A 72,089-nucleotide genomic window follows, 5' to 3' on the forward strand; every position below is an offset into this window, starting at 1 on the left:
ACATGACATGTTCATGTATGTCTGACATGAGTTGTACACAGTAGGAAATGGACGTCTTTAATATGATACATTTCTACCTTACTGGCACTCAAAATGCTTTACAGTGTGTCTCCACCCAAACAATCACACACACACACCCACACACACACACACACCAGTGAAGCATCCACTATGAGTATATATCAACATACACGTCAAGCAGGATGTATAGTAAACAGACTGATACTAAAGCAATCGACTTATCTCGAAAACAGATCATATTTACTTCTAGTGTTACTTCATAACACAACATTAGGATCTGTTATTACATTTACTTCTAATTTTACATTGTAGTCTTTCTGGTAAGGAATGACATAGCTGTGATAGGATGGAGTCACTGACTTCCATTATGGTGTCCTCTATTGTGCCTTCATGGTCTCCAGGAAGCATACAAACAGGCTAATTATGTTTGCCTGATTAAATTTCAGATCGCCCTCTAACCATTTATCTTACATTTATACCAAGGGTAGTTAATTGCATTAAATGTAATCTAAGGGAATGGTAAAGAACACAGCCTTTGATTCGTGCAGATGCTTGGATTTGGTCTGAGCCATTGCCAGTCTGTGTGATCAGAGTTCAGAATATCCTCAGGCTGTCTCATTTCCTGCTAGTTTACTTGAATAATGAGGACTGGATTGAGGTCTGTTTTTTTCTTTTCCAAGGGTGCCATTCGTTGTGAAACATGCAACGTTTCCTTGATACTTTGTGCAGAGCCACGCGCTGGAGAGGCACCTTACAGCCTTTCATTTTCCTCTTAAACGCCGTCAAGGGTTTAAGGGGGAAAAGAGTTACGCGTGGTCAACAGTGAATTGCACACAGAGCGTGAAGGGCTGGTGACCCGAGGTCCACTTGAAAATGAGGTGGATATCTTAGGGCCTACATCAATCATGGCCAATCACACCACTTATCTTGCTCCGCTGAAAGCAATGATCTTGTCACCCTGAAAGTTTGCGTCCTGAATGTCACCTAAAAGCAACGCTTATTCAGAATATTCGGAGTAAAAAAGCAGTTACACAACAGCCATAACTGGAACAGTGCAGCTCAAAACAACATGGTAAGACAACCTGTCTGTTGGGGTTTATTTTCATGGTTAATTAGTTAGTTATTTTCTTGCTTAACTGATTGGTACTAAAAGGGAAAATGGGGCAAAATATTGTTGTAATATCATTTGGTCAATCAGTCAAAAATCAAAGAGAACATCATCAAATGTCTTGTTTGGTCCACGAAAAAGCAGCAGCATTCGAGTCAAAACACTGACATATAAGGGAATATATTAAATTACTTATTTGAACAGTAGTAAAGAAATCATAAATGTACAGTTTTAAGAAGCTGGCAAAAGAGAGAGTTGGGACCTTTTTCGTAAAAAGTATGACAAACTGATTTGTTAATTTAATATCTGACAACTAATCAATTAATTGATCTAATTTAATACCAAACCTGGTCACAGATATGAACAACATGCAAAATTATTTCCTTTCTTAAAATGTGAAAGACAGTTCATTAACTGCCCTGAAGAGTGAAAGTAAAAAAAGTAAATGAGCCAAATTCCAGCAGGAATTGTTAAAAACACTGATTAAAAAAAAGAATGCATTCGTAATCTGTTTTACATGGTTAAATAAAGGTTAAATAAAAAAGAAATAAAATTAGATAAAAAAAACAGTTCAGTTGAAGTTGGAAATCAACTCCAGATATCATATTTTTCTGTCCACCCCAACAGTGTTTGTGAGCTCTTTCAAATTGCAGAAAAAAACATCCACAACTTCGACCATGTCCCAGGGCATTTCCAGAAGCTCTTGCAGTGTCACCTCAGAAATTTCCCGAAGCCCGGTACTGAGAGCAGGGCCAGTACAGAACTGAGCCCAAGACAAAAGGACAGGTAAAAAGTTTGGCTCATTCCTCCAGTAAACTTCTGGTTTTTATCTACATGGAATTCCCAAAGATTACAATTTCTGTTGTTTTTCTAATGCACATTTAAGTAAAAATTCCATCAATTTAATCATTTTTTTATACATACGTTTTTGAAATGTTGATCTTTGCCATTAAAAAGTGATTTTAGTGATTTCAAAATGACCTCCAGATGCTGTGATAAGAATTGTGCCAAAAGCAGTGGTCTGTTATAGAGAAAGAAGACTGTCATTGACCAATCTAAATCACCTAATCCACAAAGCCATGTAATGACCACACACTGACAGTAATCAGTGATGTCGATAATTGGGTACGAGACACTGTCAGTTCTACTGCAACCTCCTGAGAAGCAAGATGCAGAGTTTTAACCAATAAGACTGATGTTTACAAATGCAGAAACATTTCCTGTACACGATTTAATGAAACCACATTTGAGCTGGCATTCATAACCTCATTTTGGCAGTGTAGTGCAGCTAAAGGGCTATTAGCAAAATATATTTTCTTTCACAGGTTACTAATAGAGGAATGGGGGAAACGAACATAAAATGACTTTGAAAGACGTTGGTCAGCAATGTACTGCCATTGACAGCCAGTAGTTTTTCATTTGATGTAAAATTATTTTCATTTTTAACATGATATTCTATTGCTTTTATGTTGTCGTTCCAGTTTGACATTGCATGTGGACAGTTTAAGTAAAGTGAAGAATGCAATAAATAAACCATATCCCTATCCAACCTGTGGCATGATCAGCATGTGCACAGCTGTAAATTGTATATAGCATTTTATTATTTTTGGTTTGTCTTTATTTTGGATTTTGCACTTTTTTGCTCTTGTGTGCTTTTGTACTTTTGCTGCTATAAACCTGGAATTTACCCTTGTGGGACTAATAAAGGCATATCTTATCTTATCTTATCTTATCTTATCTTAAGAAAGCATTGTTTGAATTATGTTGTCAGGTGGACATACAGAAATTAAAATTTTGAATAGTCTATGAAAATGAAAAAAGAAATAGAGACTCATCATTTTGTTTGTATCCCTCAGCTCTACCCGTCAGGGTGTAAGAAACCATTCTTGCTGCTGCTTAGACTGAATCAGTATGCACATGAGCTTGGAAAAAGATTTAATTGAGTCACATTATCAAGTGACACAAGGACTAAAGTATCCAAACAGAGAAAAAATGACAACACTCATTGAGACAAAACTGTGTCATGAGTGTTCAGGTGTATGAATGAAGCCATGAAGCCACAGTGACAGCTGATCACAGAACCTGCAGTGTCTGTCATTTTCTACCATTTGATTTAAACAGAGCCAATATTTGAATAAGACGCAGTAAGTTCATCATTTTAAACCTGAAGCAGTTATTGAATGTAAGCTTTAGACTTGTAATTTTAAAAGTTTTTAGTATGAAGTGTAGCATTAAAGAAAATGCCACTGAGTCCAAATGCAATTGAATGAAACAAGCTTTTGTTTAAAAGTATATCAGGTTAAGATGTTAAAATGATTCAAATTGAAATGTGTTTGAGTTTATCTGGTATTTATATTGAAATGGTTTTAGAAAAGGGACACAAACAGTTCCAATGGCATCTGAACGTCCAAACAGTAGTGAATATTTGCTTCATCTTCACCTTTAATCGAATACATGATGACATGTGAGGGGTTCGATAGGTGGTCAGCTGGGTGAGGTGCAGCTCTGAGAAAGAATATTTGTCACTGTTACAGCGTATCCACAGGCAACAGCGCTAAATTTCACAGAACATTTCCACTGACAGATGTATTAACTGTTGCACAACATTTGACATATTATAGATTTTAATAGACAGTGTTAATCTCAAATCTCAGCCTATTACCCCAGAGCTCTGGAGTCTGAGCTCCAAAAGAGAACATGGACAAAGCAGCAGAGCACACTCGCTACAAGCTTCGACAGTGTCGGGCTCCCAGAGTGGATTAACAGAGTTTATCAGCAGCAACACACTGTGGCACTCATTGCTCGTACATGGCTGTGGATAAGTGGCTCCAGAGAGCGCTGAGTCCTTGGCCTTGGTCAATAACAGCCCTCAGGGTGCACGAGGCGCTGGTCAATTAGAAAATGCTGAAACAGTTTCTTGGTCAATATATTCACGGTCACAACCACATCTAATTGCATTCTGTAGACCCTCTAGTGGATTGCTGTGTCAATTTTTTATTTAGTTTTCATCTGAGAATTATATTCTTAATAGAAAATCTTAACAGAAAATGGAAAACTAAATGCAAGTAAACTGAACACATGTGCTCTGTTGTGATATGAGAAAGTAGAAATTCCTGAATATTAGTCTCAGTTGTGGTTTTAGTTATTATAAAGGTATTCCAATTATAAATTTAATTGACCTTCACTGCATAAATGTATCATCTAAGACCGTCAGATTCTCTAACTCCATATATCAAATTATTATTATTATTTAATCTATATTATGGCATAAATTTCACTATGAGAAAATCACTGTGAGGATTTTCAGGACAGTTCCTTCAAAAAATCCTTACTTAGTTTAGAGATAAGTGAATTAGGTACCTGTCGTATATTTCAGCAATCTCAAAAACATTCTTTCCTATTTCTGTAATGGATGCTACTGCATTTCATCATCCACGTCATGTAATATTCATTGGAGATGTCAAGGATTTTGTGGTCAATTTTGTAACATGGACAAAGAAAAACAGCTCCCATATGGTGCCTTCCTTTCCTCAGGCTAATGGAGCATCGAGGACATGCTACATGCATGTCCAAACACTGCTGAGGATTTTGACCAATGCCATGTGTGATAGAGACCATCTGGCTCAGTGCAACATGAGGGTAACATGTGTGGCCCAAAAGAAAGAAAAGAAAACATTCCTGACAACATGCAGAGAAAATAATGATGGGAAATTATGTTAAAAAGATATTACGACTTTTAACTATACAATGTCCTAACAGTCACATGCAAATCATTAGACTAATCTGAAAGACTAAATGCACACTGGGCTGAGGACAAAATATGCATCAATTTATAGGCTTATTTGTGACTTCTGTCTTTTACTTTTACTCTCTTAATGATAATTAATTCTCCCCTTTTCGACTCACTGCAAAAAACTGCTGCTTGATGCATACTAAAAAGGCCAAAGCAAGCACAGAAAGTAAAAAAGTAAACATGTACCTAAAACTAAACGGCACTGACACTGCAATGACGCATCTCCAACTAAAATATCTGATTATCCATGACCTAAAAAAAATGTGTTAAATCCTCTTCTCAGATAAAATTAAACTGAGCCAGAAACCTGTCAATGTTGCCAATACAACTTGATAAAAATCTCTTCCGTGGCCTTTCATAATTCAGCCTCCAGTGAAACGTTGTTCTGCAGTAGGTATCATGAATCATGCAAACCATAGCTGATCTGGATAATTTGTTCCAACCAGCAGCTGTCATGGATTTTTTTTTTTTCTCCAAGATTAAGTGTTGAATTTCTTTTCTTTTTTTGTGCTTTATCTTGTCAGTAAACCCACCTGTCCATAGCAGGTGGGTTTATTCTCCCATGTTTTTCATCTTGTGTATTAATTTGCTGCGAATAGCAAATAAGATCTGTGATGGGAGGGTGAGAGCGAAAATGGAGGTAAAATGCACTCATGTATTGGCTTTCAAACACGACTGGTGACTCACTGTATGACGGGATGAAACAACAAGTTGCCCATTCTTTACTTTAATTTTTTCCATCGCACTCCTAGACTATTAAGAGAAGAAATATCATCAAGTATGATGGGCACTGCTCTCCAGTACAGTCTAACAGAGCAAATACCTTATGCCTCATGCACGCTGTAAAGAGAGCAACTTTGGTGAATTTTTAATACAGCTCTAAAATTTATTTAAGGCATACATTAAAAAAAAATTGAGTTACTTTTTATGCTAGGTGTAAATATAAAGTGTCAAAAAGTCTTGGTCTTGAATTTATTTACATGCTGTGTTTGTCCTAATAAAGAGACCCTGACATCTGCTCATTTTCAATGGAGACCAACTTTTCAGATTCACTTCAGTATTTGTTAAAGTGTAAGATGTAAAGGCAACTAACTGCAGAAATGGAATATAACATGCATTTTTATGTTTTCATGAGTGTATGATTAGCTGAAAATAACAACCGTTGTGTTTTTGGTTCCTTAGAATGAGCTGTTTATAACTGAATAAGTAAATGGGTCATGTCCATGTTGCACTGCCATGTCTCTATAGTAGCTCACAACAGATTTCCTCTTCTTTTTCTGTTTTATGATGTATGTCATTCAGCATTAAGGTACATCAGCATCACCTGCCATGTTTGAGTGTGGACCAGAGTGAATATCTGCTTAAGTGTTCAGGTCCTTAACCTCTCTGGTGTCATAGGAGAGATTCGGGGGTATTTAGTAGTTTGAAAGCTGTAACTTTGCTGTTAGAAAATCACTTTGGTGTTTTGCTTTTCTTACTCTCTCCCTCACACAGACACAGATTCATTTTAAATGGGCAAAGTATTGGTGTAAACATATATATGCGCTGTTTGTAACATGAATATCATTGGTTCATGATGAAGAATGATTCTTTAGCATCTGTTGGCATTAAAAGTTTTCTGTTCTGTTCATTTTAACTTGCAGCCGTTTCTGTGATGTGTTTTTCTCCAGGTTCTACACTGGATGTAAATGTTTAAAGGGGTCATATTTTCCTAAATCCACTGTTATTAGTCTTTGGTACATTTATTTGTGTACTTGGGGACCCTAATAGTTCATAAAGTTTGAATTTGAACCCTCCAGGTGCTGCAAAGCTATCTTTATATTCATTCTGGCAAAAATACATGTAATCTGAAAAATGTTAATGATGAAGGGTTCCACAAAGCTATGTTTACACTGCAGGCAAACGTGGCCCACAGCTGATCTTTTCACTCTTGCAAATCAGATTTTATTTGTTTTTTTTCATGACATTGTGAACAGCACAAATCACATGGAATCTAACCTTACAATTCTGATGCAGGTCACTTCCATATGTGATCCTGAATCAAGTACAGATATAATCTTTTCAATGGGACTCATTCTGAAAAGTCAGATCAGAACTCTTTAAGCTTTCACATCATGTTAAAGGGATCATATTTAGCTAAACCCATTTTTATTAGTCTTTGGTACATTTATTTGTGTATTTGGACCCTAACAGTTCATAAAGTTTCAGTTTGAACCCTCCAGGTGCTGCAAAGCTATCTTTATATTCATTATGGCAAAAATCAAGTGGATTTCTACAACCCGTTTTAAGTCCTTCTTAATTTGTTGAGTTTAATAACTAGTTACATCATGACATTTGCACATTTAAGGTCAAGACTTCCGACGAACATTTCTCCGAGTACGCCATAATTGTTTGTCAGCAGCAGCGGTTGTAGCCCATATTGAAAATATGTCCAAACTTTGAGTCAATTACCTAAAATGTTCAGTTGTTGGTTGAATGGGACAGAGCAGCACAGTCAACAACCTGGAGGGGGTGGGGCATGAAGTGGCTCATGTGCATTTAAAGGGCCAGTGTTCAAAACAACTTTTCTCCTGTCATTACTAAGAAATATTGTTGAAGATAGACCTGTGGAGTTTAATTAATGAAGAATTCAGACCCAAGTATAGTAATTACAGTTAATGTAGACCACAGGGAAATGTTTCAAAATGCATAACTCCATTTAAAAAAGCAAAATATCACTCCATTAAGTCACTTACACCGCTCATAACCATTAGATACTGACCAAAAGTCCTGGCATCCATAAACTTACACTGAACTTGTCTTTAAAGAAAAATGTCAATCCTCCTTTTTGTTCAAGGAGTGATTCTGGTGTCATTTGTAATAATCATTTGATTTTAACTGCTACGAGCATTTTGGTGTAGAAATTACTGCCCCATGAATAACATTTTAGAGCAAACAGAGGGCTTGACTGCCTTCTATCAGATTTAGTTTTCCTGGACAGACAGCTGGACTGTACTTATGGTTATAAGTTAAATCAACAACATAGTAAAATGGCCTATGCTTGATGAGGTTTACCAGTTTATCAACAGTTTACCCATGACTCCCCACACTCCTAAAGCTCCACACGTTCAGCTACTTCTGGCTCAAAAGAGCAAACATGCCAGTGGTCAGACTGCAAACCTCTGCCTTGAAAACGAGGTCAAAAATCAATGGTAGATTTTTCGTATATGGATTTGGTTTAAAGCTGAAAATTGTACCAACGTAAAATAAATAAATAAATGCACTATACTGTATGTATTTAACCATTCAGACTAAATAAACCAAGACAGAGCCAGATGTTGACATGAACTACTAACATGAAGTAAAGGAATACCTCCTTTTCTCCACTCTAAACTCACGACCCCACCCCCTCCTGGTTTGGAAACTAAATGTAACTGCTATAAGATTATATCTAAAATAAAAAAGGAAATGTACATTCGGCATGGCAGTAAAAACACATTCCTCCACTATACCAAAGAACCCTCTTGCTTCCTCTGTCTCCCACCAGAGCCCACAGATGTGAAGTAGATTACGCCCCCTCTTTACCCCACCTTCTTCTTCTTACCCCAGCCCCTTTTCCACTGCAAAGAAAGAAATCATTCAGTTTCAGCCTCGTCTATGAACGCCCCCTCCCCACCATTCCCTCCCAGAAGCAGACGGGGGTACACAGACAGACACACTCCACAGCCAAAACCTAATTGTGTGTGTGCGTGTGCCTGCATTTTTTTTTTTTTTTGTCTCTGATATGAAGAAGAAACCAGAGTGAGTATTTGTTCTCTGTGCTTGTGAATGGCAGTCCTGAACCATTACAATCGTTCTTCTTGACTGAAAAAGTGGAAGTGGAATTTAGCTGTAAAAAAAAAAATCTCTACAGTTAGGTAAGTTTTGTTTTGTTTTGTTTTTGGATTAGTCAAACTTTGAGAACCTGTAACTTTTTCACCTTCCACTCTGTTAGTAAAAAGACAGATATCTCAATTGGCCTTAAATACATCATATACACTTCTTTAAATTGTCTAAAAAGTTTACTGAAATGGATGGTTGCTTTAGAGTTGGACAGAAACTTAGGGAGACATGTTGAGATTTTTCCACATATCATATGTGCTATAGGTACTACATATGTTTGTGACAATGTGTGTGCATGTGTGTATGTCTTTTCTAATTGCCAGTGCAGTGCAATGTATACAACCTTAAATCATAACATATCACTCACTACTTTTTGTTGCTCTGAGTTTCTGCTATAGACCTTTCTTGGTGGTTGAGTGTTGTGACAACTGTGAAACACACCTGTTAATGCTTTGACAGCGCAGGCCAAAGGGCTATGACTACCAACACGGATACACCTCCAGCCCAAAACAGGAAAGAAGCAGCCAGGCCAAGAGAAACAAATTAATGATGCACAAGTTAATGCACAACATAACTTGCCAATTCTGAGAAGACTGCATCCAAAAAGTTAATTAATTCTACTTTGTAAAATTATGGGTATTTTCTTCTCATAAACCTCTACTGTTGATTATTTGCTTTCATTAAATAGTGACAGTGTAGACAAACAAAAACAGCTCCTGGTAGGAATCCAGGGATGCTGCATTTATATAGTTTTAATTATATCGCTATGATGCCCTGATGCAGCATCTATTCAAGTTTCAATGAAAAAAACACCATAGCCTGTTATGTCTGATGTATATGGTAAATCCATTACTCAATTATTGCAGCCTTTATAGGAAAAAGAGCTGCCAGGGATGTAGTCTGTTCTCTTTTTAAGGCATTGCTAACATGGACTGAAATCTGATGTTGGTCTGAGCTTGTGGCAAGCGTCTGCTATTTTAAGCCAGAAGAAAAGTCAGCCTATAAAAGCCTTTTCACAATGACAGAACCTTCACAGCGAAGCCAAAGAGGCCACAACAGGCCACAGAGAGTGTAGCGCAAACACTTTTTCAACTAAACCATACGACGCCAGCGTGGAAACTGTGCAGACATTTTCCAGAGACAAAGAGAACTGCTGTGGCCAGTCCTAGATAAAGAGTAGAGCATGCGTGCTTCTGGTTAGCAGGTCTTTTATGACTGTATTAATGTCACTAAATGTCCTTTGACTTGCATCTTTGATTGATGTGATAATTGAACACAGACACAGTGAAGTTATGTTTTATGACAGATGACATAAACATTTGGCTGAATGCTGTCTTTTAAAAAAAATGTTGGCACTCTACGTCATAAAGTTTTGATTCGTTTATGTCCAAATAAGTGGAGTAAAGGTTCAGAGTTTGACAGTTTTAGACATGCTGTGTTAGAACTTCCTTCACAATAAGAGTCGTCTTTGACTTTGAAGAGATTCAGTGAATTCAAATATATTCGCCTTTTACCTTTCAACAGCGTGTGCATTAATTTTTGTCACAGATTTACAATTTATAGACATTGATTTACACCCTGAGTGCCTGGAAAATGTTGACTGTAAGCAGAGAACTTGAAGGACACAGATCAACAAATTATATTAAGGCATCAGACACTATTAATGCAATCTTGTTTTTTATACTAATATTTCACCATTACAATACGTTTACAAATACAAATGTGACCACATCTGCTCATGTCCCACTTCTGAAATCCTGGCGCCCACAACCATTCACATGTAGGTTAATGAACATGAATGTATTACCCTAATATCATGATGCATAAATGTGGGTTATGTGTCTGCACGCAGTGTGAAGTGACCTGAAGGATTTGGTTTACCAGTCTTCTTACAGCTGCTGTAACACATGTGAGATCACCATTTAGAGTAATCAGGAACAGAAGTAGAAAGAGAGAGGGCAACAGTTGGTTGTTTTATAGGACTGAGCAACAACACAGTTCATCTTAAAATAAACATACTTTTTACAGTGTGTGTTCTGTTAGCATGTGTGAGTGGCCATTTTTCAGGAAAACATGGCAATAGGTGCAAGTCAATCAACTCAAATGTACGACTACAAAGAGCTGAAACAGTACACTACGTTACAGCTGAAACACAATCTGCTCTGACAGCAGAAAGAGTCTGCAATTCCTCAATCTAACAAGCATGGTCCAGATTCTTAAATTTACTTCCACATTTCCAGATGCTGGAAGAGCAATGAATGTCAGTGTGTGAGATGATAAAGTGCAATGCTGTTGTTTGGCCAAACACAAAGTCTTGTACAGGAAGGGCAGTCACCGTGGAAGCAAATCCTCTTCATGGTAAAATCTCACCTGATGTGTGGCAAACAGAAACGTAGCAGAAGCTGGTCCTTTGCTACTCACCAAAAGCAAAAGGAACACAACTACCAGAGGCTAAGTTGGTTTTTACAGCCCAAGCATGACATAAGTTCCTGCTAAGGCTTGGCAAAACCACATAGTGTGAAGTACTCTCCAGTTTGATGCTCATTACCTCAACACAGGCAGCAAACTGAATATAAAAACTAGTGTTAAAAAGCTCTCAAAAATACATCAGCTACCAATGAAGTCTGACTAAGACATGGCTCTTAATTTTCATCCCTTCAGACACGTGTATAAATAATCCATTAAAGGATGTTAATGACAGTTAACCCCCAAAGTCGTGTTAATATCACTTGATCAAATTTTCTTCGTTGGTCTAGGAGTCTTAAAAGCTTTGGCTTTTTAGATTGCCTTTTATTACATTATATTCAATGATGCTATTATTTTAAAAGTTCAGAACAACTGAAATGTTCCCTGATAATGACATGAACATCAGGGCTTTCATTTTTTAACACAATAACTGTAGATAATGTGATGTGACGTAAATAAACCTGATGTTCCTGCTTTGGCCTTTATATCTAATGATGTGCCTGTGGTTCAGTGAATCACCAGCTGAATCGTGTAGAACTGAAGTGTTTGATGACTGACGGATTTAAGGAGAGATTTCACATCGAGTTCCCACACTTAATGTGCACTTTGTGCCTCAGAGGCTCTGTAGACTTTCTAAAATTGAGTACTAGACATATTTCTCACCTTCACATGGTGGCTGATTTTATTGTCTAAAAGTTCAAAGGTAGATGGTGAAACAGAGACACATGTCTATAGTTTTACAACAGCAGTCACTTTTCCATTGGACATATATGCAAAACTTTACCGATATTTACTAAATGTCGAAAAAACAGATGTGCGTAATGTCGGTTTTTCCATTAAATTACAATTTTTTGATTTATGTCCAAAAAACGGATTTTCAACTAAAGCATTCCCATTTGGATGACTTGTAATGTTCATAGAGAAGCTGAAATTCATAGGGTTCTTCCACTAGGGGTCCCCTATGTTGGTTATCAAGGGATAAGAAATCCAACCAAATCTGCCCTAATTATCGCGTTCATACAAAGGAGATCGGCCGGCAGTGGTCTTCGGGGTAAAACCATTATATCCCCTTAACTCAATTTTGGGACTATAAAAATTAGACTAAAATGAACTAAAAGACAAAAAATTGTTGAAATATCTTTAGACAGGAGTGTCAAACTAATTTTAGTTCAGGGGCTACATTTATCCCAATATGATCCCGAGTGGGTCAGACCAGTAAAATAATAACAGTGAAAAAAGTTAAATTACATTATAATGATGTTTACACTACAACGTTTCAGTAAAAATCTGAATAACATGAAGAATTTGAAATGTCTTAAGAAAAACAAGTGCAATTTTAACTAGAAGCACATGGAGAGTGCAGACCTCCACCAAGGCAGATCACTGCCCCGGATTTGGATGAAAATTTCAGGAAATGTTGATACTGGCACAAGGAACAAATGATTAAATTTTGGTGGTGATCGGGGGTGGGGGGTAGGGGGGGCACTGATCTGCCTTGGCGGAGGTCTGCGCTCTACGAGAGCTTTTCTAGAAAAGACAGCACAGACCTCCGCCAAGGCAGATCAGTGGCCCCCCTACCCCCCAACCCCCCCATCGCCACCAAAATGTAATCATTTGTTCCTTGTGCCAGTATCAACATTTCCTGAAATTTTCATCCAAATCCATCCATAACTTTTTGCGGTATCTTGCACACAGACAGACAGACAAACAGACAAACCAACGCCGACAAAAACATAACCTCCTTGGCGGAGGTAACAATATTCTGCCTCAGGTTATCATTTACACATGTGCATTACATCTTGCATTACAATTACAAATACATAAAATATTTGGTAATAATCAGAATATTAGTAAAATTGCATTTACTTCTCTTAAGAGATTTCAGGTTGCTCATATTTGCTTAGGTTATTCACATTTTTTTGTAAAAGGATAGCTTGTTAATATAAATATTTTCATGTCATTTTACTTTCCACTAAAACAAAGATAAAATCTACAGTTGTCATTATTTATAGGTTATTATGATAACATTTTACTGGTCTGACCCAGTGGAGATCTAATTGGTCTGTATGCGTCTGGGCCGGATTGGACCCTTTGGTGGAACAGATTTGGCCCCCGGGCCGCATGTTTGACACCTGTGCCTTTAGGCGTATGTTGAATTAAAAGACCCTCAACCCTATCGTAAAACCAAAGGTTCAGACTGCTTTGAGTGACATTTCTTATAATGTAACTTTTTTTTTACTGTAAATAAATACAATCTCCCTTAAGTTCTATAAAGTAAATAAAACTAGTACCATTTCCCAGTCTAGTAACAAATCTGAGTCTTAATTACGAGTCCCAGATCACCAGCACCAGATTGTGAGTGAATTGCTCAGTGTGCTCAGAATGATGAGTACAGAATGAGAGGCATATTTGTCATTTATCATTGTTCAATATTTTATCCAATATAAATAAATAAATAAATAATCATAAAAATGCTGAAAATCAACTCCTCATCTAAAACATGACCCCAAGAAGTTTTCCTCATTTGAAAAAGTTCCACCTGATGACTTAAGTTAGCACACATTATTCAGAGTCACTCACCATGCTCTTTTTCCAGGTCACCATGTGGCATGGTTGGATGCCTCTCATCTTGGCCTGGGTATCTATGGCAACCCCAACATTCTGCCAAAGTGGAGATGATGATTGGGGTTCAGGCTTTGACATTTACTCTCCCATAATGGTGACCAATGACACGACCCAAGCCGTTGGTGATGAGCCTGTGAGGATGGGAAACAATCAAGACTGGATTACAGCCACATCATTCTCACCATCACCCTCCCCTTCATTGCTCTATGACCCCCAACCAGACAAGTGTTCTGTACATTTCAGCACTAACACAGCATCGGCTCGAAGACTTAAGGCCCAGAAGGAGGAGCTGGCCTATCTGCAGGCCATCCAGCGTGGGAACACGGCTGTGATGGAGAATTTAGCACAGTTTGTGGGAGCGGAGATAGGAGATCTGAGCTATGAAGATGTGATTAAAGAAAACATCATCGGCATCCAAGAGGAGCACAAGAGCTGCCATGAGGTGGTTGAGAAAGCTGAAGAAGATCTGAAAAAGCAGCTGGAGGGAGATGCACTGGATGCCCTTGCTGGGATGCAGAAGTGAGTACAGAAAATTAGTTCTGAAAAATGTTTTCACATGTCTGCGTCTTCATAATAGATTGTCGATGTATTAAGAACCTAATTAAGAAATCCAAACAACTGGAACACTGACTTCCTGCCATTTTAAAGACCCAAAGATTTAGTTTTTCATCAAAAATCGAATGATAATGAAATATTTCCTTATAAAACTCTGCAGAGACGCATTCAAGTCTATTCAAATAGCAATGCGACTCTCTACTGTGACCAAGTTTTACCCTTTTTTGTACATTATATATCTATATATATAGGATCCCACTGTATGTTTTCCACATTTTTTCCACATATCCTAATCTCCCTGACTACTACAAAGCCCTACAAGTAATCACCCAATATACTCAGCTCTTTTTCTCTTACTCCATCTTTCCACATGATCCATCTTTTTTCTTGTTCGTCTTCCGGAGCAGAATCAGAGAAGAGTCCTTGGCCTTTGAAGACATGCTTCTTGTTGCAGCAGACATCGCCAGCAGGCTGGAGAGCTCTTCACGGGCCTTGCATGCTTCATTCACCAAGCAGCTGAAAGACATTGTTAACACTCGTCACTAAGAAGTGTTGAAATGTGTTGGGACACTGCTCACTTATCATCCTCTAAATGATGGTTGATGTTTATTCTGGGGCTCCAAAATAATCAATGATTCAGGGAAAATAGGAGTTACGACAGTTATTTAGAAATCTGTGTCAAGTTCCTCCATCAAATAAATTGTTGTAATCATCATGATGTTTTAAGAAATCTGACTTTACATTACTTGAATGATGAACATAGCAAAACAGAACTGTTGGGTTACAAAAGCATTCCAGTTCCTCATAAAGTTATAACTCCATAAAGCTTAGAATATTGTTTTCCATCCAGGCATTATGCTTGGAAAGTGGTGAGGTCAAACATTGCATCAGTATGTGGTACAGGGTTGAGCCAAGTTGAGTGTTTATGTATCATACGAGATTGGCCTTTAGAGGCCAAACATAATGACTCTGTTAGTCTTCTCCAGAGGAAGCAATGGATCAGCCATCTGGTTCCAGGGTAAGGATGGAGCACAGTTTATGCAGAGGATGGAGAGAGCTTTTGTTTTTGTGGTGAACGAAGGGGCAATCACAGTCATTAGCAGCCACTGGGCTTGGGATATGGGGAGTGTCTATTAGGAATGAACCTATGAATTAAGATAAAATATTGTTTATTGGGAAATTCCCATTATTGGGGAAAAAGAAAAACATATGAAACATGAATGTACATATGCAAAATGGTATTAAAGTCAGAAGAAAGCATTGGTAAAAAAAAGTTTTTTCTACCCGAACTTATATATTTACAGTATATGAAAAAAGAAGTCAAGTGGGAACTGTGCTTTAGTTTCCAGTTCTGTTGCGTTATTCCCTATTTAACCATTTCAAAGTTTATGAGAGGAATCCCCTTTATAAAAATGTAATATAATGAAAATGGGTCAGTTTTTATATGTTTGCAAACAGCCACAAACAATAAACCAGCCTTTTGTTTATTTTTAAAGCAAATCTTTTCTATTCGTGCTTCTTTCAGTCTGAACTGATTATTGATTCTCAGTGTAGCTTTAATACCTAATATTTTGAGGAGGAAAAAGAAATTCATTAAGCATATTCATTCACCTAGTCTGCCCTCTAGCTGTTTTCCACAGAAATATCCCAGGTTGGTTTGTTCAGATGAATAGTTTACTTGTCTCTCATCCTTTAAAACCTTAAAAATAAACAGATGGTTAGACTGGAGCAAACAGGATATTATCTGAATTATTACTTAATGTTTGCCAATAGACGTGTACGTTGGTATACAGTTGGACATCTAATCACATATGGGAGGGAGGGAGAGAGAGAGAGAGAGAGGAGAGAGAGAGAGGAGAGAGAGAGAGAGAGAGAGAGAGAGAGAGAGAGAGGAGAGAGAGAGAGAGGAGGGGTGACTGCTATAGGTTGCAAATAAAAGACACAAGTACTCAGATGGATGATGCTGTTAGAGAGCTCCTTTCCTATAGAAACCAAACAATTTTGAATGAAACATATTAAAAAAAAAAAAAAAAAAAAAAAAACTTAGATTTTTTTGGATGCGTAAATTGGCACAGTGCGTAAAAAGGCGCATGGGTTTGGATGTACTATTACAAGAACAAATCGAGCTTTCTAGCGTGGTTTCTTTTCTCAAAACCTGGTTTCAGTTGGCGATATTATGTATAGATTTTAAGTCGTAAAATACACCAGATACAGGATACAGTGCCGTTTCCTCATTCAGCACCGACTGATGGATAGTTCTGTGCTTTAGCGCGCGGCGGACACACACCCGGTCCAGCAGATTAGGAAGAGGACAGTGAAGTTAGCCACTCGGAGCATCGTCATCCTCACCCCACGCCCACCCATATAAACCCTTACAATAACAGTAGTCATTAACTTACTCTGATATGCCTTCCAGTTGCGAAGATGACATTTTTTGCTCACACATCCCGGTTTCAAGATAACGTTTTGACAGTGGACGGATCCACCTCCGTGTTCTACAGTGAAGTTGGATTTATTACTATCCGAGGACAAAATGGGACACAACCACCTGTTCTTAGTGAGGACAGCTCTGCTCTTGTTGTTTCTCTTATGTTTGTCGGGTGAGTACTTTATTTGTTCTCTTATGTTCCATGAAACCACTGAGGTGCTTTTGTGTAGAAGTAAATATAGGATGACTAATTATTTTACTGTTAATTCATGTTAAAATACTGCATTTTCTTAAAGTTTTAATAAAATGTAAACTTACCTTTTATCGGTCTAACCGCCATTTAATGTCCAGCTCCCATGATGCACTTGTCCTGCTAATTAAGGCAAAATTAGTTTCACCTGGAGGAACAGCGTTTTGTTTTTTTTGTTTTTTTTTTTGTTTTTTTTGTTTTTTTTCTGTTTTCAACACGGGCAAAGTTATAACTATGCCACTGTGGTATATTTATTTTCTTCTTTAAAAATAATAACAGGAAATTAAAGAACTAATTTTTAATCACTATTTATTCATTCATTCATTCATTCATTTATATTCATCTATGTATTTATTATTTCATTTATTTTATTTTATTTTTTTTTACTACTTTCTAACCAAACCAATGGTCTAAGGATTATGTGACGTGATCATTGACTATTCAGATAAAACAGTTGCCTGTGGACACTGTCACCTTTAAACAAAGTAGGTTACGTAATAATGTATTATTAGTGAACTGTGATGAATGGACTAGCTACCAAAAACACTTGTGGACATGACAAATATGCATCATTAGAATGCTTTAATGGTCAGTCCCCCAGTAAAGTCATTTACTCTGAATATATTGACTGCAGCTTTTGTTACTGACTTATGTAAATGTGTGACATATGCACTTGTCATTAAGAATACCTGTGTTACTTATGGGAGAAACAGGCATAAGTGTAGCTCTCACAGTGCAGCAACAATAAGCTTTTTGTTACAATTGGCCTAAAATGTGATATAAAGTGTAGCATCCATGTCGTTTTACACCATTTGTAGACGCAACACGCGAGTACATTTCCTCTCATGGCAGCTTCAGCTTTACAAATTTGATGAGTGTTTGACAGCCAGAGCCTGAGAAGCTGCTGACTCGATCATCCAAACTGGTCAGTGTTTCGTACACCTCGCCAAGTAGTTTGGCCACACTCCAAGATCCACGACCCAGTGTGCCGGATGTTGGAGGTGTCATCTCATTTCGAGTCTCTGCTGGCAGGAGGCTTTGATCTATGGCACCCAACAGCCCTTTTTCAAGCACCACATCTGGTCCTTCCCAGAAGCACGGACAGATGAACACACACTACCCTGACTGTCAAGAAAGCAGATAAGAAGTCTCTGGTGCGTGGTTGTTTGCCAGAAGGCAGAAGATGAGCACAAGTGTACCCTGGGAAAACTAACTGTGCATTCACATGTTATATAACAGGTGTACCCGCTATTGTTAATGCATTTCTCACAAAAGCGCCACAGGTGATATCCAGTGTAATAAATGTGCCACATAGAGACCCTTTGCATATTGGTCCAGCCTTACTTTGTTAAACACCTTCAAGGCTAGAAATTAGCAAGCAGGTGTAATAAATCACTTCAACATATTTGCATGTTCCCCCTCAGGTTGGTTCGATACAACACCTGTTATCCTCCACTGGACCGTCCTACTGTTAAAGGTTATAAAGACGTGTCAGTGTGTCTTTCAGACCACAACTCACCCATGGGCAGGTACTGATGTGACCTTGGTTAAAAGAGCTTGATTGCTACCATATGCAGTTAGTCCAAGGTCCTGCTTGAGAATTCTTGATAGACACGCCTCATTAAGTTACATTTTACCCAAGCACCTTCACACACAGCTCCAGAAAGAAAAGGTACTAATGTCATTCACACCCAATGGCAAATCAATACATTGATTTTTTAATTTTTTTAACATGACTTTCTGTGTCTGTTTCAAAGGCATTTCTTTCCCCTTACTTGCAATTTTTTTGTTTTTTAATCTTTTAACAAACAGGACACAGGCTGTTTGTATTTCTAAAAAAAATATTGCAAAAGCAGGTTGAATTTCAAGGATTTTTCCACCCAAAAAGAAAAACATTTGTTGGTCATGTTTCCTTCTGTGTAAAAATTGGACAGTTAATCGGTCAAACATGAAATATTTGGTCTCTGGGAAGGCACAGTGACTTTTTTTTTTTTTTTTTAATGAGAGAATGACCTACAGATTAACCAGTCATTAAAATAATCATGTTACGACCTGAGACTGAGCTGATAAAGCAGTTATCAGCTATTTGCAGATACAGACTACACAGACAAACTAAAGGAAAAAAAAAACTAAATCCATAGGGCATGAGAGCTCAGTGAATGGTTTAATAATGAAAACTGTGGGTATATACTGTGACCTTCACAGTCACAGTCACTGTCTCTCAACTTTGCTGAGCACCCATGGGAGATTTTGGACTGATGTGTGAGACAGTGTTCTCCACAGCCATCAGCAAAACAACAAATGAGGAGATATCTTTTGGAAGAATGGGGACTTAGAATAGGAGAATAAATGCCAATGGGCACTGGAGCTGTTTTTGAGGAACACTGTGAACACTTTATGTTGGATTTTACTTTAACCTGTCACCCATATGCTTAAAATGTTGCTAAAACAATGTGTAATTTCTATCTATCTATCTATCTATCTATCTATCTATCTATCTATCTATCTATCTATCTATCTATCTATCTATCTATCTATCTATCTATCTATCTATCTATCTATCTATCTATCTATCTATCTATCTCTGTCTGTCTGTCTGTCTGTCTGTCTGTCTGTCTGTCTGTCTATATGGATTTTTGATTCAATGTACCGCTCATTGCCAATCCTACTCACATATAACAAACACAGACTGGTTGTTATTTAATTTCTGATCACCAATATCAATGCAGGTGTTACTGTATCTATTGGAATATGTGTAAATCAGCTTTAGTATCACTCTGCTTCAGGTTAAAAATTGTTTTACACATCAGTTGTAACACAGAGTGACAGACAGCTGGACGATAAACACCCTCCACTACTGACAAAATAGCTCACCTCCACTTAACACGAGCAAGTAATGATGTGTGTAATTGGTTCAGACTAGACTGATGAAGAGGGGAACAGTAATCCCCATGGGAAGGGATTCCTGTCTATTTCCACGCTGTTCACTTTTCAGGAATATAATACAGACACTCAGTCTAAGCTTAAGTGCAAATCTGTCTTGACTGCATGTCCTGGTAATCAATTTGATTAAACCGTCTCTTACTGTGAAGCTCAACATACATAAAAAATAACCCGTCAGACATAAAGACGAGACTGAGATAGTGTTTCCGCTGAGGGACACCCTTACCCAGTCTCCACCTGTTTGCAGAGAGTTTAACAGGGCAACTACATGGGGAGCTCGATGCAAGAGATCAAAAGATTTGCTAAGATGTGGAAAAGTCGATAAGACTTTACCAAGAAAACATTCAGATGTTTAAAGTAGGCCTCTGATAATACATGAGCTATTTGCAGCGCTCACCCTCACTCCCAAAAGCTACAATATGATGTCAGCTTGATTTACTAGTTTTTAGAGGTGAGGATTATGGGATACACGGATGAGAGAACATGGAAATGATGCCTACGTACGCTGTGCAGCTTCCTCACTCCTGTTCCCCTCTACTATTTTCACTTTCCATTGAATTGCTGCATTTCCTTATCATCTCTATAAACTATTGAAGTCAGTTGTATGGTGTAAATGCCAACAAGACTTTACCATAGCACAAGAGACGCCAAAGTTGTTCAAGCTGATATATTTAAATCCAAAGAAAGATGGATGTGAAATAGGAACAAATTCAGATTTAATAAATATGTATCTGTCTCTATGAATGTTTTAATGCTGATAATATAGAAGACTGAAGTATTGAATTGTTGTATTTGCAGTTTTAGGTCTTGAGAAGACCCACTCACATGCTGAGGATGAGCTCTTCAAGACACTGTTTGCTGGTTATAACAAGTGGTCAAGGCCTGTTCCCAACATCTCTGATGTGGTTATTGTCAAGTTCGGGCTGTCTATTGCGCAGCTCATTGACGTGGTGAGTTTTTAATGGTTAAAATGACGTAAATGCACATTTTGTTTGATTACAGTTCTTTGAGGTTATAACACTGTTGATTTATTTGATGTGACTTGAGCAGAATGCTCCATCTCTGTAAAAGTAAGTTTGTTTCCATTGGTTTAATGAGCTTCCTTCACATTAAGTGCAGTACCTATGGCCTTTAATCACTGTAATTTTAACATCTTTGTCTTATTTCGCTCTGTATTTGATACAACTTATTGTTTACATTTTGTCATGTGGTTATGCTCAGTATTTTCTGGCATGTTTACATATAATCACAAAGCCAAACTTGGAGGAAAACAACATTATGTGCCTTCTTTTCTGTCACAGTACACTTCCACATCCGTCAGTTTATTGAAGTAAAGTTCCTGCAAGCTATATTTGGATTTGCTCTCACGAACCTCCACAAACTTTCACATATATTCTTGTGGCCTAAACCTAGAGTTGACAACCTCTGTGTTTCTCTGCCTCACTGTGTAGGATGAGAAAAACCAAATGATGACAACCAATGTGTGGCTTAAGCAGGTGAGAAATAGATGTTTGATTAGCTGTTTGATTTGTCAGAATCAAATACCCTCTTTGAGTGTGACACCACTTCTTAAAAACCCTGTCACATTGGCATCTGTTAGGAGTGGAATGACTACAAACTTCGCTGGAGACCTTCTGACTATGACAACGTGACATCCATAAGAGTACCATCAGAGCTCATTTGGGTGCCAGATATCGTCCTCTACAACAAGTGAGTGACAGATCACAGTGTGTTAACGTGAGCATAACTGAAAACAGCAGCTATTCTCATTATACAACAATGAATTATAGTTCAGACTCATGTTGGTGGACTGAATTGCAGCTAGTGTGGAGTGGACGCCATCTAGTGGACAACAGAAATACTTATTCTGCCATATGTCATGATTAGTTCCACGAACAACAATTTATTTGAGTAATCCACCCACAATGAGTATATATAAAATTTCAAAAGTTTATGCTCAAAAATGTGAAATGTCAATCCTGTTTAACAGAATATCTGCTAATTGAATTGTACATGTGACATTTCATCTACTGACAAAGCGAAGCGAATTGTTATACCCAGGGTTGGGTATTACCACCACATTTCCCAAATCAATTACATTCCAAGTCACAAGGTTCCAACTTCATTTAATTTCCAGTTCAGTTTAATTTGTTCCAGATATGGTTATGGATATGAAAGAGATTTCTGTAGATGCTGTAAATTGTGCAAGGGACTTTCAAACCTGTTGCATTATTAAAATATTGATTATTATATTAAGAAGTATCACCAAAGTGTACTTTTTATGTAACATGACCAATAAATACCAGTATGTATAGAGATGACTTAGGGGTTAGAGGTCAGGCTTTAGTCATTTAGAGAGGACCAAAAAAAAAAATCCAGATTAAAAAAGATCCACATTACATAAATATACAGTGCCTTGGATAACCTATCTATATTCAAAACCAGTTTTCCCTTCTCCAAAGTTAACTTTGCTGAGATTATACCAATAATAATGACGATAGAGTTCTGCTCCATCAAGTCTGTGTAATCACAGCCTGTAAGTTAAATTAAAAAGGTGTGAGGCCGATGAAATGATAAGGACTCATCATTTCTTCGTCAGCAGAAGCTATTATCACCATTAGAGCAAAGAATGGAGGGGAGATTAGTGGAGAAGATAGTTATTAGGGAATCATACCTATATTCACGGCTAGGTTTCTAAATTAAAAACTATATCTCTTACAGGGAAGGTGTAGTAGGATGTCTCACAATGTCAGATATGATTACTTATCTGCTCTTTTGTTCACTGATACTTTTATCACTCTCATGCACTGTGTATTACAACTTCTCCTTTTCCAGTGCGGATGGTGAGTTCGCTGTCACTCACATGACAAAGGCTCATCTGTTCTACACGGGCAAAATCCGCTGGGTCCCTCCTGCCATTTACAAGAGCTCCTGCAGCATCGATGTCACCTTCTTCCCTTTTGATCAGCAGAACTGCAAAATGAAGTTTGGCTCATGGACGTACGACAAGGCCAAGATTGACCTTGAGCGAATCGAAAACACCGTGGACCTTAACAACTACTGGGAGAGCGGTGAATGGGCGATAATCAATGCTGTGGGAACGTACAACACAAAGAAATACGACTGCTGCCACGAGATCTACCCTGATATCACATACTTCTTTATCATTCGGAGGCTTCCTTTGTTTTATACCATCAACCTCATCATTCCATGTCTGCTGATCTCCTGCCTCACTGTCTTGGTTTTCTACCTGCCCTCAGACTGTGGTGAGAAGATCACCCTTTGCATTTCTGTGCTTCTGTCCCTTACTGTGTTCCTCCTCCTTATCACTGAGATCATACCGTCTACATCCCTAGTCATCCCCCTCATAGGCGAGTACCTCCTTTTCACTATGATTTTTGTCACCTTGTCCATTGTCATCACTGTCTTCGTGCTTAATGTGCATCATCGCTCTCCAAGTACTCACAAGATGCCCCGCTGGGTCCACTCTGTGTTCTTGGACCTGATCCCACGCTGGCTGTTTATGCGAAGGCCCGCTCCAGATGGCCGCCGTCGCAGGCTGTTGCTGCTCCAGCAGGAAGCAGCAGCGGAGAGGCGGCAGTGTCGGATACCTGGATACAAGTCTGGCAACTGTCTGAGCACCTCAGCTAACTGGTTAAGAGATGGGACCGCATCAGAAGACCAGAGAAGCTGCTATGAGGATTTGGAGTTGGGAACGCTGACATCATACTTCTCCTTCCGTCCTCCATCGCCCAGGCCTCCAGGGTCAACTCCACCAACAACACAGAAAAACACACAGAGCAGCCAGAGCCGACAGGATGGGGGTGGAGGGACGAATAAACAGCTGACAGGGACGGGGAACAGAGTGACTCCCACTCAGCGACCAGCGAAAGTGGACAATGCAGTATCAGACTCATCATTACAGCTTTCACCGAGTGTCATACGTGCTTTAGAGGGGGTGCACTACATTGCAGACCACCTGAGAGCAGAGGATGCTGACTTCAGTGTGAGTATCAGTCAACCCCCCGTTAAGTTTTATCAAAATGACACTTTAAACACATCATCCTTGTCATTTGAGTCAGCTGTAAAGATTTATTTTTAGGAGTTTATTTGGACCAGGGTGCAACTACCCATACTCTAGCCCAACTACACCAACAACAATTATACTATATACAACTATAAGGATGAACATAAAAAGTGTGCAATTAGGTAAGTTATTTTGAGTTTTCAGTTGCATTCCGATTAGGCTTAAACAATAAAACTGCTCGGGAACTTGTTTAAGAAAACATCATGGTTTGGATAAAATGAACCCTTTCACAATATTAACTAAATGTTAGAAAGCTTTTCTGCCAGGTTTTATAGTCAACCTATACTCAGTTGTGCCAATAATGCAGTTGGCTACGGATACACAGATGTAAATTGTTTCAGTCATTACACATCTACGTAGATGGGTGTAAATAGCCTCATGGTATTTTCCTCCCTCTGTGAAACTACACTCACTGGCCAATTTATTAGGTACACCTTGTTAGTACCTGGTGTACCTAATAAAATGGCCAGTGAGCAACAGCTGTAGCTCATCTGCCTCTAGGTTTGACATGTCCTTATTCAGAGGTGTTTGTCTTTATACTACAGTTGTAACCACATGTTCTTTGACTAACTGTTGCCTTTCTATCTGCTCAAACTAGTTTGGCCATTATCCTCTGAAAGTATTTTCACTCAGAGAAATGACACTTACTGGATATTTTGACTACTGTAAACCCTTCTCTGTAAACCCTAAAGATGGTTGTATTTAAATTCTCAGTTGATCAGCAGTTTCTGAGGTGCTCAGAGCAGTTTGTTTGGCACCAATAACTATACCATTGTCAAAGTAACTCAAAGTGACCTTTCTTCCCCAATACATTGGCCAGTGTGTGTAATGTAGAAGGCTATGAATACCCAGGTTCAGACACCATCTGTCTTTATTTTTTTTAATATTTATTTGTATAAGTACAAGTACCAAATGTAAACTGGTGCTGCAAACTAAAGAATGTATAACTAGAGCCTCAGATGGTCCTCAACAATAAATACATATATTAAAACACAGAATTAAACACAATACAAACCCACACTGTAATACTGTACAAGCACCGTAAAACAAGAGGCAGCTCATTCTTCATGTCTACATGACTGATCCCCCTTTAAAAAGTGGTTCAGATTGAGTTATAGATGATCACAGACAGGCTCCGGTTTGAGTTGTAAAGGTCAGGAGTCCCACATATTGATTCTCCAAAAAAGAAATCTATTTGACCAAATGAAGATGAACAACCTTACAGTTGCTACTGGATGCCACTGGTGTTACTGAGCACAAAGTATAAGAGGAACCATGACCCTGAGCACCTGAAGTGCCTGATTATAAAGGCAAATTTAATAAAATGGTAAAAACTTAACATGTTTAATATCTTAAAAACACAAAAGTCAAATGATTTTACCAACTAGCTGGAGATCATAAGGGGCTTTGTTGTTGTGGACCCTGTTGTGTCCACAGTAACAGCATGAATAAACATGTTCGCAGTGTGAAAAAGGTGTATGGCCACTAGTACCTATGTTTTCTATGTTTGTTTACCTATATTTGCTCTCAAATTTTAGTTAGTTAATATCCAAGTCCAAAATTACATCTGAAATCCATGCATTACTATTTAGATTTCACTCATGTGCTTCTATTGAGAACTGAGACAAAATGAAGACAATGTAAGACCAAGTATATTCTTAATGATAAATTACATATCAATAACTAGTTTTGTTTTCTGTCTCTCTTCCACACAGGTAAAGGAAGACTGGAAGTATGTGGCCATGGTGATTGATCGTATTTTCCTCTGGATGTTCATCATTGTGTGCCTGCTTGGTACAATTGGCCTTTTCCTGCCTCCTTGGCTGGCTGGCATGATCTAACGCGTATATGGAGGTGTCAGATAGAAAAGGAAAAAAAACACTTGATTTATGTTTGACTTTCAAAATGTAGCTGGACTGAAGACTGTGAATGTGAATCATGTTTGTGTAACTCAGCACAGCCCTGAATGCTCTTTACACAACGACACAAACACTGTGTCCATTCTGCTGTAGTTTCAAGAGCAGAGCAAATTCTGAGAGTTTTTATATGTATATGACATCCTTATAATTAATGAGACCAAAATCCATGAGGTGTATTCTCTGAAATGACATTTTTAGACACCTACCCCAACTTAAATCAACAAATTGGATTTGCTCAACTTTTTGATGAGAGAGAGATTATAAAGATGGGAGTGTGTCAGACTTCGTAGCGCGTATCTGGAATAAAATCTGACTGCTCTTTAAATAGATGAAGTGCAGATTTTCAGAGGCGTCTGTCAGAGCTAGACCCAATAATGACATTTTTAATGCATACTAAGAATACTTTCTGATTATATTTTCCAAGTTACACGGAGAACTTCATCTAAAAATGTACAATCCATGATCCACATTTTGGCCTTTTGTTCCTTGTGGCCTATGTTGTCTGTCTTTTTTGGATCAATACTAGCATGCCGTATGGGGAATCTGTTGTGTAGGTTGTACTGGACACACAAGTGTCGTATGTGCTGGTTTTCGAGGAGTTTTTTTTACACTTCAATCTTCCAATGAATGAATGACAACATACTGTGTAATAAATGTGGTTTGAAAACACCTGAAAAAGAAAATTGAGTATTTGTGACAGTGACAAGAGTCAGCCTTACACTGTGTCAATCCTGCTTTCACCTCAAAAAATAGGTTTATACAACATTGTAGCAGAATTTCTCTGAAATCATTATAGAATACTCTTATTAGGGGTTTTCTTTGTGGTTTACATGGCCACAGAGTTTAAATAAATCTGTTCTGTTCTAAACAAGAAGTATAATTCAATGACCCAACACAAGAAGTACAGTAGAATATGTAATGTTTTTATTTTTACTGTGTGATTTGTGATACAAATTATTTTTTTCTAATAATGATAACAGATGAAATACATGCCAGCAGTACAAAAAAAACAAGATTTTTTCAAGTTAAGCAGAGAAATTAAAGAATATCTGGCTGTTTTCCATTGCACTCTTGTTTCCATCTCATCATTTTACCATAAATGCATCATAGTCACACAGTTCAATGGCTGATAAAACTTTTGGGTCTTTTATGCTCAGATTGTTCCTTAAAAGGTGAACTGTTTGTTTTTGTTTTAATTTCCATTAAATGTCTTTGTACTTCAAAGCTGTTTTATGTGATGTAGGGCAAGGATTTCAGTTTCTTAACATGATCAAGGAAATGGCTGACCAAGCATGAAGGACAACGGTTTATATCACAGATGTTTGTCACTTTGACAGTCTATTACATGTACTATATACACTAAAACATCCTTTTCAGTATACATGATACTTTGCTAGCATACATCGGATTTTGTTTTTCACTTTTGCAGTGTCCTCTGAGCTGCAGCATCATTTAAAAACACAAATGTACACCTCAATGTTTGACTGTGCAAATTTCAACATGTATGTTTGTTGCATCAAATAAACAGGGGTGTTTAGAGTCCTCTAGAGCGTGGCTGGTTTGGCCAAGTTAGCCCTTACTCTTGCTTGATCTACAGCATCTAACATGTTTTTACTGTCCATGGCGAGGGTGTGTGCAGCAGCCAGCATCTGTTTCTTACACTCCTCCTTTAAAGAGGTGATGGCGTTCTGTTGGGCCAGACGCATTTTACTGATGAGCTCTGCCATGTCGTTGTTCAGCAGCTTCTGGGTGCCCTCGATCTGTCATGAATTAAACATACAGGATCAGTAGACCTTTTCCATAAAAGATGGGACAGATTAAGTGGGTTTATGTGACACTTTAAAAACCAAATTATTGCATTAGTCAGACAAAAAGTAGAATTTAAAAGCACTGTTTTGACATGTCACAGTAAGAAAAGTGCCATTGGACAGAAAATGAATACTAAATGAATTGCATTTATCAGGAAATGGGTATATACCAATGTCACAGCAGATGTTTTAGCTTCTTACGTTAAAAAAACACATTGCAGGCATGTGTATAGAAGTAGAATTGTAGTTTTTAATTCATTAAGAAATGGTCAAACCTTGCAACTTGTATAATTTCTGGAGGGTAAAGGGCATAAAAACACAGTGATGCACGTCAATGGAATGCAGCTCTAGTTAATCATTAATTAAACCTGTGTGTTTTCCATGTAAGATTAGTGTCATGCCTTGTCTATAGTAATATGGATATTTTGGGAGAAAAAACTTGTCCACATGTAAACAGCGTTTTAGGTCACAGACTTTTTTTCTGAAGTAAAGGTCTTTACAAACTGTTTTTTTATGTGTCTGTGTGGACAGGGCAAAACAGAGAAATTAGACAATGATGGTCATACATCCCAAAAATAAGCATCTGAAACATCAAATAGACGTCACACTGGTGGATAAGTCAGTGTTTTATCTGTAGTATATCAATATCATCATGGATACATTTGGGAGACATATGTGGCAGTGTTGTGGCAAAAACTATTTAATATGAAGAATTAAGTTCCACAACCCGAGACAATTTTACCTGTCATTGTTTCATAGCTTTATAACAGACTAAATACAATCATCTGAGGGTCCTCAGTTTGCATGGTTGCGTGGTTTACCTGAGCATTTGCAATGTGTTGTAGTCATTTGCATTTAAGTTTATATCTAAAACAAGGTTCATGTGGACAGACGTTTACAGTGAGGATATTTAGAAAAATATCAGGACATCAAACTTATATGGGTTCATATGGGTGTAGCAACAAAGATAAGGTTAAGTCAAAACAGGCTTGTAACGCAATGTTGTACAATGAAATCCAAGTAAATACAGTCACGGGAAAAAATATTAGATCATCAAAAGTCATCAGAAACAATGGTTATGCAATCAAGTCTTAACTCCTGTGTGCATCATATGACTAAAACAGACACAAAAGAAAATATGGAATGCCTAAAAGCACTGTTTTTGGCAGTACAATGCCAAAGATATTGATGTAAGAAGTGAAGTGATTTTGGTTATCATCAAGAAAACATGGAAAAAGGCTAGAAATCAGCTCTGAAATTATCCTTTTATGAGCTATATTTGTTGTTATCGTTATATTTGTCCAAACAAATGTACCTTTAGTTGTACCAGGCATTAAAATGAACAAGAAATTGAAGAAAACAAGGGTGGTCTAATAATTTTTTCCGTGACTGTAGACCCACACACTTTCTAAATCAGGTTCATATGATGTTGAATATCAAACATGGATGTGGTTTGTAAAACTTTTGTGTCATGTATTAGTTAATTATATACTGTCTGCTGCCTTATATACGTTGCTATCTCTGCTGTGGAAAAAAACAATACTTTATAAAATCAGCCCTTTTTCAGTTTACATAGCCTCAATTAGAAAGGAGAACTTGGGATTTTAATTGTCTTTTTGCATTTTTGTGTCAGAAGTATTATAACATTGTTTATTATGAACAAATGTGGGGGGGGGGGGGGGTCGATAAAGTAAGTAAGTAGGTGACATTGAACAAGGTGCAGATGGTATAAAGTACCTCAGTCCTGACAGATTCATGTAAGCTGGGCAGTATGTCATCCACACTGCGGATCAGGTCTCGTAAGGCCATCCCCACCGACTGTGGGCAGAGATCAATGCAGAGAATTAATCAGCTTTATCACTCAGGAAACTCGTCTTCCATTACAATCCATCTGCCATTAAAAATGTCAATAAACAAGCAACAAAGTGTAATGTTAAACAAAATGGAAATCTTTCTCTCAGCTTTCTCCTCAGTTACCTTGACGATGGTAATGTATTGTTCCGGCTGTAGTCCTGGGATGTCGTTCTTGAGCTGGACCACAACTTTGACCAGATCCATGACACAGTGGTACACTTTGTCATCAGTGCGGTCGAGTTCAGCCGTGGGCGCAGGCTAAGAAAGAAGAAATATTACCCTTAAAGACGTTAAATACTAATCTTCGCTGAGCAAAAGGATTAGTAGAAGGTATTATAAATGAATGGTGACCTCTTTACCTTTCAGCTAAAAGGAAAGGCAGTCTTTTCATGTGACTAATTTCAATCTAAATTCTTTTAATGTGAAACTCTAGATCTTTTCAAGGATATTAAAATATTTTAAAATATAAAAACAAATAATTGATATAATTACCTGGGCTGCAAGCCGTGGGGGCTTCTCAGGAGGTGCTGTGGAGCAGAAAGAGGAACAATACAAGAGGGTGAGAAAGACATTAAGCCATGTATGTAATTTTATTTAAAATAAGTAAGAATGAAATGGGAACTGGTGAGTTTGTTTGGGCCTTACCAGAGTCAGCTTCAGGAGGCTAAAAGAGCAAAGAAAGATACATGCCATGAGAATGACATAAACAGAAGCATCTGGTCTATGTGGCAATTCATAGTCAGAAAAGTAAAAAACAAAAAAACAAACAAAAAATAAAGATAATCCAGAACTGTATTAGTCAGAACATGTATTGATATAATATAAAGAGCATAGAAAACGCCTTGCTATACCGAGTTAAATATCTTGTTAAACAGATGCGCTTCCCGTACCTCAATAAATGATTTTCCACACAAAACATAAAAATAATTTAATGTACTACTTTTTGCGGGATTGAAATGAGCACAAAAATATATTTCTCATTCTCTTTTCTTTAAATGCAACAAGAAAATACAGGGAATATGTGCACAGCCTTAAAAGACACACACAAAACTGAACTAAATGGGCTCTAAAGGTTAAAATCAGTATTTAGTGTGTTCAATTAAACCTGGTATAAAACATCAGAAAATTAATGTAATAAATGTCATATTGTCTGAACAAAAGGGTAAAAGACCTTGTTAAGATGTCAAGTGCAAAGGGAGGTCTCATTAACTGCTAATATTTTGGTTTATAGAAGCTGTTTTTTTGCTGAACCTTTTTGTTACCTCCGCCAAGGAGGTTATGTTTTTGCCAGGGTTTGTTTGTCTGTCTGTCTGTCTGTTTGTCTGTCCGTTAGTGTGCAACATAACTCAAAAAGTTGTGGACAGATTTGGATGAAATTTTCAGGGTTTGTTGGAAATGGGATAAGGAAGAAATGATTAAATTTTGGTGGTGATCAGGGGTGGGGGGGCCCACGGGGGGGGCCACTGATCAGCCTTGGTGGAGGTCTGCGCTCTCCGAGTGCTTCTAGTTTTTACTGCTGTACATACTTTACATATATCCAGATTGTTTCTTTATATAGAGACTGAGAAATGCAAGTGTGTGGTCATTAGAAGAATAAACCTAGTGTTGACGTAGAACTTTACACAGTACTGTATGTATGTAAAATTGTTTAGGAATATTGAATTGAGGTGGTAAATATGTTTTTGTTGTTGCTGATTTTTTTCTGTTTATGGTGTGACTGATGCTCGATGCTGTACACATTTCATTTGATGTGTGCAGTGTATTGGGTGAAAAGGATGGGCAAAAAATAAGCTTTTACTTCTAGCCTATTCCGTTTTTGGTTTTTACCTCAGCCAAGTGTAGTGAGGTTATGTTTTCATCAGGGTTTGTCTGTCTGTCTGTCTGTCTGTCTGTCTGTTTGTCTGTTAGCAAGATAACTTAAAAAGTTATGGACGGATTTGGATGAAATTTTCAAGAAATTTTGATATTGGCAGAAGGAACAAATGATTAAATTTTGGTGGTGTTGGGGGGGGGGGGGGGGGGGGGGGCTGATCTGCCTTGGTGGAGGTCTGCGCTCTCCGAATGCTTTTCTAGTTATGTTTTTATCACATACAAATACAGTGTAGTATGTGTGTCCCAGTAGTCTTTTAGTATCTGCATTTCCACATTTCACAGATTGTTCCTTGAATCTGTCATTGACATAATAACCAGACACCTACCTCTGGGCTGGGAAGGCTCTCTGGTCCCATGGGGTCCTGCAAAAGAACAGGCAGGTTCACTTTATAGATTACAGATGTGGACCCTCTCTTTGGAACAGTTATCAGAGGAATATTCAAGTTAAGACTAGCGGGGCGTCTGGAGTGAACGACAGGGCTGACAGTGTTTAACGGAGCCTTGTTTAGCGTGGCCGCCAGGGCCACAGTGAATTCAGGAGCATGGGGATACAGGGACACAGAGAGGGGGTTGGTTAAAGTGAATGATGCTCTGTTTCCCACCAGGAGTTTCTCCTCCTTCTCCAGCCACTTTTTGTCCTCCATCATCTGCTCTTTCTGCTGTCGGAGGGTGTCCTGCAGATGATGCCTCTCCCTCTGCCACAGGCGCTGGGCGTCCTCTCGGCTGTTTGAGTCCATTCGGCTCCAGTCGCTCTCCTACAAATGGCAAAGGTGGGTCAATAACACCCAAAAAACACCTACTGTCATGTACGCAGAGAGGCTTAATCCACCTAATGTGTTTGAAACAGGTTTACATTCTTATTGGTCAAATGTGACTCATGCTTATCATTGAGATGGTGTGTCATTTGGTCCACATTATGTTAAAAATGAAACATCTCAGGAACAGTTTAACAGAATGTAAAAAAAAAAAGTATGGCAGAAAAATGTACTTAGATGCAAGGATGAACAGTTTTGGTATCCAAAGGTCAAGGTCACTGTGATCTCATGTCACAAACATTTACTTGGACAGTGTCTGAGATTCCAAACTAACATGCTAATGATTATTTTTCTTCCGATAATTATGTGATTGTAGAAGCAAGAAACGTGAATATTTGCCAAAGTCTCTGTGAGCTCAACATAACTGATCATCTCTGCATCTTGATGATTTAGACAGATAGAAACATGTGTTGGAGACAGAGGTCTTGGAGCAAAAAGACATCAGTGTCATATGCTCAAGTATGTTTAAAAGCCTCCTTTGTAAACCATTAAAGTAAAAATGATATTTTTTTAAAAAAAAAGAAAAATTACAGTGCCATTGCACAGACGTAACACCATAAATGGAGCATAAAATGTCAAAAATAACAGAAAGCAATGCTTGTTAGACAACAGTGTTTTCCATGAAGACCCCTCAGAGGTTTTTTGAGTGCAAATGGGCACTACCTTGTAATTTTCTATGCAGGAAAAAGCCTGTATTATTGTATGTTTTGTCATCATTTTTTGTCATTCACAATAGCTTGACATTAGAGTGTTTAGGCATAGCCGTTTAAAAACAGAAGAATAAGGATGAAATTGCGTGTCATTGTATTCAAGAGGAAATTATTGAGGATGTAATGACGCTTTGTTTTGATCCGAATAAATTACAGTTATGTTTCACATCTAAACCTTTGACCCGAACACAACAGGAGGGTTGAACCTTTTAAATGAGTGTTAAGTGTTTCTTACCCCCATGCTGCGACGCCGAGGGGATCTGACTGGCACCGCCAAAGTGTTCATGGAGTCCACAGGGGACTGGTATTCACATGGACTGGCCAGGTCAGGTGAGCTGGCACACAGAGCCTCATTCAGCTGCAGAAATATACACACACACACACACAACAATTTCATTAGTGGTCTACAAACTTACAAACCATAACTTGTAAAGATGAATGTACCTGAATGTGTAGTCCAATACTGAGCGTGTTCCCAAACCGTCCTGGTTTCATTCTTGAAGGCTACAGTTATAAAATAATTTATACATATTTGAGAAATGCACTGCCTTGTGTCCTACAGCGACGACTGAATTCAAGAGGCGGACAAAGACTGACCTTAGGAGGAGGTTCATTATAGTTGAACTTGGTGTCGAAAAACTTTGTGGAGCGTAATTTGTCTCGTTCTCGCTCTGTTTCCTGCTCCTTCTCCATCTTGTGGACATCACTGCAAGATTTGAGACAACACATTTGATCAGGTTTTAGTAGAAAAGGCATAAAATGACAACCAATGCGTTCACCACTTAAAAGTTCAGTTTTAATCTGAACACTTTAATCACCCAGTGTGTCATTGCTGCCACCAGGGGTCCAACACAATAAGAAAATAGATTGTTTTGAAGTAGTGTGGAATGATGGGACTTTTGGTTTCTCACTCACTGCAATGAAAATCTACCTGACATATTTACAGATGAGGTAATGTATGAAAATTTTATTTAAATTACATTTTTGGACAAATATTCATGATAAGCCTTTTTGCTCTAATGAAATATCTGCAGGTAACAATTGTAATAAAATGAAACTACATGAAACAGGCCATTACAGTGAATGAAATAGTGGATTTCTCTGTCGGAAAGACTTTAGGGGCTGGCCAAGGAAAGGTTAACATCTAGATCAAAAAATACATTTAAAATCACTTTTTGAAGACTTATATATTCTGAAAATACATTACTTCTAGTGTCCAGGACAAGTTTTATTTTTTAGAAAAATGTTTTGAAAATACTTAGATGGCATTATATTCAGCATAAATTTATTTTTGCATTCTTTGTCTGTCAGTTCTATCCAAAGCATAACTTTGATCCTCTTCCATTGGACCTATATTGTACTTATGATCAGTTGTAAGGTCAATTTAAAAACCTTTTGCTACTCTCTTTACAGTGGTTATAAATATCTAATAAACTGAGATAAATATATTAAAATATAAGGTATTTGACTTTGTAGATATTATATATGCAATGTATATACTAATAAATATGTCGAATAAATGATTGAAGCTTGTAAATAGTCTCCCTTGTCCATCCATTACCCAAACACTTAGCAAAACTCTTACTATTTTATGCTCTTATATATTAAAAAAATACAAACTGTTTACTTTTTTGCAAAATAGACACCCTAGAGGACCAACAGTGAAGATTTTACAGTTTTATGAAAATTTGAACCGTACTTTAAGGCAGGTTTTACAAGGTGGTCAAAAACAGGTGTTAATTTTCTGTCCATACTGAGGGATTTTTACTATTTTTAAGACAGAAAATTAGGTTAAAACCTTTTTTTCAATCACACATCTAAAAGTGCTCATTATCCCTGCAAAATCAGGTATCATTCATCTTTCTACCATAAATAGTAGTGAAAGGGCAAACAAAAATGTGGTAAGGCTGTCCATCTGTTACTGCTTGGCCAGCTCTATTATGTAATCTGAGTAGATGAGTCAGCAAAATATGTCATCGATGGATCATTTTAGATATCTTAAAGTGGAAATATTATTAGTATGACTTCAAAAACTAACTGGTGACAAATAATTCTCCATCATGTTGCAGTAATTTCACTATAAACCCATTATGTGGAGAAAACTACTTCAAAGGCATCATTACCAGAACATCCTACCTGATCTTGATGACCAGTTCAGTAAAGGTGGGTCTTTCTCTGGGGTCATAGGACCAGCAGCGGGTCATGAGCGAGTACAGAGCAGGGGGGCAGTTGTCAGGCTTTGGCAGCCGGATGCCCTGCTCCAGTTGGTTAATTACATCTCTGTTTTCCAGCCAGAAAAATGGTTGCTGCCCGTGACTCATTATCTCCCACACACACACAGCTACGGCGCAAAACAAACAGAGAAACAAACATAGTGTTTGTCAATTAGATGTGAAATCATATAGATCTATATGGAGCCCAAATAAACCCAAGAAGGGAGGCGTCCCAAACTACAAATGCTGATGCAACCTCACCAAACATCCAGACATCACTAGCTGAGGTGAAGCGTCTGAAGTTGATGGATTCTGGAGCCATCCACTTGATTGGCAACCGAGTGACAGAGGCTGCAAGTGATAAACAGGAGTATTTTGTAGTAAAGATACACAGCTTCCCTAACCATATATAGAAAGCACTGTAAATATCATACGTTTGCCTTGTTACAATAGAAATCCTCACTGTAAATAATATATAGATAAACATATATTTTAACCCTTTCATGCACGAATTATGAGAACCTTCATCAAAATGTTTTTCCTGAGTGTTTTTATTCTTCTTTAGGCATGAAAAAAAACAATGCGATTGAAAATTTTCCTCTGAAAAATAAATTACAAAAATAAATGAAATAAAAAATATTTCAAAAAATTTAAAAATACATAAAACAACAATAATGAAAAAAAAAAAATTCTTATGAACCTATTTTTCATGAAGTTGCAAAAATGTCCACTCAGCTGGACACCACACGTTTAATTTTTGACGCACAGAAACATGTATTTACTGATAAATTGTGTGAAAACTATGGGGAGGGCTTGTGATTCTGGGGGTTTATGCTCAGGAGAGGTCTACATAATGTTACCAATTCATGTCAGAAAAGATATGTAATGTCTTAGAACTTTAACAAAGATATGTGTTAAAAAATAATATGATAAAAAGGAAAAAAAAAAAAAGTAAAGAACCACAAAATCCATGAATATACAAGAGAACAGCTGTAGAATAGCGGTCCACTGTAGTGACCAGTATGCATGAAAGGGTTAATAAACCAGTTCTCTGTACACATCTACCCAGTTATTCATATTCATCTTAACTACTATCCACCCATTGTTGTCCTTGTCTCTAGTGGAATGTTTGTTTATATTAGGTCTACGTTTAAGCATGTTTGGGTTTGTGTTGAAATTGTATGTCGTGAGCTAAGAACAACCAAAACCAAAGTCCTTGTATGTGTTCACATACAGTCATGGAAAAAATTATTAGACCACCCTTGTTTTCTTCAATTTCTTGTTCATTTTAATGCCTGGTACAACTAAAGGTACATTTGTTTGGACAAATATAACGATAACAACAAAAATAGCTCATAAGAGTTTAATTTCAGAGCTAATATCTAGCTAATTTTCCATGTTTTCTTGATAATAACCAAAATCACTGAAGTTCTTACATCAATATCTATGGCATTGTACTGACAAAAACAGTGCTTTTAGGCATTCCATGTTTTCTTTTCTGTCTGTTTTAGTCACATGATACACACAGGAGTTAGTACTTGATTGCATAACCATTGTTTTTGATGACTTTTGATGGTCTGATAATTTTTTCCGCAACTGTTGGCCAATAAAGCTGATTCTGATTCCAAAAAAACTAAACTTAACACAAAAATGTGTGCATTTTTGGTTAATATGTGGAATAAAAGAAAAATCACAGACCATCCCTTCATGTGCAAGCAGGCAGCAGCATAGGGCATCATTTTGCAATATAAAGATATGAAATGCATTTAAATATATGTGCTCTGTAAGCTCTTTTCAGTTATTTACTTTCCAAAAGCCTCCTTTACCTTTGTAGTATTCTTCATCCTCTATGTATCTCGACAGACCAAAGTCTCCAAGTTTCACACAGTCTGGACTGGCAACTAACACATTCCGAACCGCAATGTCTCTGTGAAAACATTACATAGTTAACATATAATAGTCTCTCTCTATAACATATATAACTTGCTTATGAACTTGCAAGTATATGTTTTCAGTGTAATAGCATGACAAAATAATACATTATTCATCTCTACTGAAGCCAAATATACCAAAGAAATATTATAATAGGAATATTTTCCACATTGAACAAAACTCATTTCCTTCTGTTTGTGCTTTTATCTTATAGGAAATTCTTCATGGGTAGTATTTTACTGCCTGAGGCTTGTTGAGAATGGACTGAAAATGGTTCTCTCTACCATCAGCTTTTATAAAGAATGTCCTTGTTTGTTGGGGTTATTTGTAGTATTAGTATTCCAAATTTTCAACAACAGGGGGATGTCATGTACCAGAACACACGTAGGACTACAAAAACCACCAATGAGTCATCCGTTCATACAAAAAAATGTTAAAAATGTTACAGCTACAGCAAAAAATGTTTATGCTTTATTGTAAGTTGTTGTTGGCTCCTAAGTGGAGCAAAAGGTTGGAAACTAAACCACAGTTAAGAAAAAAAACAAAACTCTTAGTTGGCCCTGGCCCCAGTCCCAGATAAAGGAGGAGGGTTAGACATAGACTAGCAATTCCACCCCACATAACAGACTTTGATTAAATTTGATATTCTAGCATTTCACAATACAGGAAAAAAAAAGATTTTTGTAATGTGGGTCGAAACAAAGCATTAGTCATAAAGTTATTTTAAAAAGTTATGTGTATATAGCGTATGCTTACTTCTTTAACCATTTTTATGTGATTTTTCACCATTTATTATAATATTATCCTGTGTGTTTTGCATTTTTCAGTGTAAATCATTCATTTTCCAATATTTAATTCATTGATCATGTGAATGTTCACGAAAACTCAGAATAAAGTTGAGGGTTATTGAATCAGAAACAGAAAAAACTAAGAAAAATAGACTTTTCAGCAAACATATCAATAACTGAATATAAAAACAAATGTCTCAATCCACTATTATTTATCAAACTCCATGGGTTTTACTGGTGAATCAATTTTGTAGAAGATGACGGTGTTTCCACTATCACTATGGAGCCTCTGAACGTCCAAATGGGTCATATCTGATTATGATTTAAAGCTGAGAAACTGCATATTACCTCAGTTATGTTCGTGTATTGATAGGATAGTGGATCAACAGGTATTAAACAGTTTAGATCAGTAAATGCTTTAAGTCGTCTGTGGCTGTTTGGGTTTTTATGGGTTAAATCAGTGTCTCTGTAAACGACATTTTATTGTGGAACCAGGTTATTATCTTGAAGATGAACCATATGTTCACTGTGTACTCAACATTTTGACTTGATCCATAAAGGCTTAAAGGATTCTCCCACCTGTGGACCATGTTGACCCCTTCGAGGTAGACGAGGGCTTTGCAGATCTGCAGGCTGAACAGCACTAGAGTTATATTCGTCAGCTTGTCCTGGTTCTGAGTCAGATAATTCCCAAGCTGCAGGGACGTCAACATTTCAATTAGGCAGATGTTCATTTATTAGGATGAGGCAGGAAACACAAGCATGACTCATGAAGCTTTTGGACATGTCAGAACTTCAACTTCAGGGCTGGTCCTTCTAGTGTCATACCTGTTACGCAAATGTTTTCAAACTAAAAGCACATTACGTTATGTACATGATTACAGGATACAAAGATTCTGTAATGCTTGAAATAATCATTAGCACTAACCTCTCCGTACTGATAAAGCTCCATGACAATCCAAACTGGATTCTCCTCTATGATACCAATCAGTTTGACAATGTGAGGATGGTCCAGGTTCTTCATTATTACTGCAAAACAGTGCATAAGCCACTACTGTTATTGTCATAGGTAACCCTTAAACACTTAATTTTTCACTCATCTAACCCCTCCTATGTATTATTTTATCCTTTGTATATTTCAGTGAAAATAAAGTTTTTTTCTGTGTTTAATTTACTGATCATGTAGATTCATAAAAGCTCAAATGTTATTATATCAGAACAGAGAAAAGTGAAGAAAAAGCATGAAAACAAACGTCTACAACTAATGCCATTTGTGAAGCTACATGAGTTTTATGGGTGAATCAATGTTGCAGAAGATGACGGTGTTTCCTCATTCACTACGGAGCCCCTGAACGTCCAAATGGGTCATATGTGATGTCAGTAAAAAGCTGAGAAACTGCATTTTTCCTAAATCATTGAACCAACTCAGTTACTTCTGTGGCAGTTCCAAATAATTTTTTTTCTCTGTATTTAACTTTTCTTAAGCGATTTATCACCAGTTATTGTGACATTTTCCTCTATATTTTGCATTTTTTCAATGAACATCAGGTATTTTCCTGTATTTAATTTACTGATCATGTAAATATTCATAAAAGCTTGGATTAAAATGGAGGGTTTTTACAACAAAAACAGAGAAAACTGAAGAAAAAGTGAGTTTTTCAGCAAAATATATTATTAACTGAGCATAAACCCAGTGTCTTCATCCACTGTCACTGATCCAACTCCATGGGTTTTACTGGTGAATCAATGTTGTAGAAGATGACAGTGTTTCCATGTTCACTACGGAGCCTCTGAATGTCCAAATGGGTCAAATCTGATGACCACGAAAAGACAACAAGCTGCATTTTACACCAATTATTTTCATGCATTGATAGGATTACTGATTCAGAGTGTATTAAACACTGCAGATCAGTATTTGTTTTTTGTCATCAGTGGCTGTTTGGGTCTTTATGGGTTAAATGTTTTGATAGGATAAGAGGCTGAAGAGTTTTTAAACATTTCAGTAGATGTTTCTGGTGGCTTTGGAGGTTTTTAAGGGTTTCACGTGATAACTGTTCCTTTATTTTGTGTAGACATTTTTCTACAAACCTGCTTCACTCATGAACTTCTCCATCACATCTGGTGAGCAGTCTTTGCAGGTCTTCACTGCCACATTCACTCTGTCTCCATTCTGTTAAACAGCAGCAGTGTTAGAGTAAACATTTTACCCTGGCAGCACATTCTGCACACACTCACGCTGTAAAGTAAATACACAGCACAGTATAACAAGATAAACTTACAGCATGTTTATAAACTCCATCGTACACTTCCCCGAAAAAGCCCTCACCGAGAATCCGTCCGAGAACAATGTCATGTCGATCAATCCCATACTTCACAACTAGAATAAAAAACAAACAAACCTTAGTGTCCAACTATGGATCTCTTGGTCATTATTCTATAAAAGCATGTCCAACTTTTCAACAAACCTGATTTTGGCCTTTCATCGAGAATCTCACAGTAGATATCTGAGCCTGAAAATAAAAGAGCAAAACTGTCTAGTCATAAACTGCCAGCCATTCAATTGTTTTTACAGCTTTTTTAAGATAATAATATAGAAAACAGACCGTTAAACAGATAATTTATTATATTTTACAATGGAGTTTAGGAGGGAATATAATTTGAGCTCACCCATGCTGTGTCTCAGGGAGCTGTTGTCTCTGCTACTCCAGAGAAGAGACAGAATGAGAGAAGAACTCTGTCATAAATTTTCCAGTTATTGCTCCTTAGAGCGTTGACAGATTCAATAAAACAACCTCGCTCATCAATAACTCTAACTTTTCATTTCATATTACAACCGAAGGGAAGGAGTAGGTCAAAGTCTGCTGCTGCCCAGAGGGGACACAAATCATCTGTAGTTGTAAAACCCCGAAGCCAAAATCCACTCACCCTGTGGGAATCTCAGGTAAGGAACTTCGCATGTTGGCATCTGTGGATTTATAAAAGCATTAAGAATTACAATTACACCTAAATAATACAATGCATTTCGTGTAGCTTTGTTTATCCCTAAATCCCTATATATTGTGTTTTTTCTCACTTGTACACACCTTTATTTGGTCGATAGATAAGAGAATCATCTGTGTCATTTTCCAAGCGGCAGTAGCCATCAATAAGGTCTATCATGTTTTCACCCATCGGGACCGAGGCCACATTGATTGACAGGCTCTATCAGTAAGGATGAGACAAAGGCAGGATGCTGTGAGCACATGTACCGCTGGGTCAAATTTCCGGCACAAATGCTGTCTGTAATTTCACTAACAGAGCACTGATTAAAACCATAGCACATCAGAGTTAATGTGGGGGGTGTGTACCTGTCTGGCCCCCTCTACGTCCAGGTTTAGGAGAGCTTTTCCATCGCTCTGAGGTAAACATTGTATCCTCTTGATTTGTTTGAAGTCAGCTAGAAACACAGGCTGAGGAACAAAACACACAGATGTAATCAGTAGAAATTTTATTGGGTTGATTATATGACAGGATTTGATACATGGCGGCGTCCACTGTTGGTTTAATCAAGGACAAGAGATGTAAAATGTATTAATCTAAGCAATGGTTGATTACACAAGAGTTGTTATTAGCAATAATGTCTTAGAATTAGATTAGAGGTTAGAGGTCTTACAGCTGAATTCTTCTGTGTGCGCTGGCGAATGCCCCTCCCACCTATGACCAGCTCCACCGACAGACTCCAACCTTGCTGTTTACAAAAGATTTAATGATAACACTTTATAATAAGTGCACACAATGAAGCATTAGTTAAGCATAAACAAATACTGAATTCATTATTTATAAAACATATTTCTGACATGAATACTCATTAGTATATAGTTTATAAGCACAGTTATAAATGTTTTACTCATCATTCATAATCATAATCATTCATCATTCAATCATGCAGTTTGTTTGATAATCCCATGTCCTGTGTCTTTCCTTTGTTAGAATAACTGAGACTTTTGTGAGTCTTTGGGCATTTCCAACTTTTAAACCTCATTTGTAAATGCTTTATATGGCATAGATAGTGCACACTTTAGATGAGCTCACACCATATACTTAATTAATGAGTAATAAGTGCTTTATAACTACCTGAAATAATGAATTCCTGTATTAATAACTGTTTATAGGACATCTACTGGAAAATAAATGTGTGAGTTAGTATAAAATACTCACTAACATATTCACTAACCATTAGCACATGTCTGACGTACTGTACGTGCCAGCATAAATGCACGTCATAACTGGTTTGTAAGTTATGCAATACAAAATTTTTAAATGCTGAATCCATAATTTATGAAGTATGAAAATACAATCATTTAGCACATTGTAGATGAGCTTATAAATGATGAGTAAAACCATTATAACTGCGCTTATAAACCATATATTGAGTATTCATATCAGAAATATGCTTTATAAATAATGAATTCAGTATTTGTTAATGCATAACCAATGCTTCATAGTGTGTACTTATTATAAAGTGTTACCGATTTAATTTATAATATTGATCAGAACATCAGATCACCTTAACTTGATGTGAATAAAACCAGAAATTTAACCCTCAAAGACTTGAAACAGCTGCAGATGAACAAAACCATTTACTGATTTAAAATGTTTAACAACGTTTTAGGCAAGGTTATAATCGTTAACGAAAACGAACGAATGACGAAAACTAAAATTGAAAAAAACATTTTCGTTAACTGAAATAAGTAAAAACTCTAATTAAAAGAAAAAAACGATAACTAACTGAAACTGTATTGTGAGCTTACAAAACTAACTAAAACGTATAAAAATTATGGATAAAATTCCCTTCGTTTTCGTCTTTGTCAATGTCGGATTGATATGAAATTGATTTATTTCGCTCCAGCAGTTTTAGCTAGCAGCACCATACGACACTTCACAGTCCGTCATGTCTGGTCACTGGTGGTTTCCAGTCGTTTTCTGGTCCCCACTCTACCTGGAACATACAGACTAAAGCTGGGACAAAGCAGCACAGTCCTGTCTGGGATTTACTTTAGTGATGAGTGGGGTGGTTTTTTTTTTTTTTTTTTGCGCTCACTGTGTGCGCGTGAGTGACAGAGACAGAGTGGAGCTAAAGGACAGAGTCAGTGTTCAACTAGCATCCAGGTAAAGACTGGAGAGTTTATCACCATGAAAAGGCCTTCCAAGCCCTGAACTGCACAGTTTAGAAGAGGAGAAAAGAGGAGGATGAAATTACATAGGTATGGAACCTGTTAGAATGTTAAAAAAACGTTTGATGTTACTAACTACAGCTAGCTAAACTGAAATGAAGCAAAGTTGGCTAAAATGGAACTGTAGATGATTAAGAGATGAGATATCTGCTAAGGTGTGGTTTACTGATGATGGACTGGGTTATATATGCTTATGTATGTTTCTATTCAGTTTAACTGCTGGTTAGCTGGTTTATGTATGTTTCTATCTGGTTTAACTGCTGGTTAGCTGGTTTATGTATGTTTCTATCTGGTTTAACTGCTGGTTAGCTGGTTTATGTATGTTTCTATTCAGTTTAACTGCAGGTTAGCTGGTTTATGTATGTTTCTATCTGTTTAACTGCTGGTTAGCTGGTTTATGTATGTTTCTATCTGGTTTAACTGCTGGTTAGCTGGTTTATATATGTTTCTATCTAGTTTAACTGCTGGTTAGCTGGTTTATATATGTTTCAATCTGGTTTAACTGCTGGTTAGTTGGTTTATATATGTTTCTATCTGGTTTAACTGCTGGCTGTTTATATATGTTTCTGTCTGGTTTAACTGCTGGTTAGCTGGTTTATATATGTTTCTATGTGGTTTAACTGCTGGTTAGCTGGTTTATATATGTTTCTATCTGGTTTAACTTCTGGCTAACTGCTTATATATGTTTCTATCTGGTTTAACTGCTGGTTAGCTGGGTTATGTATGTTTCTATCTGGTTTAACTTCTGGTTAGCTGGTTTATATATGTTTCTATCTGGTTTAACTTCTGGCTAACTGCTTATATATGTTTCTATCTGGTTTAACTGCTGGCTAACTGCTTATATATGTTTCTATCTGGTTTAACTGCTGGTTAGCTGGTTTATATATGTTTCTATCTGGTTTAACTTCTGGCTAACTGCTTATATATGTTTCTATCTGGTTTAACTGCTGGTTAGCTGGTTTATATATGTTTCTATCTGGTTTAACTGCTGGTTAGCTGGTTTATATGTTTCTATCTGGTTTAACTGCTGGCTGCTTTGTGCATCTCCTCTCACGCTTTGCACATCTTCGCATTGTTTTCACGTAAGTGACGTGTATGGATCGCACCCCCACCCCCCAACCCACTATAGGGAATTTATACATCATAATGTACATGTGTTTGTGTCTCTGCTCAGTCAATGAGCTGCCCTAACCCAACCCCCAAGTAAAGTGTCCAGAGTAACCCGCTGATTCGCACCTCACTAATTTCTTTGAATAGGATGGTGAGGAAGATAAAATATATGATATAACTAAAACTAATACTAAAACTAAACTAAACTAAACTAAAACTAAGCATTTAGAACAAAACGATAACTAATAAAAACTAGCAAACATGCTCTAAAAACTAATTAAAACTAACTGAATTAGCCAAAAAAAGTCAAAACTAAATAAAACTAAACTATAATTAAAAATCCAAAACTATTATAACCTTGGTTTTAGGTACCAGTCTTGTCAATTTATGTAAATAATTCCGATAAAATGCAGTTTCTTAGATTTTTAGCAGCATTAGTAATGACCCATTTAGATATTAGTGAAGACAGAAACACTGACATCTTCTGATTCACCTGTAAAAACCACGTACTTTAAAAATTACAGTGGTTGTAGATACTTGTTTTTGCATTCAGTTAATGATATATTTTGGTGCTTTTGATATAATAACATTTTTATTCACTAAGATTTTATGAACATTTGCATGATCAGTAAATTAAAAATAGGAAAATCCTGACTTTACACTGGAAAATGCTGAGGATTTCAATAATACATGCTGATAAATCCTCATCAAGATTAACTGTAGCAAAAAAATCATCTGGGAGTCACTGCAAAAACAATTCTAGGTCTTTAAGTGTTAAGATTGGAGCTCAGATTATATTTACTGTCACTACTCACCACTAATTCACATGGGAAAACCTCTTCGTCATAGTTGATGAAATCTCTGAGCGTCTCAAAAAACTTGACCATGCAGTCGTCTTCTTTGAGTGTTGCGTATTGTTGAAATGTTTGCTGGATCAACTTCCGGAGGTGCCTTGACTGCATAAAAACAGGGATGAGTTTAAATCATGTTAATACATGATGAAGGCTTAAATATGAGCCGTAACAGATAAGGAATATTTACCTTCATGCTGTTTATCAGCTGCTGAGGGAAAAAAAGGTCCAGACCCACCTCCTTTCTGTAATAGTAACATACATTTCACCATTAAATATAACTATTAGGACTAAACGAACAGATTAAATTAACTCATGTGTTACCCTTAGTTGTTCTTTCATTAAGGGTTTTTATAGCATTCTCTTCCTCTATTATGTTTGAGTTCCTATATAAACATATATGTGACAAATCTATAGATACAGTTAGAATTAACTACATGTTTATTTTGAATTTTCTTTTATATTTGTACTTCTATCATCTATTTCTTCCATTGGTCCTTACTTGTGCTATTTGCAAATGAATATTACAATCAACAATGTTCTTTCAATGCTCTTTCCTTTTCAACTTTATCATAATGGGACGTAATGGATCATGATCCTGATAAAAACTAAAAAAAAAACTAAAATAAAATGAAATAAAACATAACAATTTGGGACCAGATAAGACTGTAAACTTTGAGAGAACAAAGAAAAACAGTATTAAGTGTTTTATTAAGATTATGTGCGGTCCTCAACCATAATGCTTCATGTAACGTTAACAGATTAAAAACTCACTCAAGCAGCTCAAAGTTAGATTTCTTCTCTAAACCTTTTGCGTTCATGTCTTTATAAAACCTCCTGTAAAAAAAAGAAGAAAAAGTAAGAAGCTCAGAATCATTATACAAACAGAATCAACAGTTTAGTCATTGAGGAAAGAATGAAAAGAAAGATGAACGTTGTGATTCACCTGATCTCCAAACAGCCGAGCTGCAGTGCCATCCCATCGCTGACCTTACAGGCATGATATTGCATGTAGTCACTGCGTACCTGAACAAACAACAAATATATTTATATCAATATACTGCAGTCAAAATGCATATATATTTGAACACAACTTGATATAGATTTTCGCAGAAAAAGCTGGTTTCTGCAGATTCCAAGTTGTATTTCAGACTATCCCAGGTCATTCTGAATACAGTTTAAGATCTATTTCATTGAACTTTGATGTTCCTGATGTGAATACAGAACACCGAATGATGGCAGGTATTTGCTGGTGGCTTTTTATTGATTTTCATGTTTTTCTTATTCCCCATGTGAGGCTGATGCCTTTGAGTTATTTTCATCATGCTTCAACTGAGCACTGAATCTGATCAATTTTTAAGCCTTGTCAAAATAATTCTGTATTTAAGAGACTTTAAGGCCTAGAATGCAGACAAAAAGTCAGAGTTCTTAACCCATAAACACCAAAACAGCCTCCGTCTACCAAAACCATCTACTGATGTAAACTGTTCAATATCTGTTGATCCACTAATCCTATAAATACATGTAAATAATCGGTGTAAAATACAGTTTGTCATCTTTTCATGGTCATCAGATATGACCCATTTGGACGTTCAGAGGCTCCATAATGAACGTGGAAACACTGTCATCTTCTACAACATTAATTCACCAGTAAAACTCATGGAGTTGGATCAATGACAGTGGATGAACACATTTGTTTTATTTTCAAATTTGGATAGATTTAACTGAAAAAGTCACTTTTTCTTCAGTTTTCTCTGTTTCTGATATAACATTAATCTGAGCTTTTATTAACATCTGTATGGTCAGTAAATTAAATATGGGAAAATACCTCATTTTTACTAAAAAAACGCAAAATACAGAGGATAATATAATGATAGATGGAGATAAATCACTTAAGAAAGGTTAAATAGAGAGAAAAATTAATTTGGGAACTGACACAATAAGTAACACTGGGTCCTTATGGGTTAAGGATCGACAGAAACCCCAAAAATACAGTGTTGGTTATTACCTGTTGATAGAAATACAGGAATGTTGATCTGTCATCTTGGAATTTTTCCAGGAAATTGACAGGAACATATCTGATACGTAGATCATACCTGTACCAAAAAGCAGCATAAATATCATACAAGTTTGTCAAATACCATGTAGTGTTTTTATGGTGGACATATCAAATCACACTTGACTGTTAAACTCTGGGTTGGTACCTCCACTCAGCTTCCACATGATGGCTCTCGTAGCGCTGCTCCACTTCTCCAACTGTCAGATCTGGATGGAGCCAGTGAAGCTCCTCTGACTTCAGATGCTTTAACAGGAGACCATAACATCCTGCATGTTCGATGTTTGGGCCCAGTCGACCACTAACCAGAATGGAACGGATGATTGCCTGAATGAGACAGAGTCCAAAAACCTTGAATAAAGCCGAATAAGCAATACTACAGCACATTGAGCTTGGTATCTACTTCATGTGTTTTCATACAGATAACACTAAATGGGAGAAAAATGATGTTTGGTGGGCTGACAAATGTTTGGCCAACTTGCATCTTTGTGTAACTTCTCTGGATCAGGTACAAAATAACCACATGCTTCAATCTTGACACTCTCCTTCAGTTGTTATCTAACCTTTTCTAACATTTATAACCAGTTTTCTGACACGTCTACTCCCTTCTTCATATTTTTCATATGATGCTCACCCTAATTTGCCAGGAACTGTCACATTTGACGAGCTTGAAGTTCTTGCCCAGGTTGTTGTTAGTGCAGAAACACACTTTGAGGATCTTCACAGACCCTCCCTCCCCAGTGAAGGGCAATTCAGGGTTGGAGTCTGAGTCGCTGGTTCTTGGACTGGGAACCTTCCAGGCAAGGGTGTCACCGGACATCACCTCATACATTTTTACGGTTGGTTTGGCAGCCTCATAGCGAAATCATCCTTTTAACAGAATAAAAAGGAGAAAGAGATGAAATGTGCAGATTTTATTTAGATGCTGAATGAAAAGAAAGGCAGATCACAGTCTAATTTACATAATCAACATAATAAGGTGCTGGTTTGTAGATTTAATATGAAATGCATATGTGTCATTTACACTGAGGACACTGTGAATATGTCTCCACCACCTTTTAAAATGGTCAGCTCTGTCCCAAATGTATTTCACAAGCATTGATTGAAAATGTCATTTTTGTACCGAGAATGTTAAATAATAAATGGCAATATTTTGTTTAAGGCATATTTCCATAATGAGAAAATCTATAGTGGAATACAATAAAGGTGCATGGTCTGAAATAGGTAACATGAGCTACAGTTCTGTGCAAAAGTAATAGATCACCATTATATTTGACTGTTTTAAAGCAAAGATATGATTATTGCATTACTCTGCCGAACGCTGCCCCATGACTCCCTAACCCCCCCTACGCACATACATGCACATACCCACCAGCCACCCAACAACCCACCACCCCCCTGTCTGTGCATGATACAGATTCTGTATATACATTCTGTACATATTGTAATCATCCCATTTGCACTACTGTACATTATAAACATTTAAGTAGATGTATACTATATAGCATTCATACCACACTTCCTGTATACACTGTATAATATGTATAATACGCTAACATAGGCTTTTTTAACCTGTAATATAAAATATTTAACCACTTCTAAAGCATTTCTGGTTAGATGCAAACTGCATGTTGTTGCTTTGTACTTGTGATGTGTACAATGCCAATAAAGTTGAATCAAATCAAATATATGCCATTCTCAGACTCTATAATACAGATACACCTACTGTTCATATCAGTGAGTCTGATATCGACTCTGTTCTCACGCCCAGAGGAAGGTCAGTTTAAGACATGAAAATTAGATAATATTGGAATATTTATTAGCAAAAATGTCATAACAAAACAACCAGGATATGACGGGAAAATATGTGACATATTAATAACAAAAGCTTCAGAAAAACACTGCTTCTAAGAGTCAAGCATTTAGTATGAGTTCCCTGTGCACTTAACGTGTCTTTACATCTTTTCTAAGTTAAGAGACAATATTATTAGTCTCACAAAATGAACACTATAAGCAAGGAAAAAATAAAGTACAAAAATATATGAAAAATACATAAACCAACACTCACTGAAAATAGTAATCATAAATAAGTACAGAAAAATAAATAAGAGCGAAGAACGAAAAGGATTTACTATAAGGACTGTATCTTGCTGAGAGCCAATAATTGCGCATTTTTCAGACAATATTAGAATTACTGCATTACATTTTCTGGTGCTTCACATCAGTTTTCATTCAACACATGTCAGATGTTTTGATTGTGCATGTGTATCCTGTATTTTTCGGTTGTATCTGAAGAGAAACAACTGAGAAATAAATCTATATGCTCATTTTAGCCTGGCAAAAACAACAAAGTTAACAATGACCTGAGACTTTTTAGTGGTCCACTAGTTAAGAAATAAGATATACAGTGCATTATCTTCACCTCATTTGATTCAGCTGTTTCCATCTGATCATATCTGACATGTTTCTTTCTACAGTAGATGTGATATTAGTGTTTAACTGTCAAAGTTTCAACGATACTTGTGACCTGTATGGATGTGAACTGTATTGTTATTTCCTGTACTATTTCACATTGTCGTTTCCTTTGTCATATCATATTATTCACTTATTACATTCTGTAAAAATGCATCTTCACTTTGTGTTGCAACAGAGTGACATCCTTGCCGGAAAGTACACATTGTTCTGTTCTGGTCCAGCCACATCCTCGTCCTCGTCCTCCACTCATACTACACCTTCTGTGATCTTGTGCCATGTGGCTGCAGTGACTCACATCATTCAAACCTCACATCCAGTGATCACATTCCTTTCTGCCTGTGATATCAAGTGAGGGCCTGAGTGATTCATCGAGTAAAACTGAGACACTGTAGAGACTTGCAACATCTAAACCAACAACAAACCTCTTCAGAGCTGCTTGTTTTAATTCATATAGTAGAGACTTTATTACATAACTGGATCAAGTGCAATGTGGAGGTCATAGCATTCAGGATAACTACAAAAAGGGACAGAAGAAATGCGGAAAACTGCAGTTGAAACCAGTGTAAAACAAACACTAGACAATGATCACATGATGACTAACTGATCCTTATTGTAGCATCTTAGCCTTGGGTTGTTATGCAACATGTTTGGTTTGCAAGAAAGAGCTTTTATGGATGTGAAAGAAGAAAGAATATGTAGGATTGTAGAAAATGTAAGCAACAGTCGCATAAAAGTTACTGTCACACTCTGGCTGAACTTTGACTACACTCAGAAGGGCTGCACTCCACTGATGCATCATATAAAACACCAGGAAAATACACCTAGAGCTGCTTTCATCTCAAAATCCTGCACTCCTGTATTAATATTCTGCTCTCGGTCCAAAAAAAAAAAGAAAAACTCAGGACATGTTGACTCAGCAAACGGTAAGAAGGAGCTAAATCCTCAAAAAAAAAAAAAAAAACACAAAACAAAAAAAACAGCCTATTTCTGCCGGCTACCCACCTCACTACAGCATCCGTCAGCAAAGTGCCCTGTGGCTGCCATAAGGTGTTTTCTCATAAATGAATGCTGTTAGTCCGCTGTGAAGGAGCTGAGTTGCATTAGATTCTCTCAGGGCTTTCGCCGCTGTTGGACAAGGTTGTGTTTTGTTAGCCTGAGGCCATGAATTCCCCAGCAGGGTAGTGTGTGGGTGTGTTTGTGTGCATGTGTGTAGTGAGAGCGGAAGTGAGGAAAAAAAAAAAAAAAAAGAAAAAGAAAAGGGAGAAGATGAGTGTGCAGTGTGGATGGCATGTTGCACCGGTTACCTGAGAGTGGGAGGCCTGATCAGAGGATAAAGTTTAACATTACTTCATATCTGCAGGTTGGGGAGCATTGAGCACATGAATACATTTTTCAGCTTTGGAAAGAGTGACACATCAATCACAGATTTGTGTCGATATTTTTCCAGAGGAGTTTTCCAGGAAAATAACACAAACCCTCAGGATGTCAATGTTAAGTTATGTCTTAGTTACAAAGAAATAGAGTTTTAGAAAAGTAAAGTAAACATGTGAAGCCACAAAGGGACAATGCAGTTGATGAATGACACCATAAATAATACAGGTTATTAAGGCCGACATGTTTCCTCTGTCACTGTTCTGACCTTTAGTTCAGCTCAGATAACAAGTGTGTGAGACCTGCATTCTGTCCAGTTTTAGTGTTTAACACTTGGACACTAAAAACCAGAACAATAAGGCATAGAAAGAGACTGAATCTGATCGGAAGAGGATAAAAAGTGTCAGATGTCAAATGTGTTTCATGTACTGAGTAAACTATGTCTGAAAAAAACAAAACAAACAGAAGATATTGTCAAAAGCTAAGAGCTGACACTGTCTTTTATTTCTAGACGTGTTTTCCTGATTTTTTCCCAGACACTTTCATAAAAACTGCCTCTTAAACCTTGTGTTCAAGCTGTTTTTGCCAATATTAAGTTTTGTAGAAAAGCGCTGTAACCGTGCTGTGGGTTCTTAAAGTGAACAGAAACCAGCAGTTTTTAACCACACTGTCATGCTGGCACTTGAGTTGTTATGGTAACAACTGTTCCAGAGGAAGATTTTTATCGTCAGATGAGCCCATGGTAGAGTGAACTAACTCTTTCAATGCTCTATTGCAACAGAAGTCACAATAAGTAGGAAAGTTCTACATCCAAACATTTGCCAAGACTGAGATTATTCCTGTAGATTTGTGTTTCCTTGAAAATTTGTTTGAATTGCAAGATGTTGAAGGGAAACGTGAATGACAGGGACTGATTTAAGGTGACAGATTGTGACAAATGAGAAAGAAATTCCACAGCAGCTAGTGGAAAACCAGAGAATATATTGGAACGAAAGTGAGAGACTTCCACTGAGTTTAAGATGGAGAACTTGGTCATGATGTAAACACAAAAGAAGAGTTTTTTTTTTCTAATCATTTGAACTATTAGTTTTGCTAAATATGTGTGTTTATATACATTTTTCATTCTAGGCCCTAATCATATGTGTTAATGCAGGTGACAGTCAGCTGTTTTACAAACCTATATAGTCAGTTATGTTTCGTTTCTTCACAAAACTCCTATGTCTCTGCTGTTTTTTTCTCAAAAAAGCAGCACAGTGGTCTGTCCTGACACGCACACAGACAGTATTATAACCATTTCCATCCTGAAGTGTCACCAAATCTGTTACTGCCTTGAAAATAGGCAACATCATTGTTAGAGTTTTGTCAGCAACAACCCTTCAGAAGTCAACACAGAGCTACACACACAGTGTTTTGTATCTGACACCACATTCTTTGTAGGTAACAGGGAAAAAAAGATGAGGTTTTGGAATACTTAGTGCTGCTGCTATAACTGGTCTTTCAACTGCAAATCTTCGCTGACAGATCCCTGAAAAGTGCAACTGTTTGATGAATCCTTGTGTGTTTCTGCTAGGTGCTTGTCAACACAGGCAGGTTCTCAGACAGGCCTGTGTTTTTCTTTTTCTTTTTCTTGCTGAGGGTCTGCATATTGCAACGTAATGACCCCAGGCGCTGGAATGTGGCAAGCTGCTTCTTCACCTGCACAGACATGCTTTCATAAGGAACAAAGTTCTCTCTCTCTCTCTCTCTTTAGAAGAAAATGGCTGTAAGTTTTTCACGTTATGAAGATATAATCAGCTGTTTATGCTGAAAATACAGCTGCACAGCCTCCAAAGCCAAGTTTAACATTTAACATGTTTCTGCAAAAAGGACCAAAAACACCAAAATATATGCTTTGACAAATGAATCCTTATGTCAGTATTTAAAGGTGTAATCTCATGTAGAAGCTGAGTTCAAGTCTTAAGTGTAGGCCGGTCGGTTTATTCTATTATCCTGTACAAATAAGGGCCTAATGCAGCCTTTTGTATTATATGTAAGAGGTTATTCAACTCACCTGAGCAGACGCTGGAAACCACTACTCAGAAATAAACACAAACATATTCATCTGATCTCCTCCATGGTAAATCCTCTAATAATAAAAACTTGATGAAAAAGAAAAGTCTTATTCCCTGCGGAGAGTTGAATCCTGACAGTTTGTCTCTAACACTGTGAGTCGAGCAGAAGGTGGCAGGTGGCCACTCCCTCACCTCTGAAATCCTGCTCTGAGGTGGACCCACTTCACTTCCTCATTGCACTGGTAACCCAGGAGTTTGGCTGAGTGGCCCCTTATCAAACATTGATCGTTTTTATGAGCTATTGTTTGTTGTGGCGGGATATTGTGGCCTATTTGAGGTCTAGAAATGAAGTGTTTTTCAATCTACACTGTTACTTTTTCCATAAAGTTGGAATCAAATATTTTTGCCTCTTCTTATGAAATGTGATTATTAATAATATGATATATATTTGATAGATAAAGTGTAACTGAAACTCAGTATGTAGTCATTGTACCTGGTCAAAGGTGATTACTGATGTGTATACACAGGAATAAAAAGAGAGAGGAATGTGTCTGAAAACAAAATTATTCCAACTTTATGGGCAACAGTGTGGTTCATGACAGCTGTAACATTAGTTGTGTCTCAGTGGAATAAAGCACACTGCACTAGATGAAAAGTTAATGTGGTTAGTTTATTTTCTTATTTATTTTTTGGTAATATTTTGGAGGGACAGTGCACATTAATAAACATCTGTACTGACACAACATAAAGTACAAATATGCCAGATTACAGCTAACCTGACAATTTGCACCCACAGTAACCACAGCAAAAAAGATTATAATTAAAACATATAAATAGAACAATAAAAAAAAAAAAACACAATGAAAGGTTAACAGTTAAAAATAATTGCAAGAAGGGTTTGTTTTCAGACACTGTTTGGCAGACTGTTCCAGTATATAGTTCCCTCTTGGAAAATGTATTTTGTCCAAAGTTGTTTTTTTTTTTTTTTCTATGTGGGACCTTGCAGTCATTCAGTTATTACTTAAAACAGTGGCGCATCAAACATCCACGTGTACTTACAGCATCTGAACACCAGGGGGAGCTGAGAGCTTAAGAATAATGTACACTGACTTTCTTAATGTTATATACTACAACTTGCTTTTACGGTGTTAATTAAAAGTGTATGCACAAACTATGCCAACAATAAAGACTAAGCACTAACATGGATGCATTTGACACCTGTTTAACAGCTTAGCTTTAGACAGAAGAAGTGAAAAACAGGATACAATGATAAGGTTTAGTCTGAAGTTAAATTAAGTGAATTACTCGGAGATAAAACCAGAAAAGCCTTGTAATGATGTTCAATAACTGAAGAGGCTTTAGCCCAGTCACACCTTTTGCTCTTGTGGTTTTCATGTAAGGACATGCATGTGGATGTCCAAATATAACCAGATGCAGACTTGTCACTGGCACCTTTTCTTGACTCTGTCTTCTACTTCATGTCCACATCCAGTGCTTCTCTCTGTGCCAGCTGGGTTTGGAATATCTTTGTGCCACAGTGACAGCTGTGAGGGAGTTCAAGTCTGGGGCAGAACGAGACCAGACCTCACCCACCGTCCAGCAGACCAGAGCAGTGTCAAGGGCAGGAATCTGCAACAGGTGCACGTCCAGCTCACATTAGTATGCACTGAGACAGTAGCAGGCACAGGCACTCAAATGGTAAGCTTAAGGAATTACAATGGTTTCACTGTTCCAGGGCTCTATACGCTCACTAACACAGACTTTTTAAGACGCTCCTGCCCTGAATCACCACCCAAATCATCACCAGCCTCCTCCTCCTACAGTTGTACCCCCACTGGGTGCCAGCTCCCTGTGTGGAGCCATGCCAGTATTTAGAAACATAAACTGGTGGAGCACAGGTGGCTCCATGGCATGCTCATGCATGGTGTCTCTTGCTCCTCTCTCCAGGGACTTTCACAAGCGGTCTGAGGTGATGAGGGAAAAGTATTAGTTATGTTATGGCAGAGAGCAGCAGAGGAGCTAATAATATGATGCAGTGTTATTCTAGTAATGCTGTTGTTGTGGCTTTAAGGTGTTGATAGAATGAAAAGCATTGGAGCAATAATAGGCTGCACATTTATGGGATGTACGATGGTTTAGATGGTTTCTTTCTTTCTTTCTTTCTTTCTTTCTTTCTTCAAAAGTTCAATCACTCATTATTTGATGTATAAGTAATCAATAATATGCAAGTAGGATGTTTAAGTTGTAACTGGTTGTGCTAGAACCAGTTTAAAATATCCATAATCCTGCTTTCATGAAACTGCACTATTTTCATCTTTATATTCTTAAAGGATGTGCTTTCAGTAGGCTAGTTTATTTACTACTGTTGTTTTAAATACTTTTTAAAACTTTAAAACTTATCACAGCGCTTTTAGTTTCACAAAATTTATATATCTTCCTTTTTATTGTTATATGTTTCAATCATTCTGTCATTTTTGTAGTTTATAAACACTTACATTTAATCCAGAATGTTCTACTTTTTTCATCAGAAATGTCATCTTCTGTTACAAGTACATTATAAGTGATTATGTATATTAATCTTATGTATATCATCTAATTAGTTTTTCTTGATTTCAAAGTAAGTGATTTAATTCAACTCAAGTAAAGTGTTATTGCTATGATCATTTGCATATACCACTTTACCAAAGCATAAAATTATGTGACTACACATACAAATACAGTTATGAAATGTAAAAGGAAAAACTATATGTATAAATGCACAACCTACATTAATGCAATTAAAACTTGCCTCACTTTATTATTTTGAGACTACATGAACCTTACTAATTAATTGGTGTTTGAGTAAAATAAAACTGAAATAAAATTCTTTAAATTCGTACATTATTCTGAAAATAGTTATAGTGGCAAGTAATGTCATGACATGTGTCTGACCCTTAGTAGTAACTGTATTGAAGGAAAATTATTTTACTGCAACTAAATTGTTTGTGAGCTAGAATTACTTAGAAGAGTGAAAAAATAGGAACATGAAACATTAGTAATCTTGCTTTAAACCCTAACTGAATATTTCAAAAACTGCAAAGTACAGCATGTTCCCTCATTGTCATTTCATGCCTTTTTTTTTCTCCTCTACCCATGTTATTTCTGTGATTTGACAGCAGTTCTGTCTCCATCCACTAGAGGATTCATTAAACCAAACATGTGATGATACATGAAATATGAAGTGGTGTGTTCTTACCCACTGTTTATTCTACCAGTGTTGTACTCTGGCCCAGACCGTCCTACATCAGTATCTACCCTGAAGGTAAATACTGTGGCTGAACCTGTCGCATTTCAATTTCAACCTATATTTTTAGAAGCGGCTCTTTTATGAGGGATGAAGCGTTGTAAAAGGCTCTGATGACTCCCGCTCCTGTTTAAGCATCCCACCCTGATGACCAGAGTCCCCACCCTAAAGCTCTCTGTGCAAATGGTCCATGTGGAATGCTTTGATCTGATAGGTCTGCCCCCCCCCCCCCACCCCCACCCCTTCCCTCTGTACTCATTTTAGAAAATTTCTCCCCCCCCTTCTGCCTCTTTAATAATGTCTGGAATATTTATCTTTCCCTTAATGGTCATTAAGCCCCACCGACGACCTCTGAGGTCAAACTCATGTTGACATCACTGCTCTGAGTAATCATCAGCTCCGCTTTGCCCTCTGTTTCTCTATTTGCTCACCTTTTGACACGAGGAATGGACACCTGCAAGACAAAGAGAGAGCTGAAGCAGGGGAATTACTTGGTTTGCAGGTGTGTGTGGCTCTCTCCGGAGTTTATGTGTGTATGTCTTGCAGAGGGTGGTCATTGAATCCCATCTAAACTCAGCAGGAGTCCAAGGCACTCACTGAGGTGTGAAGTGGCCTGGGTCAGGAGTGGATTATAAACCTGGCCTGTATTACAATAGAGGTGGGAAGCAGCAGGGACCCCTGCGTTACAGCTTAGCAAACAACACAAAATGCAAAGGGTGGGGGGGGCACCCCCATGGATAGCCTTAAAGGGCCATTTTGAGGAGAGACCTATTGTTTGGAATGATATACAATTAAGCTTCACGGAGAAAACAGTAAAGGTCACAGTGGTGGTTAAATGAGACCTTTTACTAAAAACATCAAAAAACAGCAGGTCATTAAAGACAGGTTAGACTAGTAACAGCACAGGGTAGACCAGGTTGATAACATTATGAAGACACATTTACCTGTTCACACAGACCTGCAAACTGTGTGGAAATTAACTGTTAAGAGGTAATTATCTTACCTGGATCATTTACTGCTGAATATGTGAAATGTGAATAGAAGTAACAACATTTTAATGGAAGTAGTTTATTTGTGTTTTTAAGACCTGAAAATGCTAAATGGTAGACTGAATATCAAAATTATACATACACCAAACATTTAAGCAGACTCATCAGTCATCATATCAGTTTCCTCATTTGCTAAATACATTATATGGACAAAAAAGTATTTGGACACATCATACATCCAGCTTGTAGGAGATCGCACTGACTTGAATTATTATCATGATAAAACTGTTCATGTCAGTTGTTGCCAAATATTATCACACTAAATGTCACATCAATATTTCTTTCAAGTTTAAATTTAAACCAGATGGTTATGTGTCATTTAAAATTATTATTCATAAGTACATGTTTATGTAAATGTATAATTTAAAATAATTTTTAAAAATTCATAAAATGATTATTTATGGCGATAATATGACAACTATAATAATAATAATGGATTTGATTTATATTCTATTAATGCATACTCAAAGCGCATACAATATCAGATCAAATATCAACTATATCAAACTTATTAGAGTTAGACCATTTGAAACAATTGTGATAATTTAAAATATCACTGTTGAATAGGATTAATGAAAAACAAATGGAATCATTTTTTAAGTTCTTTCAAAGACAGTGAATATCATTACTGTTAAAGACCTGGAACTACTTTTGTGCTGACTTTTTATCTAAATTTAATTTTGTCTAGGTAACTTAATACCATTTATTAGAATAATATCCAGTGCATTTTGCATTTTTTCCATGAAAACATGTCATATATTTTATTCACTTATCATGTAGATTTCCATCAAAGCTCAGAGTAATTGGTGAAGTTATTTTATCAAAACAGAGGAACCCGAGGAAAAATGGACTTTTTTCCTCAGAAATAATGTCATTAACAGAACATGAACACAAGTATTTTAACCACTGTCATTTGTCAAACTACATGGGTTTTATTGGTGAATTAATATTGTAGAAGACGATGGTGTTTCCATGTTTACTAGCCTCTAAATATCCAAAGGGGTCTTAGCTGATTGAGGCTGACAAGCTGAGAAACTACATTTTACCTGAATTATTTACATGTATTAATAGGATCAGTGGTTCAGAAGTTATCACATATTTCATCAGTAGATGCTAGTAGTTACTGTTTAGGTCTTAAAGGGTCAAACCCAAAGATTAAATAAAAATGATACATGTGTTATTGTTATATTTTACAGCTCGGCACCTGTTAGCAATGACACACCTGTATTCCATGTGTCCCAGTACTTTTGTCCATATAGTGTACCACCTGACTTAAAACATCTATCTTAAAAACCTAAAAATAGCTCCAAAAAGGCTGTTCAGAACTGACAGAAACTGCAGATTTGGCTTTTTTCCTTTAACATTTGATTTTATAGCCATATGAAAGCAGCTTTGACATGAAACTGTGTCATTACAGTTAAACATAAGCTCTAAGTCAGAAGTTAAACATGGCTTTACTCGACAGCCAGTGAAAGTGATGTCAGTTTGTTGACTTGAAGGATTTTTGTGGGATGACTTGCACTTGAGTGAGGTTTAAATTCCAGATCATACACCTGTTAAAATGCCAGTATGTAAAGTTATTTTTGGTGTGGTAACTTCATTTAAGAATCTGCCTACACAACGTAAACGCCTCATTCAGACCTTTATTTTCCTTTCCAGTGGCTCCTTAAGGTCAGTGCTTTTTTATTATGTTTGAGGTTAGATCAGGCAGAAAAATAGGATTTATGCATCAAATGAACAAGTACGTCATTGTGTGTAGTTCTGTCCATTTTATTCTAGTTGGTGGATCTTTTTATAATACTTTAGAAGTGATATGATGACAAATTTACCTGTCACCCCACTGCTCCTTTGACACAGATTAACACAGGCATTTAAGGCATGGGGTGTCATCAGGACTGAGTATATTCAGGGAGTGTTAGGACACATACAAAGGCCAGTGATGGCATGGCTGGCATGCTTCAGTGGCTTTTACTACCGTCAGCTGGCGAGGGCCTCAGATGGTGTAATAACATGACAGAGGTCAGATCCAGCAGTGACACTTGATGAACACAGGAGCACGGACCTAATGGGTGGGGGATGAATGTGTTTGACGATTTATGACCATTTGTTCACGATGAACAACTGGAAATTAGGTTGATGAGGTCAGTTTAATGACAAAGAACAGTTTAACAACTACATGACTAAGGCTGAACATGATATCAACCCATGAAGACCCAAACATCCACTGGTGGCCAAAACCATCTGTTGATCTAAAATGTTTAATAACTTCTGATCCACTAATCCTATCAATACATGTAAATAATTGGTGTAAAATACAGTTCATCATCTTTTCATGGTCATCAGATAGGATGTGTAGTGAATGTGGAAACACTGTCATTTTCTACAACATTGATTCACTAGTAAAACCCATTGAGTTTAATAAATGACAGTGGATGGTTACATTGGGTTTATGTTCAGTTAATGATTTATTTTGCTGAAAAACTCACTTTTCCTTCAGTTTTTTTCTGTTTTTAATGTAATAACCCTCAACTTTAATCTGAGCGTTTATGAACATCTACATGATCAGTAAATGAAATATAGGAAAATACCTGATGTTCATTGAAAAAATGCAAAATATAGACGAAAATGTCACAATAAATGGTGATAAATCCCTTAAGAAAAGTTAAATATAGAGAAAAAAATTATTTGGAACTGCCACAAAAGGAACACTGGGTCTTTATGGGTTAAATAATTTTGGAAAAATGCAGTTTCTCAGCTTTTTACTGACATCAGATATGAACCAATAACAGTGGATGGATACATTTGGTTTATGTTCAATTAAATATATACACTGTCCAGCCAAAAAAAAAGTCACACATTCAATATCTGACTGCACCACCTTTGGTTTTGATTACGGGAGACATTCCCTGGCTTAAACTAAGCCAATAGTTCAGATCCTCCCATGGGTAAGTACTGCAATGGTTAATAATGTTTCAGCTGTAACAGGTTATTTAACTCTAACTGATTCAGTAAGTATCCTCTCATGTCTTTAATGTAAAAAAATATTGAACAATGCCAGGATTCATCAGGGTCATCAGGCTTGAAGTTGTAACAGAATGGTTCAGGGAGAATGAGACATCATTTTCACACATGGATGAGCCACCATAAAGTCCAGACTCTAATTTAGGATGTGATGAAGACTTGATGCAGCTGTCCGATTCTCCATCATCAATAATCAGACATTAATGTAACTACGGATGAAAAAAAAATATAATGAACCTTACTGTGACACAACATAAGCATTATGTGGCAACAAAAAGATGTGGCAGTGAATGTCTCCTGTAATCAAAACCAAAGGTGGGGCAGTCAAATATTGCATGTATGACTTTTATTTTGGCTGGGCAGGGTATTTTACAAAAAAAGTCAGTTTTTCCTCAGTTTTTTTCAGTTTTGATATAATAACCTTTGAATTTATTCTGAGCTTTTATGAACATCTACCTGATCAGTGAATTAAATATAGGAAAATACATGATTTACACTGAAAAACTCAAAATAAAGAGGATAATGTTGCAATAAATGGTGATAAATCACTTAAGAAAGATAAACTATAGAGAAAAATTAACTTGGGAACTGCCACAAAAGTACCAATGGGTCTTTGTGAGTTAATGTGAGATTTTTTAATAAATGTGATCACAGAAGAGAATATGAGCAGGCTGCATTGAAATTATACTGCAGTAGATGCTAAAGTGTTAAGTTTTGTTTAGTTATACATGGGATGTATTCATTAGGGCATCATTTAAATACCATGTATGTAAATGTACTCTCTAGGTGAGTTTTAATGTGTCCTCTCATGTCCAGGAACCACAGACGCATATTAGATTGCAACTATGTGCATGAAATAAAATAATAAACTTAAAAAAAAAAAAAGCCACACTGCTGATGTCATGTCACAACATGTATTTCCATCCATATTTCCATTAATTTTTCACCAAGATCTTGTATTGATGATGGAGAGTTGAACCATATTCTCTATGTGGCTCAGGTCTGGATGGATTAGACTCCAATGTGGAGGCCAATCCATGTTTCAAAATGATGTCTCATGCTCCCTGAACAACTCTTTTACAATTTGATCCTGATGAATCCTGGTTTTGTCATCTTGGAATATATCTGTGTCATCAGGGGTGAATAAATTCCCTGATGTTCAGACCTGGTCATTCCGTATATTCAGGTTCTGCTGACTTCATGTTATAGATGCATAACGTTAGGTCAAGGTCAAGGTATACTTTATTGTCCCTGAGGGGCAATTTGTTCTACAGCCAGCAGTTTCACACGAACAACAAACCAACAATAAATACAATAAATAATCCATTAATTACTGAACATTACTGAACCTAGACCTGATCAGATGAACCAAACCCAGATCACAGGCTCTAGGCATGATGGGTAATCACTTCATCCTGGACTCAGCAGACCACATGACCCTTTTCCATTGAAATAGAGTCTAATCTTTCGACTCCCTACAAACTGGTGGTTGTTTAAGAAATGAGAAGCTACTCACTGCATCAGTTAAAGAACTTGTTGCTGCTGAAACATATCGATCACAACAGAAGGATCTGAACTATCTGCTGGGTCAAATCCAGGTGGCAGCTTTTTTGGCTGGACTATATATACAGTATAGCCACACATAGTCTTCTGTTGTATTTACACATAAATATCAAAATTTAAATATTATCTGCGGTCAATAACTTTATTATATACTTCCTCTGAAAACTTATTTAACTTATTTTTATTCTTAATGTTTTTATGTTTTAGATGATCAGAGATTTTGTACAGATTGTAAAGCCCTTTGGGGCAAATTTGTGATATATAATTCCAGAAATGACTTTTTTGCAACTGGATATTTTGTACAGAAGTGTTGAAGCTTTCTGCACATATTTTCTTCATTTTGCCTCATTTTGATATCAGTTTCACTCCTATGACAGCAGTCTACAAGTGTTCAGAAATTATCTGCCTCAGACCTAAAACAAGCTAAAACTTAAATGCTTAGATATTTTGAATTGGAAAAGAGTGAACAAAGGTGGTTGTTGGTAAATGTTTTCAAGATGTGACATATGATGTATGATGGTGTTACTATAGACCTACATACACAAGTTTCTGTATATCTTGCATAATAGATGTATGAATCTTAGATGGAATCTGAAAGATGAATGTATTCTAATGTGCAGTGTTTGGTAACTTTTGACCCAGTGCAATATGTTGACAAATATATCCAACTTGCACTTTTGACTTAATTTTTCCAAATCTGGTAAAGTTTCAGTTCTTTAATTGAATGGACTGTGAGTGGTTTAACTATTTAATGTGGTTATTTATTTAATTATTTTTTAAGAAATCAGAATTCCAACTTTTTCTTTACATACTGCTAACCCCACATTTGGCCTATTGGGATATACAGTCACTGCATTTGTACCACTTAAACATTTCATTCATCTTAATGTGATAATCGTGTGGGTAAAATGGATTAGAACATATGGATGAACTGCCCTTTTTACATTAGTCGAAACATCTTCCCTATGCAACATACTTAACATTTGATTAGGCACAGATCAGCCATCAAAAATATGTCCTTGTCTGTATTTATAAACAAAATATTGCATGGTAGGTAAAGGCAAATTGACATTATAGGGGCAGATAACACAAATATATACATTTTTTAATTCATAGTTTCCAGTCATTCAGAGTTTTTGATCACACCAATGTGGCAAATCTACATTTCTCTGACAAATCCTTTTGAGATGCTTCTATTGTTTGAGTCCATTTAAATTAACTCACAGCATTGTTCTCATTTATTTAGTTTTAATGGATGCTTCAGATTTGAATTATGATGCTTTTTTGCACCACACATCAAGTTTCATTCACCTCTCTGGGTTCGATGATATTTGGATTTCACAGATAAATATCAGAACTATTTGCATGGGTAAGGAGGTGGGTTGCAAATTTGACATTCAGTGTAAAAACATCAATGTGTGATTTTTATCTGTTAGACTGATTATGTACAGTAGTCCTAAAAAACATGTGCAAGGCAGCCAGGCTTGCAAAATTGAGACATGGTTTTATTATCTGAAAAAAAAAAGATCTATCTAATGACTTCTTTACTAAATAGAGCAAATTCCAGTGCCTTAATAACATCTGTTATTGAAGCGTGTTTTGACAGTACAGAGGAATGAAAGGGGTACAGACAAACATCCTCTAATGCTCGTGTCTCTTTTGAAAATGCTTTCCTGTACACGCTCTCACACGCCTGCATGCACATGCACACAAACAAACACTCCCTCACCACATCCAACGTCGGAGAGACAGAACAGAGGGGGGAGGGGCAGAAAGAGGATGATGTCACCTCTGTAGACAGCTAAGCAGAGGCTTGAGATAATGGTGACATTTCAGGGAAGGTGATGTCATTCTTCCACTGCCCCCTCCCCTCCTGCTTGCCTCTTCCTCCCCCCTGTTCTTTCCTCTCCTGTCCTCCCCTCCTCCTCCTCCCTCCTCATCGTCGGTGCAGGTGGCTGGCCAGCCTCTTTGAATCCCAGCGCAGGAGAATTAGCTTTTCAATAGGCACAGAGTATGCAGGCAATGTGAACCCAGCCCCCCGTGCTGTGCTCATGACTGTGATGTGTGAGACTCTTAATGTGTGTGGGTGTAATGTGGGTGTGTTGTGTTTCAATGTGGGTGTTATGTGTTTTAATCTGTGGGGGTGTGTGTGTATGCTAGGATATGGCTGAATTCACTTTTTCGCTGTTTCACTATCAATTTTCTGTCCACATGTAGATGAGTCGACTTTATTTCAGTGGCGCTTGTGATCAATTTAAGTGTTTATCTACTGTGTGTGTGTGTGTGTGTGTGTGTGTGTGTGTGTGTGTGTGTTAGTGTGTGCACAGGCCTGCCAGGCGTCTGTGCGCATGCATGTGTATGTAGATAGGATTTCTGCCCTCCATCCCTGTTTCCCACTGAGACCAATCAAGCAGAGAGCTGCCAGGCTGCAGGGCTGCTTGGCATGGTGTCTTTTAGCAGCCTCCTCACCCTCAGGATCTGCTCATTTAAGGTTTCCCTGACTTCACAAAACCCCTCAGAAATGTATTTTTTTATGTATTGTAGTCAGTGGTCAGGACTTAAGTGATTTCTTCCCCTCTAGTCTTCTTCAGGCTGGAAAAAATGTGCATTCAGTGTGATATGTTCATTCAAAACACTAGAAACCTCCAACATAACTAGTGTCTTCACTGATAGGAAAAGACAACTCCACTTTACAGAAAGTTTAATCCGAAGACTTACCACATTTGCATATTATGGAGATTTAGTTTAACCTACTTCAGCGCACCGGGCTGATTGCCAGAGATAGTGATGCTTCAAAGCCCAAAGGCTGTTGTACCTCTAGTCTCAATGCTGAGCTTGAGGCTGCTCACCGTCAGTATTTTTATCCCTGAAAACTCACCGCTAGTGTGCTGCACTTTCACTCTGCCAACTTCTGGTATGCTGTCTTTCTTCCCCTGTTGAGAGGACTCAAAGCAGTGTGTGTGAGCTGTAAACAAGTTCCCACCCCCCACCCACACCGCCACACACACACACACACACACACATACACTCAGACTGTATCTGGGCAAAAAGACCTTTCTGAAACCATAAGCATCTGTCTCATCATATGATTGCATTTCATATGTCACACACTTGAATCACGGGGCACAGAAGGCTTCCCTTCACACCTAGAGGAAGTCAGCCAGAAACCAGAGCACATGTTACGACTGCTGAAAGAACAACTGTCCACAAATGTGTGCGCAATATGAACATGAGCAATAACTCGGCAGCATGGCAGCTAAACACTGCTGAATTACAACAGATGCCTCACTATTATTCATCCTTTACAGACTGAAGCTGTGAAAATATATTATCTACCAGTATTTTCTTCTCGGTATTAACATAGTTCTTTTGAGGTGACTTGATATGAATTGTAGTACAGATGTAGAATTAAATCAGCAGTGAGATATAACAATGAAGTGGAAATATTGGGTTCAAGTCGGTGACACGGTATACACTGAATAAGAATTTAGCAAGACTGGATTTACAGTATATATTCAAAGAGCAGAAAGTTCTATTCAAAGCGTTTTTAATGGAATTTTGTTTGCAATTTAGCGAGGTGTCAAAGAGCTTCAGCATACTTCATAGAATCCTTTTTGCAAGAAGCTGGCAAATCGAACACATTCTCTCCTACACAGTCTTTTTAAACCTCATTTGACCCAGTGTTATGTGATTTTTCACTACTATAGAAAGAGACGCACCTGAACATAGCGTGGGAGAAAAAGTAAATTACTGAATGATGACATGTAATATGATGTTTGCGTGTTTGCAGTCGTGTTGACGGATGAAAAGCTTTTTCTTTTTCAGGGCTGAGGATTCATAGTAAAGAAGACACAGTGAAAATATTTACTGTGTTGAGTGAAAGGAGATTGCTTTTTTGGAGTGTTGACAGACTGTGAGGGTTAAAAACATTCAGAATGAAGTGCAGAAGAGGCTGCTGATGTGTGGCGTGCAATAACCTTTTCTATTATGCGACTCCTTCACCATTCCACCTCACGGCGTTGCACCCTGGGGATCTTCATTCAATCCTGAAAAGCGAAGCTATGTTGATATACATCATTTTCAGTTGGATTGCCTCACCTGATGTGTGAAAATGATGTTGGTGACTAACGGGATGTAACATCAATTATTGAAACCTTTAATATACTGCACACGCTCTTGAGGTATGAATACTGAATCATTCATAACTTGGTGGCTTTTGACACGTATAGTCTCACTCATAGACTCATATAACAGACTCAGTCAAAGTGACACCTGTGAGAATGACATGATATGGAGGAAATGAAAGAGATGTGACACGTGATGGAAAGTTGTTTTAATTTACCAAAACAACAAACAGGTGCACTTGCACATGGATTACCTTGTATCCCAGCTCGGTAAATACACACCCTCAGATGTAATGACAGATGGCATTTTCAGTCCGTGATACACTGGTGATCTTGAATGGAGTTTCCCCAAGGATGCAGTGCTGTCAGGCTGATGGACTCATTAGACATGCATCAATGTGTGTACAGGAGAAGGCCTGTTTTGATCACCCCTGGGCTGTTTGTGACACACTTTTCCTGTGCTGGATGGATAATCGAAACACTAATTAAGATGTAGACATATTCTGAGGTGCCACTCCGCTACCTAATACTAAAAACTCTCAGGTTTCATGCTCTTAGTTCCGCATTAATAGGGAGCAGTGCAGGTACAGAGCATCAGTTGAAGTCACTGAACAGAAAAAAAGGCTAGTGCTTTTTAATAGGACAAGCCTGAGAAAGTTTCACATAATGGATTTATTTAAGGTTGTTATATAATTCATTAACATTTAATAGACCAGTAGTTAGTCATTAATACAAACTAGGTTATGATAAATCTCCCCTGCTGATATATGGTTCTTTCCCTGCTCATTTAATTCATCTTAATGGTTCATTAAAACGTCCTTTTTTTTTAACATCTTACTTGTATTATTAACTCCAGACAGGATAGCAGTGACAAAGTGTCAACGCCGTTAACAAAGGTTCAAGGATGTCTCGTTTTATAATAAGCCTGGCACTAAATATTCATAATGTTAATATATAAATAATGGAGATATAAATGGCTTATTTTAACCTAAGCTCCACTTGTGTATGTGATGGACAGGTCAGAAAAAAGCCACTAAGTGCTTATAATTAGGTGTTATTTTGTCAAGGTAGTCAAGAATTTTCATGCTCACTTTTATGGAATGAGCCTTACTGATATGCTCTGTTAAGCAGGAATTAATTAGTCAAGTATGTCAAATAGACTAAGCCAAATTAAGTGTTAAAAATGTCTGATAGCCACGGTGGGTCTCTGTAAAGGTCCCATCCAGACTGAACAACCAAAGCGCTAGCATTCCTGACCTGGACTTCCCCTGAACAAGTTGACAACATGCAACAAAAATGTAGTGATGCACTGGTTTAGTACCTCATGACCATTGTTGACCATCTGGGCTGTGTCCTTTTCTGTGAAGCCCCTTCATACATACATGTTTATGCACTACAGGTGGTAGTTCCCAAGGGGTCACGGGGGCCCGGAGGGAGCCCATAGAAGAGCCGCTTAGGGGATGACATCACTTAATCCTGATGTGTCAACACCCCGATCACCGCAGGAGCAGAGGCTGTGCACTCAGAGGTTTGTGTGTGTGTGTGTGTGTGTGTTGGCATCTGATGATTCGGTGCATAGGATCTGAACCGGGTGTCACTGTTTTCCACGGCTGCCCCAAACTCCAGTCCACCCACCTAAAAGAGTGAGGCGAAAGTTTTTGCAGCTATTTTTGTCCGCCCGCATGCCTCTCCTCTGACTTTCTTCTGAGCAAACATTCATTTCCTCTGCTAATTCAGGGTGAGGACCTCAACGCTGAGGTTCTAAAAATGGCAGGTCTGTCAACCTAAAGGGCTTTTGAGGAAAAAAACGATGTCAGTTTATAAAGGTTGTGGCTGTCTTTGATGCCCAGATGAATGGATGGGGTTGACTTTTTGGAAGGAATGCATCATAAAAAACCTTGTTACTCAAAATACTCCATCATGAAAATGAAGTCGAAGAGGAGATTTAACCCATAAAGACCCAAACAGCCACCAGCGACCAAAATCATCCACTGATCTTAAATATTGAATACTTGTTGATCCACTAATCCTATCAATACATGAAAATAATTGGTGTAAAATGCAGTTTGTCATCTTTTCATGGTCATCAGCTATGACCAATTTGGACGTACAGAGGCTCTGTAGTGAACGTGGAAACACTGTCATCTTCTACAACATTGATTCACCAGTAAAACCCATGAAGTTTGATAAATGACAGAAGTTGTAGATGCTTGTTTTTATGTTCAATGATTGAAATTCTAGCTGAAAATGTCACTTTTTTTATCAGTTTTTTCTGTTGTAAAATATAATCTTTAAAAATACTCTGACTTTTCATGACATGATCAGTAAATTAAATACGTGAAAATACCAGATTTACACTGAAAAATGTAAAATACAGAGGATAATATTGTAATAAAGGGTAGTAGTAGTAGTAGTAGTAGTAGTGGTAGTAGTAATTTATTCATCTATTTAACAAAACATGATATATACATACATACAGTTTGGATTTCTATATTAAACATGGGCGAAAAGGTGTAGGCAGAAGCAATAGCTTATTTTTGCCTATCCTATTTACAAGAAGGAAAGTTGCAGAAACAAAACAAGATGGCACAGTTTTAAACAATAATATAGATAAACAAATAATATAATCTAGGCAAAATCTTAGATTTATACAGATAATTGGCTTAGTTTATCCCAATATTTTATATTTGTTGAATACCTTAGTTTTAAACATCCTTTTAAATGTGGTGACTGATGTGCATATTTATAATTCTTTATCAAGGTGATAAATCGCTTGAGAGAGGAATTGATTCTAGGCAGAGGACCAGCTATATTCAGTCTGTACTAACTGTAGCAAAACCCACTTCTCACTTGTTGCTTAAATTAGTCAAACAGCTCTGCTAAAGAACATGATGATCATCTACTTCCACGTGCATTGCTTTCCAAACAGGCTAAATTACCATCGAAAGCACTATTTGCTCACTTCCTCACTTGGTTTGTGGGATGTAGACTCTAAAAAAATGCAAGTTCTTCAGGTTTGTGGTGATCTGATGTACTGAGAGAAGGGTGCAGGGTTTCTGATCGCATACCAGGAGCGACCAGCACACAAACAAGGTCAAAGGTCATCTGATGCGTGTGAACCTCCCAATCCTTCTCCAACTTAGATCACACCGACTTAAGTCGTGGATTTGTGGCTGTCAGATGAGACTAAATGAACGACTGAATGGTACTTCACAAAGACCTACTTACGACAAGGTTAAATCATGTTTGTTTATTTCTCTATTAAACATTTTATAGTGTTTACAATAAAACCTGCACAGTAACAGCAGGCATTGTCTGGACCCACCGCTTTTAACCCTCAGAGGTAGCAAAACTGTGCTTTGCGTAAAAGACAGTGTAATTAAGCAATGGTGTCACCCGTAACATAACCCTTTTCATGGGTTGTTTACATGGCTTCTTTTGATCTCACACCAGTTGTGCTTGGTCGTGTATGTAGCGAGGGGTGGGGCACATGAAAACCATTCAAGGAACTGTATGCAAAATGAGGCATGAATGTTGTAGCATAAAAGCCTCACACACAGGCTAATGTAGTTTACTTCAATGCATGCTGTGACACGTTGCATGAACTGGCTTGATGGTGGATAATGGCTGTCAAAATCATAGCTTATAAAACAGAATAGCTCTTGGGCGTTATTTTTTATGACATGCATGAAATGTATTCATGAAATGTAATCTAATGATGTTACAGTGTGAATGCTACAGTGTTGATATATGACAACTGCAAAATTTATAGGCAGTGATGGGAGTAACTGTATGCTTGTGTCTAGAATACAAAATATGAGCAGCATGTGGTAATGAGAATACACCAATATGAATCAATAGAATGCTAATAGTGATTACTTCTAAAAAAGCTGTTTTGTTAAAAAGCGTCACAACTTGATCCTAAGCTCAAAAACACCCAAAACATCCAACCCATTTTGGGCACCTTCTAAAAACAAAGCAAGGTAAAATCAATGTGGAGAGTATCAAAATTACAAGACTTCCACAACAACTAATGGTGGTTGGTTTCCAGTGAACTGACTATCTGCTATAGCTTTTCACATTTATGTAAAAAAAAAAAAAATGTCTTATATCTTCTTATCTTTTCCCATTTTTTCTCCTTTGCGAAAACAGAAAAGTTAAAAACATTTCTGGTGCTGCTATTTAAGAGAATTGCTATTTATTCGCCGTTCTTTGCTTCACACTGATTTCATTTTTGCATACACTCCATTATATATTACATTGCTAAACCAATTAGTAATAAATATTCATATCCTCAGATTTAATTTACAAAATATTTAAAATACTTCATTCACATGTAGTAATCTGTTGATTCATCAATAACATTTTAAAGCATGCATTCTCTGATCTGAGGTAAAAATGGATTTATGTGACCTTCTGTATAGAAGGTAACAAATACACACTTCTCATTTCTCCTTGGTTTTTAATAACATCTAGATGAAAACAGAAAGTCCCCAAAACTCCTACTTTTTCATGGCAACCACAGAGGAAATGAGGTCATCAAGTCTGTTGAGTGACTATACTGACCATTGAACACATGATATCATTGTGGCTTTGGTTGTCTTGGCGCCTGTGCAGAGCGTGTTTTGAGATAATTTGGTCTTTGTGACATACTATAGGTCACTATAGGACAATTACTTTCATTTATTCTTTCCAACCTAGGAATGACTCTACATGATGCTCTTTATTAAGAACTGGGAACTACCTCTTAACTACACTCTGTGTGAACCCTTTGTATGTCAGTCACAGGTTACTGTCTGCATTGTGTGCATGCTGTTGATAGTTTCAGAAGTCATTTTGTTCCTATGTCTTCTCTGCCTGCATAATAAATAAATGAATTCAGTCTCTCCCTCTCTTTGCTTTTAAGATATTCTACCAATCTCTTGCTCATCTTTTATGAGAAACACTGAGATGTTCACTCACTCTGTCCTTATTGCACCCAGATATGTTCTTCCTCTCCTTCACTGCTAAAAAGCAGAGGCAGTCATGCTGACAGTTGCCTCTCTTCAAAGCTTCTTTAATGGAACGTCAATTCCCACTTCCCCTGGGACAGTGACTGGGGGAAGATGAGGAGACTGTGTGACTGCTGGCTATAGGACCAGCCAGCTGCAACTCATATCCACTATGCCAGAGTCTGCTCATCCTCTCTCAAGTAGGCAGAGACATATTCGCCTTTGTGAACTCCTGGTTTTAAGGCATGGCTGTCACAGTGATGTCTAACTGTGTGAGCGCTCCTGGATGATGATCGTTTGATCTGCATGAAAACGCTCTGAGCACAAGACAATGTCTCCAGCCATTACTGCTAGTTAGGTGCCTACCTGGTATATTCTATTATTAACCAGGCAGAGAAGAAATGGTGCAATTAAAAATTTCTTCCCTGGAAACATCTTCATAAATTTTTGATGCCGTTTCTTGAAACTCCTCAGACAAGTTCTGATTTCAGCTCATTAAGATGTCATATTTTATGCTTGTGCTTGAGCACAAGTGGCGTCCTCTATTGCCTTCATTGTACTGATGTTAAACTATAACCAGTGTGCATCCCCAACTCCTGTTGCTCTTCTCAGGACTGACATGACCTAAGGTGACATACATCACAATCCTAATGTGTTCGCAGTATTTCTGGGGAAGGTAATATTTGGACTGTTATAACTGTTCCTCCCTCATGCTGTGAATCCAGACCAAACCCGTCATTCCACTGACTGTGAGCTGCAAGAATGTGCTGGTCGTCAAAGGCAGGTGGTCCCAACCAAAGGTGTGTTTGTCAAACTCTGTTTGAAATGAAGCCACATCTGTCTAAACTGTACAAGGGGTATTATGGTACCAGCACCACTCTGG

General features: G+C 37.3%; 3 protein-coding genes across 5 annotated transcripts; 2 read left to right on the forward strand and 1 right to left on the reverse strand.

Annotated features, from left to right (window-relative positions):
* The first annotated feature begins 8,595 nt into the window (after positions 1–8,595).
* On the forward strand, positions 8,596–15,563 carry LOC115414652 (uncharacterized). Of its 2 annotated transcripts, none has more exons than XM_030127886.1 (3): positions 8,596–8,702; positions 13,846–14,393; positions 14,837–15,563. In XM_030127886.1, the coding sequence occupies exons 2-3, from the start codon at positions 13,852–13,854 to the stop codon at positions 14,973–14,975; spliced, it is 681 nt and encodes a 226-aa protein (XP_029983746.1). In that variant the 5' UTR covers positions 8,596–8,702; positions 13,846–13,851; the 3' UTR covers positions 14,976–15,563. The 2 variants fall into 2 exon arrangements, with proteins under 2 accessions (XP_029983746.1, XP_029983745.1); XM_030127885.1 differs by having other exon boundaries at positions 8,687–8,818.
* An 865-nt stretch (positions 15,564–16,428) lies between these two features.
* Positions 16,429–27,515, forward strand: chrna2b (cholinergic receptor, nicotinic, alpha 2b (neuronal)). Its single transcript, XM_030128906.1, has 6 exons — positions 16,429–17,029; positions 20,849–21,000; positions 21,502–21,546; positions 21,651–21,760; positions 22,886–24,056; positions 25,853–27,515. The coding sequence occupies exons 1-6, from the start codon at positions 16,963–16,965 to the stop codon at positions 25,976–25,978; spliced, it is 1,671 nt and encodes a 556-aa protein (XP_029984766.1). The 5' UTR covers positions 16,429–16,962; the 3' UTR covers positions 25,979–27,515.
* Positions 27,087–53,350, reverse strand: ptk2bb (protein tyrosine kinase 2 beta, b). Of its 2 annotated transcripts, none has more exons than XM_030128903.1 (31): positions 53,175–53,350; positions 47,913–48,148; positions 47,427–47,605; positions 47,231–47,318; positions 46,169–46,248; positions 45,997–46,059; positions 45,413–45,467; positions 45,187–45,327; positions 41,701–41,775; positions 41,396–41,497; positions 41,132–41,249; positions 40,974–41,013; positions 40,716–40,747; positions 40,514–40,558; positions 40,328–40,425; positions 40,137–40,218; positions 38,977–39,077; positions 38,628–38,743; positions 37,155–37,255; positions 35,590–35,679; positions 35,252–35,456; positions 33,713–33,821; positions 33,560–33,619; positions 33,351–33,473; positions 32,193–32,345; positions 31,917–31,952; positions 30,364–30,382; positions 30,211–30,245; positions 29,842–29,976; positions 29,602–29,682; positions 27,087–27,816 (listed from the first exon to the last, which is right to left on the reverse strand). In XM_030128903.1, the coding sequence occupies exons 2-31, from the start codon at positions 48,108–48,110 to the stop codon at positions 27,601–27,603; spliced, it is 2,976 nt and encodes a 991-aa protein (XP_029984763.1). In that variant the 5' UTR covers positions 48,111–48,148; positions 53,175–53,350; the 3' UTR covers positions 27,087–27,600. The 2 variants fall into 2 exon arrangements, with proteins under 2 accessions (XP_029984763.1, XP_029984765.1); XM_030128905.1 differs by lacking the exon at positions 53,175–53,350 and adding an exon at positions 50,756–50,893.
* Between the last annotated feature and the right edge of the window lie 18,739 nt (positions 53,351–72,089).

Source organism: Sphaeramia orbicularis, chromosome 24 (genome assembly GCF_902148855.1).
Source record: "Sphaeramia orbicularis chromosome 24, fSphaOr1.1, whole genome shotgun sequence".
Classification (NCBI taxonomy): Eukaryota; Metazoa; Chordata; class Actinopteri; order Kurtiformes; family Apogonidae; genus Sphaeramia; species Sphaeramia orbicularis.

What these genes read in the sequence shown, in the direction of transcription:
- chrna2b (XM_030128906.1), top strand. Translation starts at nt 16,963, where the DNA reads ATGGGACACAACCACCTGTTCTTAGTGAGGACAGCTCTGCTCTTGTTG. An exon ending in GATATCGTCCTCTACAACAA is followed by an intron (nt 21,761 to 22,885) that starts GTGAGTGACAGA and finishes CTCCTTTTCCAG; the next exon opens with TGCGGATGGTGAGTTCGCTG. An exon ending in CAGAGGATGCTGACTTCAGT is followed by an intron (nt 24,057 to 25,852) that starts GTGAGTATCAGT and finishes TCTTCCACACAG; the next exon opens with GTAAAGGAAGACTGGAAGTA.
- ptk2bb (XM_030128903.1), bottom strand. Translation starts at nt 48,110, where the DNA reads ATGTATGAGGTGATGTCCGGTGACACCCTTGCCTGGAAGGTTCCCAGT. An exon ending in ACAGTTCCTGGCAAATTAGG is followed by an intron (nt 47,606 to 47,912) that starts GTGAGCATCATA and finishes TGTCTCATTCAG; the next exon opens with GCAATCATCCGTTCCATTCT. An exon ending in TAGTGATGTCTGGATGTTTG is followed by an intron (nt 35,457 to 35,589) that starts GTGAGGTTGCAT and finishes TTTGCGCCGTAG; the next exon opens with CTGTGTGTGTGTGGGAGATA.
- LOC115414652 (XM_030127886.1), top strand. Translation starts at nt 13,852, where the DNA reads ATGTGGCATGGTTGGATGCCTCTCATCTTGGCCTGGGTATCTATGGCA. An exon ending in GCCCTTGCTGGGATGCAGAA is followed by an intron (nt 14,394 to 14,836) that starts GTGAGTACAGAA and finishes CTTCCGGAGCAG; the next exon opens with AATCAGAGAAGAGTCCTTGG.